Below are 72,089 nucleotides of genomic sequence, written 5' to 3'. Positions count from 1 at the left end.
TCTGTGCAGGCCAGATTTATGCTTTACATTTTTTTTGAAATTCCTGCCTGTCTCTTCCAGGCTGGATGAAGCTGCCCTAGTCTGAGTCCATCACTGGTCCATCAGACTCATTACTATATCCTGTGACTGGTAGCAGGTCTCCAGTGTCTGGGGGTAGATGTGACGGCAGTAGGTAGATTCTGCTGCCATGCCTTTGGCCGATGGGGTGTTCATTATTATTATTATTATTATTATTATTATTATTATTATTATTATTATTATTATTATTATTATTAAGAATATGTATACAGGTGAGGTTTCTGTATCTGCAGATCTGGCTTAGCGTGGGCCCCCAGTCCTGCATAGGGACAGACTTGGCCCCACCTGAGCCCTCTGGAAGCAACTGGACCTGTGCTCCAGTTGCCTCCAGAGGGCTTTCTGAAGTGTCCACCCGTGGCCTGTGCATGCTTCAGAATGACCAGAAGTGACATTTTTATGCCATATAAGGCATTCTGAGGACTGATGGACACAAGCGGCCTCTAGGCTTCACAAATCCCTCTGGAGGGGACTGAAGTGTAGCTCCGATCCCCTTTAGACGGCTTAAGGCAGTGATTGTCAACCTTTTCCATCTCACGGCACACTGACAAGGCACTAAAATGGTCATGGCACACCACCAGGTTTTTGACAATTGACAAGGCACACCATGCTGCCAGCGGGGGCTCACATCTCCCATTGCCCCTATTAATAAATGACTTTCCCCCAAATTCCTGTAGCACACCTGTGGACCACTCGTGGCATACCAGTGTGCCACGGCACAGTGGTTGAAAATGGCTGGCTTAAGGGTTCAAAGATCATGGACATGATTATCTTTGATTTTCAGTATCTGTAGGGGTTCCGAAATTCCCCAAGGATACTGAGGTCCCACTTGTACAACGTTTTTCAACAACAACAAAAGTTCACAAAGTTATTTACAGACAAAATCAAATTACTCCCAAAGGTCTCATAATCTAAAATATGGTCCATCTACAGTCCATCTAGAACAGGAGTGTCCAAACTTTTTGGCAGGAGGGCCACATCATCTCTCTGACACTGTGTTTGGGGGCCGGAAAAAAAAGAATTAATTTACATTTCAAATTTGAATAAATTCACATAAATAAATATATTAGAGATGGAACTTATAAGAAAGAATGAAGGTTTTACAAGAGCTTAAGACCTATAAAAGGCTTTGCATAAAGCAAGGCCAGTCTTTCCTTCACTACTGCTGCTGTATCACAGACGTGAAACAGCAAGCAGTGGAGGGAGCCCTCGTCCCACAGCTCACACGAGAGGTTGAACAGTCACCCTCATGCTGAGCGCAGTTGTGTCGGGCCAGCTCGGGCTCCGGCAAGTCTCTGGAGCGCCAGAGGCTCATTGGAGACTAGGGGCTCCCTGTGGGCTGGATTGGGAGTTCCTGAGGGTCGCAAATGGCCCCCCGGGCTGGGGTTTAGGCACCTCTGGTCTAGAAGAACACCAGCAGACAATCCCTAGAAAAGACGGTGTGCTAGGATGAAGAGGGATAGTTACTCTCCCCCTGCCTGAGAAGAGATAACCTTCTGAAAAAGGATAAACCCCCTGAGTTTGTCTTTAGAACCATGTTTTCTCCTATTAATCAAAGGTTGCTGTTGAAGCCGGGTAGGCCTACCCACTGTCATACTATTGCAAGTATAGTTAGTTTTCGTTGTCGGCGAGGGTTAGGTTCCTGAAAAATCTAGTGGATATTGAATTAGTGGATACCAAATCATTGAGCCTATGAGAAAAATTGGGTTAGGTTCCAGGACCTCTTCACCATGCACCCTGTGAACTTTATGAACTCATCAACATCTGATGCTTCCTCCTTCATGCTGACCCAAGAACAAGGCCTCAGAATTCAGCTGTGGGGAGAGGGTTGTTTCATCCTTCTTTCTCCTCCACCTGTGTCTTGGTTCCTTCCCTGGGCTTACCCCAGCCCCAGAGCACCCGTCAGATAGCCTTCCAGAAACCTTTTATTATTGGTCTGTCATCATCGTCAGGGTTGTGAAGGTTCAGCTGGAGTGACTGAGGTGGTGTTCCAGTTGGTGGAGCAAGTCTGGAAGTAAGCATAAATGGGTCCAGTGATTCTGGGCAATCCCAAAGCCCATTCAATGCAGAAAACTGACCCAATTCAGACAACTTTTTTAAAAAGAGGAGTATAATTGCCTGGATGCAATTACCGCAAACCCCTACCCTGTCAGCCATATACTGTATATTGTCTCTTCCTCTCCCCCCTGCACAGCGCCTGCACTACCTTCGGCTTACTAGGAGGCCACTGTCTCTTCTCCTTCAACTTCTCCTGCAATCTCTCTCACCCCTCTCCTGCCTGCTCTTTTAGCTATGCTGAGCCCCCCCCCCGAGGGCATTGACACAGTATTTGCAATAATGAGAACAGAATCACAGATAATAAGAGGTAAGTGGCAATTCGCATATAAAGAAAACGGACTGTACTTGTTAGGTACGTAATCATGGTAGATGATGGTTTATGGAGGGTTGAACATTTAGTAATCTCATCAGAATTTGGCCCAATTCATGGGACCTAGCAGCTAATATTCCCCTTGTCTTCTGATGGGTAATTTCTTCTCTTCTGTTTCTCCCTCTCCCTTCAGCAGTGATGGTGGAATTGAGAACATGTGAATGTTTATCTTTTGTTTTACAAATTGTAGCAGTTAATGAGAAGCAATTTGCAAAGCTAATTATTTTAATTGCTGAATCTCTGCTATTTCAATCTCAAAAGACTTTTCTTTGTCGTTGTCCCCCCACTTGCCGATTATGCACTTTCTATGCTACCAGACAACATATGCTGGTACATATAAAGTTAAAATGAGAGCTAATGTTTGACTTTAGCAGTGTGCAAGATACGCCATCAATTATACAAAGTTAACTAGTTAATTCTTACTTCTCTTTGGAAAGGAAGAAATGGAACATCCATTAGTATAATCACATATGCAATTTTTAAAATTTTTCAGTAGATGGAAGCAGTGGAGGTTTTGTGCTGGGCTTGGCTATCTGTCCCTCCAGCTACCTGCAGATGGGTGCAGGTAGCTAATGTGCATGCCAGATTTTTTAAAAAAAATGTTTTGGAAGGCAGTATTAGTGGTAGGGGTTTATGCGGGGTTTGCAGCAGCATTATGTGTGGCTAGCTTGCGCAACATTGGCGGTCTGGTTAGGTCTACATGTAGATGAGGAAGGAATAGTTATGTTACATTTATTATGTTCTTATGTCCAGGGATGCGCTAGAGTCACAGTGCCAAGTCGCAAGTCTCCGCCCCTTGACTCGACTTGTTCGCAAGTCATAATGGGCAGTCATCACGACTTGTCCTGAGCCTTTTTTAGAGTTAGTGTGACTCAAGTCTGAGTTTTTTTCAAAAAATGAATTGTGGCGCAAGTCAGTCATGGATTGTCTTCTTAATGACTCTTAGAGTCAAAAGGTCAGCAAGGCTGTTTTTCAATAACTGGAGCAAAGAAACTTTTTTAAATTGATTTGCTATAGTGCGTTTTTTTTTATCCACTGAGTGCTTGGAACAGAACCCACGCGAATAATTAGTCTCAACCTGTACTCTTTGGATGTTCCATCCCATCTGCCATCAGTGATGTATTGAGTCCTTCACTTCAACCACCATTTTCATTTCACTGATGTAAACAAAAGCTCTGCTTTGATTTGAGTGAGTGCAGCAGTGCGTTCCTTATGAACCCTAGTGACAACCCCCACCCCATTCACATCTTGACTCTCAATTCCAGCTTCAGAAGCAGTGACGAGCAGCACACCATGGACGGACAAATAGGGAAGAGTCCGAGCTTGGCAAGGTGGGAGGTGATGGGCAGCAAGAGGGCACAGAAGTGGCAGGTGGGAAGGAGGGTTGTCTGCAATAGGCAGGAGGCTTACGACCCAATCCTTTGAAACTCTACTCAGAAATCCCATTGCAGTCAATGAGGCTTCTTTCCTCCTATTGCAAGGTAATGCCTCCCTTTGCTTTGCCTGCATCCTTAGCCCCTCCCTGGGCTATCCAGGCATTTTTTTCAATCATAATTACCCCTCTCCCATCCATTGGGCTCCTCCATCTCCCCTCCGTCATCCAGAAAAAAGAGAGCCCGCTCCCCCCTCAATGTCCTGCCTACCCCGCCTTCTTCTGGTTCTTTCCTCCTCTCCTCCACCCCCAGCCCCCATCTCCTGGAGCAAACCTTCCCTCCATCCATCAAGTCTGCCGCTTGTGCTGATTTGAATGCAGGGTTCTGGATTGCCCACAAGGTCTTTTGAGGCAATGCAGAAGTGGTGGGAGAAAAGTAAGCAAGCACGTGTACGTACGAAGCCGAGTCGCTGAGTCGCAGGCTCAAAATGTCAACTGATTCGTGACTTGAGTCTATATGAGTCACGACTCTTTTCCGGTCAGAGCCCCAAGTTGGTCAGTTGGTGCCCATGCCAGTGACACGCGTTAACTCTCATGAGTCACAGAAAATGCGTGTTTTTGCAACCTGAGTCCATTCTTCAGGACTCAAGTGCCCATTCCTGTTCTTAAGTGGAAAATTGCCCAAGGTTATGTGAAACACAGCAGCATGCTCAATTTGGGGCACAGGAGTTTCAGACTGAAATGCATTTGTTACGCCTTGGTCAGCAGTAAGGAGTTAGGGTGAAATATGAATGTACCAAATAGTGCAATAAAGTTCACTTAAATAATCTTTTATTTAAATTGTTTAAATGTAAACCTGCTTTATATGGTTTCCAGCAGAGATTAAAAACTTATTTATTTTGCTTAGCATTTGAGGAGGGAGGCAGAATCTCCTAGAATCTCCTTTTATCTTTTTTTCCTGTGTTTTGTTATTGCTTTTATGTTACTGTTTTTATACTTTAATCAGTTTCTGTATTATTTTAAGCTGTTTTTAATGGCTTTTCATGGTTTTTATTCTTGTTTTTATCTGTTCTGTTTTTATTCTTATGTTGTGCACCGCCTTGAGCACAGGAAAGGTGGTATATCAATATTTTAAATTTATATTAAGCAAAAACTGGTCATTTAAAACAATGCTGCCTTTTTTGCAGGCAGTTGTACTGAAGATGTGACCAACAGGATGAATTCAGCCAATGAAGATTTCATTAGTAATCCAGGGATCAACTCAGATCTGTCACCAAAAAGCCAAATACCCAAATATCAAGGTGAGATATAAAATTTCCAGAAAGGGCTTGACAACAGTTGTACACTTGCCAAAAAATAATAAAAATGAACAGTAGCTTTTTTCTGACAAGGGAATATAAGATGTTTCAAATAAGGGTTAGTGGAACCTCCAAATTGAGAGGTTCCTGACCAACCCCTTGAGATTCCGCTGTTTGAGGTTCTGCTGAACCTTACAGAAGCTGTCCTACTTATGAACGTGTTAGGTTCCAGGGGCCTGTTCACAACTTGTTTTGTTCCTAAGTGCAGGGCTGATAGTCATTTGCTCTTCAATTTTTTTTTGGTCTTAAATGCACATACCAGTGACATTTTATCTTTGAATTCCACCTGTCAACCTGGACCAGAGGTCTTCACCTCTCTATTAGCACTTTGAACTTTATTTTAACCAGCTTCTATTGCAGCATGGCAAACCAGACACAGTGCTTCATGTCACCCTATGAGGTCCAGATCAAATTTGTATTATTTCCTAATTACACATAAGTAACAGAATAAGGTCAGAATAGTATTCTGAATATACTCCTCATACAGATTTTCTCTGGGAGGATGAATCTATATCCTGTATGAAAAACTTCCTGTGCACAGAAAAGCAAAGTGCCATGGAGTTAGGGGTCTAGCCTAGCCTACAGCCTGATATCTTCCTTTTCAATATGTAGGTTTTTCCTGATAGAATACCATACAGTATTCCAGTGCCCTCACCCCTGTTTGAAGTTGTACAGCCCATGAATATTAAAATGCGATGAGCTGTTATTCTAGCGAACTTAAGTCTTCAAAATGGATCATTTTTGAACTTTTAGCATACAATCCGAAAAAGGCAATAGACCAGTGCAAGTCCCTTGTACCGGCCCACTGGTGTCACAAAAGCGCCGTAAAGCACTTTTGCACCACTGGGAGAGGAGGAAGGCCAGCACAAGGCCAGTCTAAAATGTAAGCCCATGCTGGCTGAGCTAAGCTGGCGCAGGGGGTTGGGGTGGCGTGCGGAGGGTGGGAAGGAGGTGTTTCAGGGTGGGTGGTGGGCGGGCCAAGGACAGGTGGCAGGTGAGAGGGCGGGGCCAGGATCTGGCGCTTATGCTGGATCCTATCCCTTTTCCTGGGCAGCTCCAGGCTGCTCGGATCTGCACCAACTCTTTAGGTGACGCAGATCCGAGTACTCCCATTGGGGCTGCTGCATCTTTACCTGGGGTAAGGGGAAGCAATTCCTCTTGCCCTGGGCTGAGCTGCTTTCAGCCCCAACCCTGCCTTGGATGTGGGGCAGGCCCACCAGCCTGCCAGCTCCAGGGCAGGTTAGGATTGGATTGACCAAAAATCATCCAAACTTGACTAGCATATCAGAACCAGTTTACTCCTAAATGCCCAATTTAATTTTATCTTTTTCATTTATACTGTGCCTTACAGCACATGCTTTATGATTCTTATCTGATTCATTTTTTGCTCTAGTGTCACAGCAGTGTTATTCAAAAGTCCTGCCAAGACTGCTCTGAGTAACAGCGTGATCTGGCTATCCTGGCATTTTAGGTTGTTTAGGGGTATACTGCATGTAAGGAACAGCTACTCTGAAAACTCCAATTTTGTGCTTGGATATGGGATGTGTTACACCTAGGGGCAGTCGAAAATGGTTTTATGTTTTCATGAATTTCAGTGTTTTCCTTAAAAAAAAAAAAAAAAAAAAGTGCTCCTGTTGACCTTCTTTGAGTTTTTTCAAGCATTCCTGCAGCCAGAACACTTGAAAAAAACTCAAAGGAGGTCAACAGGAAGAACCAACATTTGAGTTTTTTTAAGCATTCTGGTTCTTGGGAGGCAGCTTGAAAAGCACTGTTAGCTTGTAGGCTTACAGCACTCTGTTTAAGCTTATCACCATGTGGTAAGCTTTTAAATCACAGTACTAAGTGGGGGGATCGCTTGGAGTGGTTTCCCATATTTGCAGGATGGTGAGGAACACATCCCCTGCCGATACCAGGGCACCCCTGCATTTCGTTTTTACCGTGGTATAACTTCCCCTCGTTATGCCAAAGTTCAGTAGCCTTGAAAGAGGGAAAAGGATGGAGCAGTGCAAGTTAACATCAGGGAAGTTAATGTGTTCTTTCATTTTTCAACTTTGGTGGGCATACAGTATAAGTAGGTTAGTTTTTAGTGACGGTGGAAGCCTTGGTTATGTACAGTGTGTGGGTGTATATGTGGCAAACAGAATTACAGTTCTAACCCGTCTTGTGTATGCTTTCTTGTTACAGACGTGAATGCCATGCAGAGCCAGTACACAAGATCACACAGTTCAAGTCATGGCAACATCTCCCTCCTGCATGCTTCAGATGTTCTGCTGCACAAGCTGTCTGGTGACGGGGGGCCAGAGTCAGAGAACAGAGGCACTGAAGAAAATATTGTTTATCTCTAATTTCTTCTTGTCTGCCAGTAGCACTTTGGGATAGCTTTTCCTAATTGTTCATGAATAGTTGCTCACTGTCCAAATTTACTTTGAGTATATACTATTAATATCAAATGCAGTTTCCCATATTCGCATTAAATTATTTTAAAAACCGGTCTGTAATATTTAAATGATGAGACACACATTACATCAGAAATGCTCTGCAAGGAACACCTGAAGGTGTGGGGTTGTAAAACCAGCAATAACTTGAATGTTATTGCTGCATTTCTGTCTCCAGTTCAGTGGAGCATTTGCTGTTCATCTAGTTCTATGTATATAGGAGTATTGGAAATGTCACAGTGCAGTTCAACAACATTATAACAGTGATGTCAAATGAGAAAACAGAGAAACAAGCAGGACTGGTTCAGCCATGACACCAGTGAAGATGCTGCTTTTGGGCAGCAGGTTGGCGATATGGCAAACTGGCAGAGATGCCCTGCACCTCACTCCTTCCCACAACCTCCCTCACCCAAATGCCTGCATAGCCATAAGCTCCTATCCTCTTCTTGCAGCAAGTTACAGAAGAATTAGAGTCATAAGTAGCAATTTACCACTTCCTCCAGCACTGTTGCTACCAGCAAGAGGTCACAGCAGTGGAGCTGGAGAAAATAACAGAAGGTTGCTGCAATCCTTTTCCAGTTGCTTCCTTTCTGTGTTGTTTATGGTGGCATCCAAAGTTTGCATCCTCTCTTTTTATTGCCCGTGTACCCCTCAGATCATCATGGCCACCGCCACTTTACCCACCTTGTCGTGAAGAGGAGGCAGTGGTGGAATGATCCCAGAGCACTTTGTCCTCCTTATCATTCTGCCTTCCTCTTCTGTTATCCTGTCCAGTTACGTTCTCAAAAGTTGGCAAATTGTGGACAAACGCACAAGCATAAAAAAGGAGGTGCAGAAATTTCAGGTGCCATTTTGGACACTGTTTCGCCTTGAAAATGTGTGAAAAATTTGAATCTGGATGATTTTGTACCTAATACTTGAACTCCTTACTAGGTTCACTTGATGTTCCTTTGTCATTAATTCAACTATAAAGTAAAATGATACATCATGGTGGACAGTTTTTCCCAGGCTACATAACAACAAAATGGATGTTATTGAATCAGCACTCTAAAATGCATCATCATTCTATAATACCTCAATGATACACAAAGACTAGAAAACCCCTGTGCTAATGATATAGTTTAATGGTCTGTCCAGTTCCCCAAATCATCCTTTACCACTGAGAGAGGGGTAAGCATACCTGGAATAACATTACAATAACATAATATTAGTTCAGGATTCTTCTGGAGAGCACTATGATGATTCATCATTGCCATTAAAGAAAAAGCAGGGTCTTCTGCCAAATTCTGATTATATTAACACTTTGTTTCCACAACCAATATTTTGCTTTTTAGCCTGGTGTGATCCTAAGATACATTTTTAGAGGAAAGCAAGGAGCTTCAGGAAGTAGATCTACAGCTGCATAGTAGCTTCCCCAGGCTAGGTTCTCTTGGTGCTCCACCTACTCCATGATGGGTGTTCATCACAAATTGAGCCCCATCTAGCATGTATATAACTTGCTTTTCAAAGGCAGTTCAGTTCTCTGGGTCAGTTTTGTGTGTGTGTGTGTAACTTGTGCAACTTGTGCTTGGCTATAGCAAGTGTTCATGCTAATCATAGCCTCAAAATTCATCACATAGACATTTCTATTTGGTGCAGAACAGAGGAGAAAAACACAGTTCATTTTTTTCTTTATCCTAACCAAAATCAATTGCTTTTCCACATGTATGGACATGAATCAATGCATTTCTTTTAAGACACAGAGTTTTGATGCATTATACAGTAATAAATCAAGGTGTTTTTTTTCTTTGAATTGTATACTTTTTGAATTTAATAAATATTCTATATCTGCAAAGATACATTTTCATATTTCCTAGTATTTGGTAAATGTGATTTAGCATTGCATCATTTTCATTTGTTGCATCATTTTGCAGTTATCACTCTGGAAGGGTCAGGATTCATTCATGCCACCACATCATACCTGCATATGAACATACTGTCACCTGTGCAAACCTATAACAACATGAAGCGTATGCACGCTTCAGCACAAGGTCAGTGTGTTAAGACTGACAGCCAGTAAGTGCATGATCCTTCCTTTGTCCTTACACTCAGCAGTTGCCGCTAATAGGTTGTGTTTAGCTATATCTGTTGGTTGAACCATTCATTATGTTCCATGCACAATTTGTCCCTTGTGGGAGGTTTTTGTTACAATGTCAGCCAGAGAGGAATCCTAGTCAGGACCACAATAAAAGTAGAGGTTTTAAATCTTTCCCTTTGCCATGATCCCTCCATGTTACGCTGTTTTCCCTTGGGCGTAAGTTTCCATTGGTGTCAATGTAAGAATCCCTCCTCAGGCAAACAGCAACTGTGCCCCTCTGATCTGGATCAGGACCATGGCAAGGAGAGAGGATTAAAACCCCCCTCTACAGCAGCCACTTTCAACCACTGTGCCATGACACACTGATGTGCCACAAATGGTCCCCAGGTGTGCCACAGGAATTTGGGAGAGCATCATTTATTAGCAGAGCCAATGGGGGATGTGAGCCCCCATTGACAGCATGGCGTGCCTTGTCAGTTGTTAAAAAACTGGTGGTGTGCTTTGACCATTTTAATGCCTTGTTAGTGTGCTGTGAGATGAAAAAGGTTGAAAATCACTGCTCTACAGTTTCAATCTGGATTGGGTCTCACCGTGGCTGGCTGAATGATAGGTTTGACATAATGCATAGTCTGGCCCTGCGCTACCACAGCGTGAGGAATGATGGAAATGTCAGTAGGCTGTTTGAAAAAGCTTGGGATGCATGCTGAGGTACAGCGATACCATGCAATAGCCACATCCTGAATGACATTGCTATTGTGTGTTCTGCCCCACTGTATATGTACTGGTTAAAGAGGTACAGCCTGCCCTGCAGCCCTTCCCTATGCATTGTTCTCTGACAATGGAGATCACTAACCGAGCCTTTGAACACAGCATTACAATCCTTTTGACCACAATGTTATCAGCATCACACACCTTTGGTTACTGTACCATCAAAAACCTGTATCACGAAGTAGGCACTGTTTTGCTCCCCTTACGTTCGCAGCAAAAATAGCTGGATCAGAATATAAGTTGTCTTTGTACTTGAGACATTAATAACGAGGAAAATGTTTAAAACATAGGCCAATGTGCTGAAGCGAGGTGATCTTTACACCAGCATGCATTCTGTAGCTCTATCCATCATTTAGACATGTTTAATGTTTAGCTGAATTAAACATGAGCTTTCAGAAATCATTGAGAATCCGCTAGCTCAGGATAACAGAATTGCACTCCTTCGTTCCTTCCCCCACACCCTGTCTGCTGTAGTTAGAAAATTTTCCGGAGACATGGTCAAAATATGCCATTAAAACCTGCCTTCCTAGGCAGAGTGCAGGACACAGAAACAGATATCCCTGGCAAGGTAGTAGGTATGTTTAGGACTTCACCACACATCATAAGGCCTACTCACACTATTATGCATGGCAAGCCAGGCAGTCAGTCCATAAACCAGGTTGTTAATTAGCAGGTCCATTATGCAGTTAGCTAGTCCATGAGTCAGTTCTTTAGTTAGCAAGCCGGTAAGTCAGCCAGAAAGTCAATCCGATAAGCTAGCAAGTCTGCTCTCTCTCCAGCTGCAACCCCCAAACTCTCACTGCTTCAGGTGTTGCTTTTATCCCTGCAAGCTAGAAGTTGCAACTCCCAGGAACAGGATCAGAGGGATCCAAGGCAGGAAAAGAGCACACTGATGTCCCTGAGGAATGACAAGGAAGACTTGGAAGGCATCCAGAGCCAAAACATGGAGTAAGTCTATGGAAGGATGTGCAAAGCAGGGAGACAAGGAGTGTGGTCATTGGTGTGCTGGGGCCCAGCTTCCAGAGGGGTAGAAACTGGCTGCGAGGCTTGATCAGCTTGGAGACCTAGAGAAATGACCCATGCTCTTGCTTAGAGATTGTGTTCCTATTTAAAACAGCTTCAGACTGTTGACTCTTGACTGTTCTTTCTCCCCCTGCTCCAAAGCTCTGTGGCCAACCCTTGCATGCAAAGCAGAGAGAATCAATTGCACTGATAGATGCAGTGGGGGAGAAAGAGCCTTTGGAGCAATGTGATGATGCTTCAGAACCGCGGGGAGCATGGCCAAAAGCCACCATTTGCAGTTGGCAAAGGGGAATGCCAAGCCCTTTGGGCACTATTCCTGGGCCTTAGTCCTTTACTTCTGGGTCCTGCCCTGCTACTTGATTTCTCCCCACTTTTCAAGGGTTGTGGTCTGGTGACGTCACCAGGCTCCCACCTCAGAAACCGACCTGGCAACCCTATGCTAGGACTAGGACAGGGGTGTGAAAGCAAAATTAAAAGACAGGCCAGCCTGTCCTTTGGAACTTTTGGCAGGTGAAAATTTTGATGGGAAAGAGTGACTTTTTAAAAGACAATGTCTGTTGGTGGAGACAGGGAGGGGGTCACACTTTGGCAGTTTTTTTTTTCATTTTTTTTCCTATCAGCCTGTCTTCCAGGCCCCTGGAAGACTATCAAGTAAGAAAATATATGTAAGGGGGGGGGGGGATAATTGGTCAATACAGAGTTAAACTCTCCTCAGCCCTTCCCAGTTGATTGTTGGTGAGAATTATGCAAATAAGCAGGCAGGGGAGTGTTCTGATTGGCTGTGTAGCTAGAAGTTTCCCTGAGACCAGCACATAAAAGGGAGAGCAAACTGTAGCTCAGGGCACACAGTTCTTTGTGGGCAAGGAAGGAGGCTGGCAAGGAATCTCTAGGAGAAGTACTTGCAGGGAGAGACCTTGCATGTCTTGAAGATCCACTTGAGACCCAAACATCCATCTGTGGTTTCAGTTACCTACCAGAGACTGTTCTGCCCAAAGATCCTGCTTTGGCAGACCTGGCTACCCGCCAAAAGGAAAAACTGTGCTTATTCTCCCCCCCTGCCCAGTTGAGGGTTTAGGAAGAGGAAACATAGTTAGTTATAAGTTCTGGGGATCTCTGTTTTATATGACAAAGCTTCACATTTTTATCTCTTTTCCAATCAAAACCCTCATTCTTGTTCATCTTCACTCTGGTGTCCATGTTTAGTCTGTGCCTTTCTATTATCCATTGTCATGCTGGCAGATTCCTTGCCCCAGGACTCTGTCACTGAGGCTGAGACCCCTGAGGGCAGACCCATTGAAACTGACAGGACAAGACAAGACTGAACAGGAGAAAAAAAAAGATTTTTTGATAGTTAAAATACTAGATACTCTCATGAAACAACAGTTATAGGAAGGAAACCCTATTTCAAGGTGGGTTAGCTTGAAATAACATTAAACCATCATGTCATACAGTCATTAAACCATCATGTCATAGAGTTTTGCAACTGCAACAAAACCCTCAACCTAATCCCTCAGCTTCTCTCTCCTTTGTCTGTCTTTTGAACCTTAAGGCTGTCCAGTAACTGACAATTGGGCCTGACAGTTCTAAAAGCTGCAATCTTCCTTCTGGTTCTCTGACCAGAAGACAACCCTTTCATAATTGCTGTCTCATCATCTTCTCCTGCCAGTCATTTAAAGGTAGCCCTTACTGGTAGGGCTGGGTTCAGCAGCCAGTGGTCAAATTGACCCTAAGAAATTTGGCTAACACGCCCTCACGTATCTTCCTACCTTAGAAAAGATTTATTGAAAGAATTCCAAAGTTAGTAGCTCTGTCACTGCCAGTGGGATGCATAATGCACTTCCTTTATATGAGCAAAAAGGTACATAGGGGACATTACCCCAGATTTCTTACTGGACCCCAGATACGTTTTGATGGAAAAAAAATCACTCCCAACCTGAGTTGAGATGAGCTTCCCACAGTCAACTTTGAAAGGGTTGAGGGATATGCCTGGTGGCAACCCAATGATGCCAAGAAAACAAGCCAGGTAGATTCAATGGAACAATTTATTGGAAAAATAAACTGAATTATTGGCATAACAAGAGCGTGTATTACCAAGAATCTATCTCATAAGTCAAGTCACAGCCTTAAGTCACAGAAGGATTTGCTCATTCTCCAACAAAGCTAATGGCTGTAATGAAAATGCTTCCTCTACAGAACCTGCCTCTTTATGGAATGTTACTGTGCTGCTGTACATGTAACACGTACAGCTTAACATTTTTAAGTAGTTTAAACAGTTAAACAGTTTAAACAGTTTCAGTAGTTTAGTTCTACTATCATTTCTCCACCCTAGACACACCATTTCTTTATGCTAGAAAAGTGGTGTAAAGGGCTGTTGACTGTTGTGGGGAAACTTATTTAAAATATTTAGTACTGCATTTGTTATGTTCACTGTTGCTGCAATTCCGGTTTAAACCAGTTCCATGTTGCGACATTGCTGTTCCGCTGCAGTGCTGTTCCACCTGGTGACAAGGGAAGATGGGAGGAGGGTGATTGGTCAGCATTGAATGGTATATATAGTTGGGTCACATTCTTTTAGCTTGAGTAGGCTATAAGTCTTGTCAAGGGACTACTGTTGACACCACAACCTATCTCCTTTTTTTTTTTAAAAAAAAATTATTTTCCAAAATAAAAACAAAACAACAACAAATATAAACAAACACATAACAAACACAAACTCAATATACAACACAAAAACACACCGTTGGAGGGTGCAGGCAGTCATATATCAATATATCTAATCAATCAATACGTATCTTCTAATCATGTTCCTCTTCTAATTTAGCCTCTTAATATCATCATTTCTCTATCATATCATTTCATAAATAATATATCATGTATACAAGATATTCAGCTAAATGCCCTATCTTATACATCTACAACTTCATTTTCAACCAAGCATAGAATGGTCTCCATTGCTTTATCTGTGTCAGTTTGTGCTGTTGATCCAAAATCTCTGTAAGTCTATGCATTTCCGCCACATTCATTACTTTCTCTATTAATTCATCTTTCGTTGGAATTTTAATATCTTTCCAGTATCTAGCATATAAAATGCTCGCAGCAGTTAATGTCATAATAACTAAATACACATCATTTTCTTTATCTATAATATCTAAGGTAATATTAAGAAAAAAAACTGGTTTCAGCAGTATCGTAAATCCAACAATCTCTTGTATTAGATTCCTTACCATTTTCCAATATACTTGCATTTTTTTACATGTCCACCACATATGATAAAACGTCCCTTCTACACATTTACATTTCTGACAATTTTTTGATATGTTCTGATTCATTTTGACCAGTTTTACAGGTGTCATGTATCATCTATAAAACATTTTATATACATTTTCTTTAAAATGTGTTGCTCTAGTAAATTTTATATTATATTTCCAAATCTGTTCCCATTGTTCTAATGTAATATTATGGCCTATATTTTATGCCCATTTTATCATACATTCTTTTATTGTTTCTTCTTGCATCTCAAAATCCAACAGGAACATATACTTTATTTTGATTATTTTTCTTTTGTTTCTAAGAGTATTCTATCAAATGGCTTTTGTTCTGAATAGAATGTCTTGCTTATCTTTCCCAAATTTTGAATCAAGTTGCAAGTGAGTCCACCAATCCATCTCCACACCCTGTCTTAACAGTTCTTCTTTTGTCTCTAATTGCCCATCTTTCTTCAATAAACTTTCATATCTAAGCATTTTTGTTGTCTCTAATAAATTCGACCGGGTATATGCTTTTAGTGGCGCCACTCATTGGGGAATTTTGGTATACATTTGTCTTTGTATTTTAGCCCAGATCCATAATAAAGATTTCCTTAATATATGATTATTGAATCGCTTATATTCATTTGCTTTTCCATACCAAACAAATGCATGCCATCCCCATTCAAGATCATGTCCCTCCAGTTTAAGTATACTTTGATCTTCTAATACTTGCTTTGGTAAACCTTTATTGGCATATAAAAAAAATCCATTGATAATAATAAATATAACAAGGCAAAGAGATACAACTTTATCAGTTATTAACTTCTGGCCTTTGCCATAGAAACTGCTGCCAAAAATTCCGCCACCAAAATGGTGATGGAAGGAGAATAATCACTAAGAAGGATTGGGAAAGGATCAACAAGGGAAACGGGAAGAGAAGAAAGAAAAGGGCCAAGTAGGTGGGACCTGAGATTATGATGGGCAGTATACCGAAGAAGAATATGATCCAAAGTATCTGGTTCAACTGAACAAAACAGACATGATCTATTTGAATGAGGGATTTTAGAAAATCTCCCTTGGTGTACTGCAGATGTAAATATGTTCAATCTCACTAACATGAAAGCCCTTCTTTTGCTGGGATTAGTGAGTTGGACAAAATAATTTGCAGGGCGGCCAAGGGCGGTATTCTTGCTCCCAGAGTTTGAGTTTAATGAGATGATGCTCTTTTTGAAGGTCCATATCAGCTAAAAGTTCAGGAGAAAGATCTAAGGAAGATAATTTGGCATGGATAAGTTTAGACCAATTGGATGAAAAAGGGTCTTTCAATAAATCTAGTTGGCAACCTTCAGTCTCGAAAGACTATGGTATTGTGCTCTGAGAATGGAATTTGGGTGAATATTAAGATGGAGTCTAAGCCAAAACTTAAAAGTGGAAGTCCAAGCTACAGTAGTGGGAAGATGAATGCCCAGTTCCAAAATCATAGTGGACAACCTAATTAAGTTTGGCACTCCAAGAATTCTTCTCAGAAATTTAGCTGCTGCCTTATCTATCTCCTGATTAGCTGCTTCAATCCAGACAGCTACTCCATATAATAATTTAGGATAAACTTGTATTTGGAGAGAATGAATGGCAGCAGGAATATGCTGGTTACCTTTATGAAAATAAAACCAAGCAATCACATTCTGAGATAACAGGGCTGAGGAGATGGCAGATCTACGGTGGTATAACCAAGAATGTCTATAATGAAAAATAATTCCTAAGTATCTGAAGGATTTGATTTGCTGGAATGTTAAGTTGTCAATCCTTCAGGAGGACAATGTCCAAGATTTAGAAAAAACTAGAATCTTTGTTTTTTTTGGAATTAATTGATAGAAGATTAGAAAGACAATATTCTTGGAAGGACCTCAGCAATCTATGAACGCCCAGTTTAGTGATAGATAGTAGTACAGCATCATCTGCTTATAGGAGGATCGGAATAGAGGTACCATTTAGGGAAGGGGCAGAAATTCCTAAGGTAGGAAGAGAAGAAGGGAGATCAGCAAGATAGAGATTGAACAAAAAAGGAGCCAGAATACATCCTTGTCAGACACCCTTGTTCACCAGAATACTATCAGACATGGCACCTGAACGATCCAATCGGATACGGCAGGTGTTAAAAGAATGCAATTGCTGAATCAGGAAGAGGAGGCGGGGGTCGATCCCCCATTTAGTCAATTTCTTCCACAGAATATTTCTATTAATAGAATCAAAGGCACCTTTAAGATCAATAGAAGCAGAGTATAATTTGGTGCCATGATGCACAGAATACTTGCTAGCTAAAAAGGAAAGAGTAAATATATGATCTACAGTGGAGGCTCCTGGGCAGAAACCAATTTGTTCCCTACCCGGGAGACCTATTGAATCCGCCCAGGAAATCAATTTATTTAAAAGATACCTGGAGTACAACTTCCCAATGAAAGAAAGGAGACTGATTGGCCTATAGTTGTTGGGAAAGGCCGGGTCTCCTTTCTTGAAAATTGGAACTATTACAGAGGCTAGCCAAGCAGCAGGAATTAAACCAGATTTATTGATTATTGTAAATAAATTGGACAAAGGAGTGGACCACCATAAGGGATTATTAATAAGAAACTCAGCTGGAATTTTGTCTGGGCCAGGAGCTTTCCCAGATTTCAAGGAGCTGATAAGCTGCATAATTTCAGAAGGCAAAACGGGTGACCACTCTGGCAAATCAGGAGGGCAAGAAGAATAGTTAATATCTGGGTCCGGAGCAGAAAAGACTTTTGAATAGTAAGTAATCCAAGTGGAAGAAGAAATCAGAGAGGGGGATATAGGACTTGACTGAGAGTAAGTACGAGAAACCAAGGACCAGAAAAGCTTATGATTGTTGGAACGAATTGCTGGCGTCTACCCTAGACGCCTTTAAAAAGGGATTGGACAAGTTTCTGGAGGAAAAATCCATTATGGGATACAAGCCATGATGTGTATGCAGAACCTCCTGATTTTAGAAATGGGTTATGTCAGAATGCCAGATGCAGGGGAGGGCACCAGGATGCAGGTCTCTTGTTATCTGGTGTGCTCCCTGGGGCATTTGGTGGGCCGCTGTGAGATACAGGAAGCTGGACTAGATGGGCCTGTGGCCTGATCCAGTGGGGCTGTTCTTATGTTCTTATGAATTGCATCATAAAGTGAGTTCGAATTTTTTGGGGCAAATGCATATTTCTTATATTCAAAGAAACTGCCACATGTTTTTTTAAGTAGGAAAAAGGTTTTAAGCATTTCTGGAGAAGGGTCACAAGATACAGAGTGAAAAAATTGCCTGATGTATTTCTTGGCGGCCCAGCACTCAGCATCAAACCAAGAATATATCTTGCTTCAAAATTACAGGGATTGTTTGGAAAAGAAAGTTTATTTTAGGCAAAACATTCATTTTCACTGCAGCAACTCTTCCCATCAACGAAAGTTGCAATTTTTTCCATTTTGTTAAATCTTTTTTTATTTCTTCAATCAGTTTCAAATAGGGTGTGTTATTTGAAACACACCCTTGAGGGACCTTGTGCATTTCCACTACACATGGTCACCCTCTTTAATGGTTCAGATTCTGGCGTGCTGGTCATACCAGGTTTTCTGGTCCTGCTGGGCATCCTGAAGTGACTCCTTAGCCAGAGCCCAAGCTTCCCTTAACATATTTTGGAGCTAATCCACAAAGTCTACTATATTAGTTTTGCCAGAGGGTCTGGGCAGCTCCTACTCATGGCATCCCAGCTCCAGTGGGCCCCTGACTTCCCTCCCATATATCAGTTCAAAGGGGGGAAACCTGAAGGATGGGTGAGGAACAGCCCAGTTGGCAAACAGGAGCTGTGGGAGGGCCAGATTCCAGTTGTTAGAGTGTCCATGAATGAACTTTTGGATCATAGCCCTCAATGTCCCATTGAATATCTCCACCGACCCATTAGTCTGATAGTGATAGGGCACAGTAACCAAGTGGCTAACCCCATTGTTCTTCCATAGTTTTTCATGACCCTGGAGAGGAATTTGGTACCAGAGTCTGCGAGGAACTCCACTAGCCAGCCTTCTCAAGAGAAAATGCCATTCAGGGCTTGAGCTATAGTTTTGGTCTGGATCAGGGGTGCCCAACCTCCTGCCCGGGGGCCACTTGCGGCCCTCGGGGGCTCCCATTCCGGTCTGCGGGAAGCCCCTGGTCTCCAATGAGCCTTTGGCCCTCCGGAAACTTGCTGGAGCCCGTGCTGGTCTGATGCAACTGCTCTCAGTGTGAGGACGACTGTTCGACCTCTCACCTAAGCTGTGGGACGAGGGCTCCCTCCACTACTTGCTGTTTCACATCTGTGATGCAGCAGTGGCAGTGAAGGAAAGGCTGGCCTTGCTTTGTGTAAAGCCTTTTATAGGCCTTGAGCTACTGCAAGGCCTTCATTCATTCATATAAGTTCCATCTCTAATATATTCATTTATGTAAATTTATTCAAATTTCAAATGTAAATTAATTCTTTTTTTTCCTGGCCCCCAACACAGCATCAGAGAGATGATGTGGCCCTTCTGCCAAAATGTTTGGACACCCCTGGTCTGGATACAACCAAGGGCTTCTGCTACCGGCCACCTGATGGCGAAGTCCACTAGAGTGAGGACATATTGATTCCTCCTGGGGGTCTTCTATGGGAAAGGACTAAGCAGGTCCATAACCACCTGTTGGAAAGCTACTTCTAAGGTGGGTAGGAGATGTAGGGGGGCCTTGCATTGTCCTGTGTCTTTCCCACTAGCTTGGCACACTGTATAGGACTGGACATACTGGGTAACATCCTTGTGTAGCCCCTCCCAGTGGAACTGCCTTCTTACTCTTTCTTTGGTTCGACTCCCCCCCCCCAGTATGGCCACTGGGGGCCTCTTGATCAGAGTGACTGGGTGACCTTCATGGACCATCCCCCATCCACCCATCACGGTGAAGCCAGATCAAATCCTCCAGGAAACTACTCAGTCAATGGTCCCTTCCATGAGTGTGCAACTGAACCTAAAGATGGCCCATGTGCCTATCCAGTATGATGGGTGGACAGTAGTACCTGCAGAGCAGGAAGGTTGACAAATCCACTGATCCCAGAATACGGCAGAGGTTTTAAACAAAAAGGTTTTATTAAGAGATGAGGCAAAAAATGTAGACAAACTTGGTTTCTCACAGGTTAACACCCCCTGAATGGTGCTGACACTGCAGGGAAGCCGCCACGTGCAGGCCCTGCTGGGCTAGACTGAGAGCCTGGATCCCAACTCAGACTAGCCTGAGCTGAGGGGACAAGAGCTCCTAACATCTGGAAGGTGAGGACAAACCAACATAAACAGAACCTAATGCTCCTGGCTGATACTTGGTCCCTTTCTATGTCCCTGTGGTTCTCCCCAGCAGCCATTCCACTCTGATCCCCAAAAAGTGGTCTCTGCCTGTCTTGCCCTTTCAGAAGCGTGCAGAAGAGAGTCTCTTCAAGCCTGGTGACCTTCTCTTTAGCATTACCCATTGGTTCTCTGATTCGCTGCCCCTTGTAACATGAAACACCCTAGAATTTGGAGGGAAAATTCTCCACAATAAAATACAGCTGTACAACTATTTCATCACACTGACTGAAGAAAGCAAGTTCGGAGGTGAGCCAGAACCACTCTGATAACACTAGTCCAAGTTGGTGAGGTTGGCTGGTGTGCCCTCTGGCTGGATCAAGTGGAAATAAGGCATGTGATACTGTGTAACCACAATGGGTTTATATCTGGAAATAAAGTCTAATTTTTTTTTCAAACAAACATTCCACAGACACCGTTCTTCAATTGTGGTGGAATTGGATACGGTTTAATACTGTAAAGTGTCCATGACGAAGCATTAATGTCCAGGTTTTGCTTGGCTTTGCTTTCCTCCTACTGATATTGCAGCACTCTCTTACAGATTCTGTATTCATTTTATCCCATGGGGGCTGGGGATAAGAATAGGCCCTCGGTTCACTGTACTTGTCGTAAGAGGCGACTAAACAGCCACCGGGTAGATGGGGCTCATTAGCCTGGGAAGGCAGAGAAGGAAAACTCTGATCCCAAACCTCCACTGCCTTGTGGCTACATCCAGTTATGGAAAAGGCTTCAGAAGTCAACCTCGAGGCAAAATCCGGAGCCGGAGTCCCCGAGGCAGTTCATGGCTGAACACAGTCACGTTCTGGCAACTCCTGCGACGCCACTGGAACCAACCATATTGGCCTCTGCCTTTCCATTGGACCATTTCAGCGACGTGGAGAGGGGGGATTTGCTGCATGGGAAACAGTCTATCCTCCATAGCTACTTTACCCAGGCTTCGCGCACTGGAGAGGACACTCTGTTCCAGAACCACCATTCAGAGCGCGATACCATAGTCTTCCGAGAGTGAAGGATGCCAAGAAGAAAGCTTATCCCATTGATGGCCTCTCTCCTTATGACTACAGCCACCATTTCCCAGTGTACCCTGACATGAATGGGTACCAAGATCATAAGGAAAAAACATGACTGAAACACAAGACACAAGCAGCTTGGAGCTAGCATGAGAACCAAGCTGCACGTGCAAATGCAACTAGATAACTTTAAGCAAAAGTCAGCAGTTCCCACACTAGCAGTAGGCCAAGAAAACCAGTTGTTACTGGATGTGTGTGTGTGTGTGTGTGTGCTCTTGTGCGTAGATGTGGCCTGTGATGGGCTAGGAGGGCTACAGTTTGAAACATCTCCCTGGGCAGAGATGGAACTGGCTGTGCTCCAGACTGGCTCTGCTCACATAGACTGGACCCTGGCTTTCTTTAATGGCTGCAAGTGCTTGCTATGCAGAGCGAGTCTTTGCCTGGACAATCATCCCTGGCTCAGGCTTGTTTCTTGCCTCCAACATGTGGCTCTACCTGGGTAGCAGCCTATGGCTCAGCCTCAAGATGATGTAACTGGAAAATGGTGTTCTTGCAGCCATTTACCAGAGGGAGAGAGAGAGAGGAAATTGACTAAATGGCAAATCCACACCAGTGGGGAATCTGTATATTTTTGAAAGAAAGGAAAATGTGTCCTTTCATGAGCTCAAATTGCCTTGAGGGACCAGCTTCCTGTAAACCTTTATTAAGCTTCCTGAAATTCCAGGGAGAATCAACTGCAGCCTGGATTTTGAAAAAACAAAACAAAACACCATTTCCAATCATCACTGCAATCACTGGACAATGCAACGTCCTTCTACTACAGGAAGCCGTAGTACGAGGTCGGCCATGGGGTATTATTACAGTAATTACCAGGCTGATACTTGAGTCCCTGAAAGACAAATTGATGACCTTTCCCATCTGGAATGCTCATCCTGGTTCCAGCTGGAGCCCTAAGTGGATTGCATTAATGGGCTTCAATTAATTTGTCCATTGTAATTACCCACCTGTAAAAGCAGGATGGAATATCAATGGCCTGTCCTGACTTTAACTGCTTTTACACATTGCAAACTTAACCCCTGTTTACTTGCATAAGCCCTCAAATGCAGTAAGACTTAGCAATAGTGTGATTATGTGCTAAAAGTGGGACAACTATTTTGCACAGCAACTTCTGGTTTACTGAGAGGCAGCAGGTCTTCCACATTGCCAGCAGTGGCAAATGCAAGGTGTGCCCTGAACCAGTTTTGAACCGTGTTCTTTATGCAAGGAAAATAATGCAAAATTCTCATCCCTGATAAGTGCCTCTTCTCGCTATAACAGTTAAGTCATCGGGGCATATTAGTGATAGCCGTCATTTGATTTCTGTGATGTTGTACTCGTGTTCTAAACCAGGAGTAGCAGTTTCTGGACTGGCAACAAAATTAGTCATCCTCAACAGACAAGCATAAAAGCAATACACAAAGCAAGCCATAGAAATGGGTCAGAGACAATAGGTGCCGTTCCACGGACCACCCAATCATCATGGGGCCAGCTTCATTGGCACCTTCTTGCAAATCTGATAAGCAGTTAAACTGAGATTGCAGCTGGGACATTATAGCAGATGTCACTGGTTATATGGGTACTGGCCTCACATTGGTTGCTTTTGTTGTTGCAATGTTTACATCATTTTCTGACCCTTGCCTAGTGCATACATTTAGAAGATGGAAAGGACACTGGACATATCCACATATGTTAGGTCACCGAACATATACTAGGGAAACAGTACTCATAGACACTGAAAGAGTGTCTTTCAGCTCTTCTCTCGTAATTTTTGGCACATGTCAATACTCTTACTGTGGGCTAGAAAGAAAGTGGAAAACATCAGGTTGTAAACAGACTATAGAAGTAGGTATTACACTCCTAATCCAGAACATAGAAATGCAAAACTTTGTCATGTGTGCAAACATCTTCTTGCTTAGTGCACTTTAAGCATCCTGTAAAATTCACAAGCAAACGTGAATTGTATCTACCTTTCCAGTGCTTACTTGCAGGTGAAATTGGGACCTCTGATTTACAGCAGTGATGATGAGTTCAGAATCTAAGGTGGCACTCCCTGTAGATTAACTTATGCAGAACATACGAAATTCAGAGCATGGAGTGCAGTACATTGGACTAATATTTTGCATTTCATGCTCAAATTACATGCTTACAATGTACAGGAATTAATGATAATTAATTACTACTTGTAATTAGTGTAAATTTGCCAGTATTTCCTTACTGTATGCTCTTGTACCCATCAACATAATGAACTCATGAGTGAACTTCCATTATGCTTCTATCATGCAAACAGCAGCAACCTCCAGTTCCTGATTATTTAAACCCATCTGTCAATTGCAAGTATTTTTCTCAGTGTTCAGCTTCTTGGGCTAAAATGGTTCTCATGTTCCATCTATTGATCAAAACTTCAGGTATAACCTAATTATTCACGGATTTTTTACCTGCAGTTTTATCTCAATGCAATGAGAAAGGCCCTTTATATTAAAGGAAAAAAGTTGTTTGCCTTGTTAATGTGACAGAGGGCAGCCAGCTGACAATCCATCAATCATTCTCTCTCCAGGCACTTAGAACAGCTTCACTCCAAGGCAAGCGACCCCTCCCTTTCCCCTGAGCAGTGAAAGAAAGATAATCACTTTGGGTGATTATTGCTCTGGGTGAGGTCACTGGCTCAGAGTGAAGCCTTTCTAAGCGCCCAGAGAGAGAAAGACTGATTGATGGGTTGTCTGCCTAATGACTCTGTCTTACATCACAAAGGCTGCAAGGCTGTTTTTAAATTGCCTAGTAAAGGGACATTGTTTTTTTAAATGGATTTGCTTTAATGCGATTTTTGCCATCCACATTTCTGGGAATGGAACCCTGAATAATAATAATTCATAATAATATAACCCTGAATAATAATAACCCTGAATAATAATAATAATAATAATAATAATAATAATAATAATAATAATAATAATAATAATAATAATAATAATAATAATAATAATAATAACCGTGAATAATGAGACAACCTGTATGTTTCTAGCTGACAACATGTAATTTAAAAATGAGGAGCTGTATCCCATTAACATCCATTCATGGACCATGTTGGTGTTACACAAAGGAGCAAATTTTGCTGATATCCCCTGCCCACCTCTGCAGCCCCTGCAAGTATGAAAATCTGTTTCAGACGGTTGGAGGGTCCCTTGCAGAAACCGACCTTCTTCCACAAATGTTCTTGGGATACAATCCAGCATTATTAGTTTTATTTTAAAATGTTATTTTTTTCCCCTCTCTTCACATAATGTATTTGTTAAAAATTTGGCAGGACAGTTGCTTTTGTGTCAGATGCCTTTTTCAATTCTCACTGAAATTCAACTAACGTTTCACAGTTATTATAAGCCTCTGAAAATGACAGCATGCAAACATTCTTTGAAGAGGCTTTTCCCCTGAATATTTAATTTGCATGCAGCCTGCGCATGGAACGCTCTCCAACAGATGTAACACAAGCAGAGCCCCAAATGTCCTGTTATTCAGGAACATTTGGAAATGGCAAAATTGGAAATGGCTGAAAATTCCCAAATATGATTTCTTGCCATCTCTAAATCTCCCTTAAATGTCAGTTTATGTCCAACTTCTTGTTTCTGTAAACCTTTTGTCTGGTTTCAGAATAATTACAGGGATGAGTAGGAAAACAAAACCGATGGTCCCAAAGACCCCATCATTTTGAAAAACGGAGATCTGAATCCAAATGTTGCGATTTGGGAACATTTTGGACTAATTCACATAATTTAAAACTTAATGTGAACATGTCATTGTAGCAGAGCCTTCCAACCTCAAATAGACTAGGATACCGGATGTTTTTTTAAAAAAGGACACAACACCCAGTGAAACCATCTGAGGAGAGGACATAATTGACAACAGACAGGAGGCCTATAATAATCAGATGCTACAAGTTGGCCCAAACCCTGGATTGTCGCTTCGGGATATATGATCTATAGATATGGGTAGACAGAAGAATCATTTGCCTCTGCTGTAAAGACAAGTAATTGCAAAGAAGATGGTCACATCAGAAAAACAGACACACAGAGCATCTCATTCATATCCATGTTTGGTGTTGGTAGGGATGGTTTTTTCTCAAGTCAAACTGACCAACAACTTTGTTGTGGTTTTTGTTATGTTCTTTAGCGCATGGTGTATTGGAATTGCCGAAGATCTGGTGAGCAGATAGGATGTGGTGTCAGCAGTGGCCCTTTGCTCCGGGGAATACAGGGTTAAGGCCTGGGCTTTCAGCAGAGGGTGTAGCCACTGGAGGCAATGAGGTGTTCCGGGATATAAGGAGCACCTGATGCAGGGAGAGTTTGTGGATTGTAGTTGTAGTTGGAGTGGAGGAGGGAGAGGAGACTTTCTGGCTAACTAACCTGTTAACTCACGGACTGACTCATGGCTCTGCTTATTGGACTGACTCTGGCTAACTGACTTACTGGCTGTTGACTCATGGACTGACCCATGACTCTGCTAACGAACCACTGGACTGGCATATAACTTACTGGACTTTTCTATGGATTAAGCAGCACACTAACTAAAGGACTAATCAAACAGACTGCTGAGTGGTGGAGAGCTAAGGTTGTGCTGTTGTACCGGAAAGGACTGCTGCTTGGAGAGCTGGGAGGAGGGACCCTACAGACTTACAGGCAAGCCAGCTACTGGTCTCTTTCCTGCTGGGGCTGGGGAACAAGTAGTTTTTGCAGTCTGCTAAATCTAGCCATTGTTAAGCGGGGGCAACAAATTAGTTTAAAGTGGGTATAAGATCTTTAGGCAAAGCTCAGAACAAGGGATTTGGCAGAACACATGGCTGTAGCTTGCCAGATCTGAGGCATTTGGTGGCAACATTGCTCAAAACTAGCTTCTGCTCTCTACTTCTGGCGTAGTCAGTACATTGTCTAGATAAGGTTGCAGCTTAGGATGAGTGTGAGGCTCCTACCTTATTGCTGGGAAATCTACTTGCTGATTGCTTCGTTCTTGACTGGTTTTACGATATAATCTCTGAAGCTTTGCAAGCTCCTTGCAGTCTTTTGGTTCTTTCTGATTGCATCCAGAACAACATTTTCAAGAGAGAATAATTTACTATAATGACACAGGGCATTGCAGTAGCTTGGCTCTTCCAGTGGTGCTACATTAGTGTGGTTGCCGCTGTGCCCCTCAAGCAAACACTGGATGCCCCCAAAAGGTAATGCATTTGCTGCCTCTCGCTGGGATTCTGATGGAGCTGATTGGAGGGGAGTGGTAATCCAGTGGTGTCATTGAGGTGGAGTGACACTCTGGGACTTCTACTGCAGGAGCCTTGATGTCAGTTCAGGGATGGTTCATGGGAGGATACTGCTCTTTAATTTTTATAATTTGTTTTAAAATTATTGCCTTTGATTCCAAGAGTTTGGAATGAAATGAGCTAGATTTTTTTATATTGCATATAATAAATATCCAGGTAGAAATAAGTGGTAGGAGTAGAAAAGATTCCAATGAAGAAATGTAATGTTTGTTGTTATAGTCTTAATGGGGTGTGGCTATGGTGGATTGTCATGACTAGTTCCTGCACTTAAAATTTTATTACACTACATTACTGTTGCCATCTCATCTCAAGGAAGGAAAGCTCCACCTCAAAAAATCAGTGTAGTATAGGTGATATAAGTCACTCCTCCCCACTTGTCCCTGCCTCCTGCACCCCTGCTTGAGCTTGCAAAACCCATTTGTTCCTATCGGGGGAAAAACTGCTGCCCTTGTCCCCCTCTCCCGGAGATGTGTCCTTTGGCCAATGGATGCTGCAAAGCCACATCCTTTGGCCAGTGGATGCAGTGGAGGACCATGGAGCCACCTAGGTGTCTGGGTTCTGTGCAAAACCTAGGTAAAATTGATACTTTTTGCAGTAACTGCAGCAGGTGCTGTATCACAAGACCCAGCCAATTTTTTGGAGCACAAACAAAAAAAGTTAACACATTTGCTCCACCCGCTCAGCCCATCTCTGAACATAGCGTAACCCTGCTGGTGCTGGAACTCGTGCGTGCAAAAGGCAGCTTCCTGGATGAAAGCAAGAGGTTTTTCATGTGAAAGAGGGGAGGTACAACCCATGTCCATTGGCGCCTGACTCAAGTTGTTGGAATGGAATACGAGTCATGAGTCAGGGAGCCCTTGACTCAAGTGTTTTTCCAAGTCTTCCATGCGCGCAGCTCACAAGTCAGCAAAAAAACAGGCATTTTCACAACTCAAGTCCAAGTCACCTGACTTGAGTTCCCAACCCTGGTGTTCTCTCTTTTCTATTCTCTAGTAATAGAATAGAATAGAATTTGGTTCCCCAAAGTGCTATTCTTAGGCCTTACTTCCTTTCAGTGGCATCACTAGGGTTTGCGTCACCCGGCGTGGGATGCCAGCACATCACCCCCCCCATGCAGTGGGCGGGGCAAAACCCCAGGTGGTGGGCGTGGTGATGTACCATCATTCCGCCCCTACTGGTTTTTTGGCTGAACCTTTTGATAGAACAAAGAGAACACATTCTGCATAAAATTACGCATTGATTAATATATAACATGATGGTAATATTCCTCCATGCTGTGATTTTAGTGATTTTGGCCACTAGTGGTGTCACACACACCCCTTACTAACACCTTATTGCAGCAGTTCTCAAACTTTTAGCACTGGGACCTACTTTTTAGAATGATAATCTGTTCAAGACTCACCAGAAGTGATGTCTTGGTGGAAGTGAAATCATCAGGCAAATTAAAATAAATAAATATAAATAATTAAAGTAAAACAAATAATTAAATAAGCTAGCCCTGGTCCACCAAGTGAATTTCCTCTGTAGCCTTCCTGCAATAATACCCCCTTCCAAAACCAGTAAGGTTTTCAGCCCTACCCAGTGCCCAGTTCAATTTAAGAACTTCTGTTTAAACCAGATCACTGTCAGGATCCACTTGGCTTTGCAAGTCTCGAAAAGGTTCACCTTATCAACTGAATCCTCTGTTTTGATCCTTTTTAATGGGAGGGGGGGAGGCTGCCTTCTGCAGCATTTGTTTAGCTCCAGGTGTATAGGATCAGGACCATTCTGGTAGCCTTGCACTCTCCTTCTCCTGATCTTCTACACCAGCCAAGGCTTACTCATGAGTAAAAGCAACTGTGAGGCTTAGTTTTTCTTTCCATAGGGCTCAATACATTCATCTGCTTGGAGGGAGAGACTTCTTTCTCAGGTGTTTTTGGGGGTGCATTCACTGGATCAGGACCATTGTGGTGTCATTGGATTCCTCTCAGCCTGCCCTTTCTGACAGGCTAAGGCACGTTTGCTTACTCATGAGTAAATGCGCGATACAGCTCACTTTCACTTAAGGATCCGTGCCTTTTTTGTTCTTCAGGTTTTTGGCCATAACTTTTGATAGAAAGGAGATATTTTACTCAGGTTTTTTGCCTTGCATTACGCTCGAAATTCCGCCTCCAACGGTATATAATATGATGGGGTTACTCCTAACCACCGCTATTTTAGCGCATCACCCCCCATTGCGCATCACCCCCTGTGTGCGTCACCTGGTGCGGCCCGCACCTCCCTAGCGACGCCACTACTTCCTTTGATTCTCTCCTTCCTCTTGAAGAGAAGTCATGACAAACTAGTTGAAAATCTACAAAATCTTTCTTTCCTAAAAAAAGTATTTTCTTTAAATAAAACTATTTTTGATTTTTTAAATACAAGCCTCATGCAAAGCTTCCTATTTTGACTTTCTTATGCAATGTGCCTTTTACTGTTTTATCTCTGCAAACAAAGAGAACCATCAATTACTCCTCCTCTGTGGGAGTCTGGCTGCATCCTGGGAGACAATAAAACCCAAAGGCATTGTCCATTGTCCAAAAGAGAAGTCCTTGAACAAATATAGTTGGAAAAGCATATTTTCTTGCAACTATGTGTCTGCTAGTTACAATTAACTTGAGAAATATTCAGAGGAGCCACACTTAATTACCCAGTTTTTGAGTGAGTTGGGACATTTGTGTCTGCCATGCAAAATGAAACTTCCCCATGAAATTTCAAGAGGGGGCAAAAAGACCTAATTTGGTTGTACAGACAACACGTGAGTTGTTTAATCTTCAAAGTTAGCTTTACCTTGAAAGTTCTATAATCCATTCAGTAAATAGTATTTTGCATACTTCAAAAGGGAAAAAATAATTAGATTATCCCTGAGCTGAGATTAACACTGAATGTGTACATACCTTTTGAATTGCAATTTTAACTTGGTACAATAGGAGAGTAACATTCTTTTCAAGTTCAGGACACACTGTACTTATTTAATTAAAATTATGATGAAATATGGAGCAAGACACAACAACAGCATCTCTTTTAATGCAAGCAAATGTCAGGTTCCCATGATCTGTGCACTTTTCATTCTGGTTTCCTATCAAGCTCACCTTTGATCAGTTATGTCACACTTGCACTGATTTCTTATAATGTGTGCCTATTCCTGGATATAACATACTCCTTTTGGGTTGCAATCCTCCATGCAGATACCGAAGAGTAATTCCCATTGAACTCAGTGGGGCTTACTTCTGAGTAGATAAGCATTGGCTTTCATTGCAAGATTTCAATGCTAGGCACATTTATCTCTTGTATGCAATAGTACCAATACTAAGAAAAGTGGGAAGGGCAATACGCCTACAGGATTAGATGTACTGACTCACTATATGGTCAGTAAATATATAGGGTCAGAACCTACACAGAAAAATATCACAACCATATTTTCTGCACATAGATGTGTGTGCGTACTCCCACAAATCTGACCGCACTTTGCTTTTTGTCAGTGTGAGGTGGGTTAACAGAAGTGTTGCTGCAACAGCACTATCAATCCAGAACTCTACCACCACAAAATCTCATTTCCATCTATTGGGATAAATTATGCCAGGCGGGTAGATTTGCATAAGCATTAATTTGGATTGTTTGCATACTGGGAGTCCCTTGTCTCTGGGAAAGTTTCTGTATCAGACAAGGAAGAAGGTTTTGATTTAGGACTCTGTGTTGAGAATAGTAATTGTTCTCAATAAAGAAATCCTTCTGTTGTATGCCTAAAAACCTTTCCTAGTTCCCCCCCCCCCCGTAATATCAGGTAAGAGGAACATTTTAAAGAAAAATAGAAGTTAATCTTGGTACTGCAAGCATTTAGGATTTAAAAGCTTTTGGAACAACTTCATCTGGCCAGGCTGTCAGAATGTGTAGATCTTTAATCCTCACAATTTCCGGACTCTTCATGTTCCCAAATTTTAGAAGTCTACTTCATCTGAGATCTGATCCCATTCAATCCAAAATGATGAGGGTGATCAAAGGTGAGGTACCATCTGTAACTGAAAACTCAGCTGGACGAAAGGTCTTATGAAAATTAATGTTATTTTTATGGTTTCCCCTCATTAATTGCTATAATCCAGGGCACATTTTTGAAAATGATGATCCATTTTGTTGCAGCCTAAGAATATTCTTTAGGCATCAACAAAAGGTGACAGATTTTAAAGGCAAGGTGCCTTTAAAGAGAGTGCTTTCATGTGCTCTTCAAGCATGGACGGCCTGCTGCGTGACAATAAGGCAGTATATAAAATAAGGTCACTGATACCAAGGCATCATTCAGTTAGCAGCAACCCTGACATTATGAAGCTAATATCGAAAGAGTGCAATAATGATTGCAATTTAAATGAATGTGTAGTATACAGCTTTCCACTGAATATTCTGAATTGGTATAGTCTGTTAAGTACTGTTGCTATGGTGACTGTGTAGGGGTTGAATTAATTAAGGCTTGAACAGATGTTGTGAAGTGTGTAGTGCCATTTGTGCTTTCTACTTGTAATTAGAATCTGTGTGTGAAAGTGTGTGTGTGAGAGTGCATGAGGTGGAATCCTTACATTCATTAATGCACTTTCAGGTCCCCAAATTGCCAATTAACAAACAAAGGCTAATACAGTCACCAACACACAGATGCCTTCTCTCAGACCCGCAGATGTGAGCTCCGAGTCTGGCTCCCACACCAAGTCTCAATGGAAAGAAAACTTACATTATTCCTCATAATTGTTCTTGGTAGGATTCAGTCTAAAGCACTAATATACCCATATCATGGGTGTCAAATGAGAAAATAGATTTTAAGCATTACAAACGCAACACCCTTTAACTCGGTGAATTAAGTTTCTAAGGGCGCAAGCCTAACTATATGTTAGGCTGACACATGTCCCTTGCGCCAGCCCAGGAGGGTTGCAAATGTGTCATAAAGCATGTTTGTGCCCCCTCAAGAGTTGGCTGGGCTGGCACAAGGATGCGCGCCGGCCCAAGGAGGCTGTATCCAGCCTCTGCACCGACTTGAGGAGGGACGGTTGCGTCAGCCAAGCTTGGCCGACGCAGGGGTCTGGGTGGGTGGGGAGGAGGTGGGAGGGAGGTGTTCCAGGGTGGGTGGAGGGTGTTCTAGGGGGTACGAGAAGCGTTCCAGGTGAGGAGCAGGAGGCAGAGCTGGAACCCGGCAGTTATGCCACATCCCAACCCTATTCCCCGAGCAGCGGGGAGCGGCTCCAAGTCATTCTGTTCTCCTTGGACTTGTGCCACCTCCTGAGGCGGCACAGGTCTGAGGAGACCCATTAGGGCCGTGGTGGCTTACCCAGGTGTAAAGGGAAGAGTTTCCCGTTGCCTTCGGCTGAGCCACTTCTGGCCACCCCAATCTTGTGCTGGATACAGCGCAGGCTTCCTGGCCTTTCTGTTCCAGCGCAAGAGGATTACGCTATCAATCCCCTCCAATAATGGGTACATACTTCATCCCTGTTGAAGTGGCAATGGATGGTCTTCAGTTTGGGGGTGGGAGGGGCAGGTGGTGCTTGCAGAAGCCCTGTCTGAAGTTCTTGTCTGTGGACATCTGTTGCTATTTGCAGTGTATTTTGTTTCATGTGATCCTGAATTTAAATGCTGGTGAATCCCAAAAGTGAAAAGAAACACAAAAGCCTTATTTATGATACGTCTCCCTTTTGTCTCCCCAAAGTGACCGAGAATATATCTGCAGAAGCTGACACTGTGACTGCAAATAGATTTTCTATAGCTCTAGGGCTGAAGGATAAGATGCACACAGGAGAGCCTTTTAGTTAGCGTGTGTGATTTTGTTTCTATTTTTCACTGTCTTAATTCATCAAAATAGAGTTAATCCTAAAATGTTTATTATCTTGCAGGTCCAGAAAAAAAGGAAACAATTCCCTCCTTTCAGTGATTATTCTACATTAGCACAATAGATGTGCACCTGAATTACAGAATATTATGCTCAGGTATGACAGGAAATTTCCTCTGAAGGTCAGCCTGGCTAATGATCAAGGGCGTTTTTGTGTCCTCTTGTTGATTTTTCTTTTCGATGTGTATTCTGTGGCTTCACTCATTAGCTGGGGGTCACCTGGAGTTCTTGATTAGGCAAGAAAGCATCACACCATGTAAAGCAAAGCAGTGCTATCTCCCCTTCCTTTGTGCATGGTGTGGCATGGATTGTGTGGACTGATTTGTGTGCCCTGCATGTAGAAGAGATGGAGATGAGGGGGGAGACGGGGGGGGGGCCACAGCTCAGTGGTAGAGCTACTTTGTATGCAGAATGTTCCAAATTCAAGCCCCAGCATCACCAAGGCATGACAGAAAAATTCCTGTCTAAAACCCTGGTTAGCCACTACCAGTCACTGCTACTGTCAACAATACTGACCTAGATGGATTCGTGGTCTGACTTGGTCTACAACGACTTCCTCCTATGTTGATACCTGGTTGTATCTGAGTAGAATTGAATTAATCTGTTTTCTTAGATGCCTGGTTTCCTTGAGCATGTTTCTGACCATAACCTTGCTGGGTCACTTTTCACCCTATTTTGCTGACTAGAAAACAGAATCTGTGACTTGAGAACAGATATTGAATATCCAACCAAACTTCTATACAGACCATATTGACTCTCTTTCCAGAGCCTGTCTTTAAGAAAGTTTGAATGATTTTTCCTACGACTGCTGGCTGGAGAGATCTACAGGAGTAAAGGGCAAGTAAGTCTCGTATGCTCTCAAGCATTTATCAGAGGAAAACTGATATCCTTGATTTATTAGGAGAGTTCCTCAACATAGTGCACAAGAGAAGAAAGAAGTATCAACGAAATTCTTCTCTGAGGCTTAGTTGCTAACGTGCTGTACAATAGAGGCCAGGATAAATTTCACAATGCCAACATGCACAGTTTGAACCCAGTCAGAGGAAGTCAGGGGGCATGAAGGGTGGAGTTTGGTGGCACTGGCATGCACCAGATCTTATCCAATCTTTCTCAAGCCACCCTGCCTCTTTTCTCTCCCAGACATATGCCAGCTGGTGTATGTACAGAGGCCCACAGATAATTGTGCAGCCTACCTCCTGCTGGATGTCCGATCACCCTCTTACTATTGGATGCAGTGCATGTTCCATCAGTACAGCTGCATTGGCGCCAATGATGGGCGATAGGATTGGGCAGTTTGTTACATACACCACAGTACATCAGATAGTGCTCTTACCCACCTCCCATTCATCTCAGTGGGGCTCCTGCAAGAAGAACCTCCCGGTGAACTGTCCTCAAAGTGTCCATTTTCTTGCTACCTTGAGGAAAACAATCACGTGAATCTAGCTTCTGTTTGCAGAGATTTCAGAACTTAGCATATAGTAGGCTGCAGCGCATACTCTCCTGGCACTCCAAAGCACAACCCAGCAACTGGAGTTGAGCATGCAGGGTTAGGAGCTGTGGGGCCCAATTGGAAACACTTTTGCAGGACTCCCTCCAGGTTCACAAATAACTAATAATCACAAACATTATAAATTATTTTTTGCAACATATAAACTTATAAATAACTTATTTCCTTCTGTTAAGAAAAAGTTACCTTTCTTGCTTTTTCTTCTGCAAAGGCATTTAGGATTTTGTCCAAGTTTGAACTCCTGCTAATTCCAGATTCAATGGACATAATCGCCAAATGTTCTTGCTGCATCAGACTGTGGACATCCACTGGGGAGGAGAGTTTCATAGTGCACTTTCTTGAACCATCCAACTGGACACAGCCACTGACCTGCACAGAATTTGGCTTTCAGGGAAAGCAGGTGGGTGGGGAGGAGAGAGGCTACCTTTGACCACCCTGTCCATATGTTCAAAGAACTGTTTGTAATGCCGGGACAGTCCTTGGACATCTTCTCAGAAGCAAGGCCCACTCTGTTCAGCAATAGTGCTTGTTCTTGGCAAGGGAAAGGGCAGCAACATCCTGAGCACATCTACTCAGAAGTAAGTTCCATAAAGTTCATTGAGCCTTACTCCCAAGTAAGTGTGTCTAGGATGGCAGCCTCAGACATGGAGGCTGCCATCCTTTGCTACACACTCAGCTTCTGGGAGGGGCAGCCCAATCCTGAGCTGCCCGGAGCTGCAGGCTCCGGCAGCTCCACGGAGGGCTCCTGCCGGATCCAGTGCCTCCCGCGCTATCACAGGAGGCTCCTCGGGAGAAGGGGACGTTCATCCTCTTCCCCTGAGTAAGGGAAGCAGCCCCGCACTGGGGCTACTCACTTTAGCAGCGACTGTTTGGTTGCCGCTAAAGTGAAGGCACTCATGTAGGGCGAGCAGCCCTGCCTGAGCACCCTGGATCCTGCAGAGCTCCGTGGATCTGCCCCCGACCATGCCCCTGACCACGCCCCCATTCCACAGCCCAGCAGTCACAGAGACTGCCGAGCCATGGAACACGGACACTCGCCGCACGCTGGCTCAGCACCGGCACCCGGTGGTAAGCCCCGTGAATGTGCCTTACGGCACGTTTGTGACTGTGGTTCGTGCCACGAAGGCACGAACCCCAGTCTCTGGAGGGAAAGGGTCCCTCTGGAAGGCTTTGTGGGGAAGCAGACATGCACACCCCTTCCTGTGCAATGCTGCATGAGGAAGGCAAGCAGAGAGCCCTGGAGTCCTGCCTGTGTTGTCCAGAGCCCTCGAGTCCTTCTCCTCCAGCCTCCAACCCTGAGCCTGCCAGGGGGCTGCAGCACCCAGCACCTTCCAGCCAGCCTTACCTCCAAGGAGAGCCGCAGCCATTGCCTGCCTGCCTGGCTGCTGTGCCAGTAGGGGTGTTGTGTGTGGCTTGTCCAGGGCGACTTGGCCAAAGATACGTGTGTGTAGGTGCTCCCAACCGGAAATGTTGCAGATCCGTGCCTTGTTCTAGCCAGGGTGGAGCATCCAGAGCTGCCGAGGGCTGGAGGTCCAGGACAGGGGCTTCTGTCTCACCACCGTCACCATGCTGGTCCTTCCCTCCCTCCAAGTGGCTGCCAGGGGACTTTGGCCCAGGACCTGCAAAACAACAATGCCAAGGGAGGACACTTAAGGGAAAGCGGGAGGGCAGCACAGGGCCCCCACCATTCGCGGGACCCAATTACTTGAAATTGCGCCAGTTGCCTAAAAGCTGGCCCTGTGTACATCCATCTCTTCAGTCAGGTGATAGTAACCATGCCAGTCCAGTCACTTGCTTCTCCTCCTCCTCCACCTTGAACTGGGGTGGTATTTCAGATTTCATTGGAAGGCAAGGCAAGATTCAACGTTAAACTGCATTTCAACATCGTTTGCTGTGGTTATTTTTCATGCCCTTGTGTTGATGTCCTTTGCATAGCAGTCTCTCTTTTTCAGTAATGGGATACGTGCCTTTGGCATGCACATCTACTACATGGACCCATTTAATTGTTTTTAATGCTGGCCATTAAAACAGTGAGCCAGAAACAAAGATGCTCCTGAGAAATAATTGTGTCTGGTCTGATTGGGGCTCACATTGATTGCATCTGCAGGCCTGGCTTCAAGCTAGGGCTTTGTTGTTACCAGAACCACTTGCTTTTTGTGTGTGGTTCCTTATGCACTTGGGAATATGCGTGCAGCTAGTGGCATATCTAAGGTATGGCAGCCAGCCAGGGCACGTGGCCTGGGTGCCATTTGAAGGGGGGGGGTGCCACTGAGCAGCTCCAGGAAGTGACCTCTCTGAATCACTGCACCCTGTTTTCATGAGAATAGGTTGGAGTGACTTGGGAAAGCTTGGAAGGGTCAGATGTATCGCCACAGTTGCCACTGTGAATGCATGTGTGCTCATCTGCTTCCCAACTGGGGTGATTTTTGACAGATTCCTCCTCTTCGCATTCACCAAACAAGGAGGAAGGTGCTTCCTCCAGGAGAACTTGGAAGTGATGTCATATAATGCCACAATGTTGTGTGTCATCACGGTGTTGCTGCCCTGAGTGCCACAGACCCTGGGTACACCACCCTGTGCAGCTGCCAGAGTCTCTAGTTGGCTGGAGAAATTGAATACAAATTGAATTCTAGATGGCTTGTGTCATATTTCCACCATTCTTCCCAGAATTTCCATGTTATCTCACTTCCTAGATGATCATTCTGAAGTGGACAAGGGAAAGTTCTCTTGGTACCAGCTTAGAAGAGTGTATCACTTTTTGCCAGGAGCACAGGCTCCACTTCTGTGTTTGCCACAGGATAAAGAGCGAACTGACCTATGCATTGCAGCATTGACTGAAACAAGATTATAAGGTCAGGAGAAAGATCTGCACAGTTGAGCTTTGTGGTAAGTCTGTTATTCATTAAGCAGACAATTGGATTTCCTCTTTTGCTGCGGCCTCTCTCTGTCAGTAGTGTGTGGGTGGCATCGATTCAGCAGGAAGTAGGTGAGAAATATAACATTAGAACAGCATTGGGTTAACATTCTGTTGGAAGTCAAGTCACATATTGATCCTGATCCAAATCTCTGCAGGTCTTATGTGTGAACGGGTGATTGGCAGGCTCCACAAAAGGGCCCTGGAAATATTGAATAGCTTCAGTTGTCATTGCTTTGAATGTTGAAGGTGTGCAAGCAGCCCCTCTCCCTCCCCTTTGGAGCCATGCCGGGCCGCTAGAGCAAAACAGAGGCATCTCCTCCGTTTTGCACCTCCTTTCGTGTTTTGCATCCCCTCTAGTTATGCTACTGAGCTAGAGGAAGGTAGCAGCAGACTTGGGGTGGAAGGACCCTTGAATCTGCCATGCCCTCTCCCACCACCATGTGCTGCTGATGCAAGTCATAGGGACACATCAGCTCACTTCATGGCCAGGCCAGCCCTGGATAGCTCCCTCTGCCTTTCATCCTGCCACTATAACCTCACCATGGGCATTTGCTAAAGACTTTATACTGCAGCCTTCCTTATGGGCATGTGAAGCCCCACCCCCTTTCCAATGGAGAACCTACCCACTCATGTTCTTATTGCCCATGTGACTAGGAATTCTGCCTTGGAAACCTCAGAAGAGGTGTCATCATGACATGATCTGGCTATGGTTTACTCAGTGGCTGTAAATTATTGTCTGTGCAGCTGGCAGACTGTCTGGTGGCTGAATACTCCTTGGTCACCCAGATGACCCCGGTGCTGAGTTTCATGGCAGTGGGGGGAGGGGAGGGGGGGCTTGGCAGGCACAAGTCTGGAGGTGGCAATGTTCCTCCCAGACACACAGTTAGGTCTGTGAAAATCCACTGACTGATCAGTTTAAAACATGCCTGATTTTGTGTTTGTGGCCTTAAACATTTCAAGGATTTGTACATTGAAAATCCAAAGTAACATTGGCCAGAGAGGATTCATTAACTCATAGATGACTTGGAACTGACCAAAATAAGTGGAAAAACTTGCCTAGTTTTAAGAGATGACCAGCCCCCCAAAATGGGAGCAAAACAGGAACATGGCGCCTAATAAAATTCCAAGCTCCTAATGTATAAACACTTTCAGTGTTTTGAGCCTTGCCTTGTTTCTGTAGAATGATCCAATCCCAGGCTCCTTGGGTGAAATGGAAGGGCAAGCATTTGCTGCCCGTTTCATAATCAGGGTGTTGAAAAATATTTATGAAATGAACTTATCTGCTGCTTGGAAATCGGTCTGCATGCCCAGCATGGCCGGGTGGTGAAAGGTGATCTGTTTTCGCTCAGTTGGTGATAAATCAGCATTGAAGAATGAAATGAAAGCAAAGACTTGCTTGCTGCTCAAGCCCAGTGCCTGTGACTCTGCACTCTCCCTACGTGGCCTGCTAAGTCTGCTTGCATTTTTCCACCCCTTCCTTAATATGCAAGGATTATCTCGGCTCCTCTCACGGGACAGCTTCCTTGGGGTTATGGAATAATGAGAAGAGATTAAGGTCTGCTTTTGGAGCAAAGCGAGATTTATTTCTAGTTTTCTTCTGGCTAATGAGAAGTTTGCTTCTTCTCATTTGATTTGAATAACTGTTTGCCTCCACTCAACCAAACCCAAAGCAAGGCATGCACAATCTGCCCAGAAAAGGAAAAATGCAAGCAAAAGTGTTTAAAAAAACAGCAAAAAAAAAAAAAAGGAGTCAAACACTGGTATAAAATTGGATTCCTAAATTTAATACTGGTGACATTGTTATCGTTATCATCATTATCATTAACAACAGTATTTATATACCGCTTTGAAACAAAAGTTCAAAAGTGGTTTGCAGAGAAAAATCAAATAACTAATGGTTCCCTGTCCCAAAAGGGCTCACAATCTAAAAGATCACAATCTAAAAGACATAGGTTGGGTTTAAACATGAAATCATGGTAAGAACCTAGTCATGGTTGGGGCTTTCAGATGTATAACAGGCAGTTCAGAGTTGCTTTTCTGCTTTGGTTTCCCACCCTTTCAGAAGTCAGGTTTTAGAGTTCATCAATTCACACCTTTCTCTGCAATGCAGTAGCCCTAAGCTGTGTTTTGTCAATGGTCTGATAATTCAGATAACACATGAAACTGCAGTTTGCAGAAACTGTGGTTTGCAAACCCACTTCAAATTAGACCAATTTGAAAAATACTTTCTAGCCCAATCCTAACCAACTTTCCAGCGCTGATGCAGCTATGCCAATGGGGTGCACACTGCGTTCTGTGGTGGTGGCGGGGCTGGAGGTTGAACTGCTGCCTTGTCTGCAAAAGTTAAGCAGTATCAGCTCGCTTTGTATAGGCTACCAGAAGTCGCTGGCTAGAGACAAATGTAGACTGGCAAGAAATGGATAACAACCTGAGAACCAGCCTAAGGCATGTTTTGTAGCTGCCTACGGAAGCTTGGAAAGCCCAAAAGCTGTGCAGCCAGGATGATGATTGCACCCCTAAGGGAAACATCTGGAGAAATGGAGGAGTCTATGACATTTCTCTCATAGAATAACACTCGTAAAAACCCCATTTGAAAAAATGAGTTTTTTTAGTCAGCCTGCCTATGTAAACCATCTTCAGTCTATGAGACTTGACTCTATGAGCCTACAAGAAAGGCGGTATATAAATACTGTATAGTATACAGTGTGTGTGTGTGTGTGTGTGTGTGTGTGTGTGTGTAGAGAGAGAGAGAGAGAGAGAGAGAGAGAGAGAGAGGCAATAAATAAATAAATAAATACTTCTTGATTTTGCACAATCATGTTTGTTTTGATGGGGTTTGTATATGAGCAATGTCCAATGAAAAACACCTGTGTTACCCTTTGCATTGCATTTCAAAAAAATAAGAGAGCCATTATGATGTACAGTATTGGGGTCTGAATACTGAACTAAAGTGGGTAAGAGGATGTATCTGCATTCAAATTTTCATACAGCAATGAAGCTATCTAAATACAAGCAGTTAAATAATGTGAAAGGGGACAGCATACACAGGAGAAAAATCTATTAGGTTTCGTTAAAAACATGTATGTTTTTCAGGGAGGAAAAAGTTAATCCATTACTGTAAATGCTATTGAATATGGAACTACTGTATTTCTAAAACCACCAGAATTAAGAAGATATCTATCAATCTGTTTCAGCTAGCTTGCTTCTTAATTCTTTCTCTCCCCCCTCCCTCGTGTGTGTGTGTGTGTGTGTGTGTGTGTGTGTGTGTACGTACGTACGTACAGTCGGCTAGTACTATTTTGAAAGTAATGAGCTCTCTGAAGGCATGGCAGCAACAGATAACAGTTCCAGTCAAATTAAAATAGTGAATGCCTCCGCTCTCTGTATGAGAATCACAGTGTTGGGGTTGCAGATCTTGAAAAGCTTTGCATTTCCTTATCTTCTTGTCTCATTACTGGTGACAGTTTGTTTCAGGATAGTTAAAATAAAGAGCAAAGGCTGAGAAGGCATTTCTTGCAGCTGTCACTTCTAAGGAAGACTTCCCAGTTCATTTCATTTGGCATTTTAAATGTCATTGGTTCTTCAGATATTCCTGGTGCAGGATGTAGGAGGCCTGTCCAGCTGACAGGCTAAAAGAAAAAAAAAGTATTAAAAAAGAAATGTAAATTATTTGGCTTCTGCTGAGAGGTGAGAGGAGTGCAGGCAAATATCTAGCTTCAAGGGGATTATAAAATGTAGGGCACTGGGTTAGCTCTATTTTTTTTTTCTGCTGCGTAGATCCTTTTGATCATTCACCTTGAAGACGAGCATTTGGAGCCATTTGTGAAATATGCATCCATAGGCAAAGAAGTATGCAAATTGCTTTTCTCAAATGTTTTCATTCCTAGTACAATGTTATTCAGGGCTCTTTGAAAGCCTATGGGAGCTCTAGACATCAAGGTATAGTTGTTCAGTTCAAGAAATGAACACAAAAGCTATTGAGACCTGTGAAGTTCTGTAGCACATTACAAAGGGTAACAAAGAGGTTAGAGCGCTGGACAAGGGATGGGGTAATGCGCATTCAGATTGCCACTCAGCCATGATCTTCTGCCTGTTAGTGTAGACCAGGGGTCTCTAAACTTTTCGGCTGAAGGGCTGCATCAAATATTCAGTACAGTGTCAAGGGCCGGGAAAAAAATTAAATAATAAAATTTAAATAAATAAGAGATGGCACATGAATGAATGAAGAAATAAATGAACAGGCTGAAATGCCCAGGATTTCTCCAAGCACCACCACAGCCCAAGAAATAAAACGCACACTTACATGAACCCCCATTCCCCCACCCCACAAGCACAACGCTGGTTGTGTTTGGTCAACTGGGCCAGAAGCTCTCAGGGGATCAGAGGCTGGCCGCAAGCCAGATAGAGGCTGGCTGCAGGCCACATCTGGCCCCCAGGTGTAGACCAATGGTTTCCAAACATTTTAGCACCAGGTCCTGTTTTTTAAAATGACACTCTTTCGGGACCCACCCAGTTTTATGGAAAGGAAGAAAGATTCGATTTACTTGCTGCTCAAGCCTCTGTTTTTATCCTTTTTCCTATTGAGGGGGAACAGAACTGCCTTCTGGAGCATTTGTTGAGTCCACATTCATTGTATCAAGACCATTCTGGTGGCCTAACATTTCCCTTTGCTTGGTCTTTGATAACAGCCAAGGTATGTTTGCCTGTTCTTGAGTAAACATGCATGTGTGGCTCAGTTGCACTTTCCATAGGGCTCAATACATTTTCCTTGTCAGCTTGGAGGGAAAGACTTCCTTTTTGAGTGTTTCTTGGGGACAGCATTCATCATCCTCCACCATGATGCTTGCTTCATAGATAGCCATGCAATTCCTTCTCAGCTCCTTTCTTCACCTCTTCTCCTTCTCCAAAGAACTCATATGGCCACTTTGTCTTCCCCTGCATAAGAAGAGCCCTGCTGGATCAAGCCAAAGACCCATCTAGTTCAGCTTCCTGTATCTCACAGCGGTCCACCAGATGCCTCGGGGAGCACACAAAACAAGAGACCTGCATCCTGGTGCCACTCCCTTGCATCTGGTATTCAGAATAGCCTACTTCTAAAACCAGGATGATACATATACCTGTCATGACTTGTAACCTGTGTGTTTTCTTCCATAAATCTGACCAATCCTGGCATCTAGGCCAGATGCCCTCACCTATACTTCTTTGCAACCTGGAGATATTTAGTGACAGCATCTTATGGTTGCTTAGCAACTGTAGCTCACAACCCAAACTAAGCTCTGTGTGGGTTCGCTCAATCTGTATACTTAACAGGGCAGCAAATTTACTTGTGTAAACTGGCCCTTGAGCAGAAACAATATGAGCAAAACAGCCGTCAGTGGTGGACATGCCTCACAACTGAGGGAGGATGAAGTCCTTTTTTCCATGTGCAGGGCACACTATAAAGCTGTGTAAAGTTACATTTCTTTCTACAGGAAGATTAATTCTGAAGAAAAGAAAGCGAGATAGTTAACGATGGAGTTTTGGTCAGGAAAAAACAACCTATTGTTCTTTTTCAAATAACCACAAAGGTATTGTAGGGCCAGAGTCTGCTTTGTTGCATTGGCACAGGTGACAAAGCCAGAACAGAAATAAATGTAGACTTCTAGCAAAGGATTTATCCATCTTTTATTTCTTGTTAGTTTCCAGTTACCTTCCAGAATCCCATCTGGTAGAAATGGAACAATAAATTTGTATACGGTCTTGTCATTTTCCTCATTCAGCCATTTCCAGGATCTGTCTCAGCAGAACAGAGCCAGGGGAATTTATTTCAGACTGTTCACTGGAGGAAAGAAAAAAAAAATTAATGACAATTGTTTCTGTTTGGCCGAGACTTGGCTTTGTTGCCTTTGAACTGTGTCTGAAAACCAATACCTTTCTTCTTTATGTGCCCCTCAGGACTGTCATTTGGTCTGCTTTCAGGTGCTTTAATGAGAAACAAGCCTCTGTCGACAAGAGTTGAAGGGCCATGATTCAGTGGCTTGTCGATGGGCTGCTGGGTGCTCACTGGGGAAACCAAAGGCAAATGGTAGTGTGGTGTCTTCGGTGCAATGTGACTATTCCCTGTTGCTGCCAAACAAAAACCCTACAAACTCTGACGTTCTCTCTAAAGCCATTCTCTGTAACATTTTGTCAGAAGTTCTCATTTGGCCTTTGTACTCATCCGCGCAGGGCTTTACGGTGTATACAGTGAATATAGCTTTGCTTTGTAGACTCTACATTCAGAACATAAGAAGAGCCCTGCTGGATCAGGCCCAGGGCCCATCTTGTCCAGCTTCCTGTATCGCACAACGGCCCACTAGATGCCTCAGGAAGTGCTCAAGACCATGAGATACTTGCATCTCGCTGCTGCTCCCTTGCATCTGGCATTCTATGTATTTACCCTTGCACTCCCCACAAGACCATGGCTTGGGTTTAACTCGGGCCACTTTATTAAACATAAGTGATTCTTGTGTTTAATAAACACTGGGGTTTTACCCCAGCCTTCCCCAGACTGACGAGGAAGGGAAGTGTGTCCAGCAGGTTTCATGCATTAAAAATTGGTCACATGTTTAATAAAGTGGCCCAACTATGTGTAGTTTGGCCTTTGCAATGATATAGAGCAGCGGTTTCCAACTCGTGTGCCGTGGTACGCTGGTGTGCTGCGAATGGTCCACAGGTGTGCCATGGGAATTTGGGGGAGGGTCACTTATTAGTAGGACCATTGGGGGACATGAGCCCTTGACAGTAGTGAGGTGTGCCTTGTCAATGGTCCAAAAGCTGGCAGTGTACCTTGACAATTTTAGTGCCTTCTCAGTGTGCCGTGAGTTGAAAAAGGTTGAAAATCGCTGATATAGAGGATACTTTATATTCTACAGTGCAATCTTATATACTGGTAGTAGAACATTTATTGGCATAGAAGAATTAACAAACCACACACACACACACACACACACACACACACACACACACACACACACACACACACACACACACACACACACACACAAAGCAAAATGAATGGCAAAAAGCAAAATATATGTGTTTATTTGGAATTGGAAGTAAATCCCACTCTATAAGTGAGGCATACTCACAGGTATATGTGCATGGGATTGCAGCCTTAAAGAAACTGAGCATTTTCTGTGGATTCTACCACCTTTACTGCTAGATTCTGTCCCATCACCTATGGGCCTTTAACCTTCCTAGGTTCCGTTCCAGGTCCCACAAAGCTTTTATTTCAAAAGTTGGTAATATTATCTAATCTAAATATTCAATATTTTACCAGTTTTCATATCAGAGATTTTCTACCTATGTGCTCTATGAAGCAGCATCAATTTTCCATTTGTCAGAGCAGTGTCTGTTTGTTTTCTCAAAACATTGAGGTCTGGATCTCAACGGAGTTTTAGATGTTGATGCAAAATTCACCTGCAGCACTGGAAGTGAAGAAGTTCTTATATATCAAGGATTCTCCTTGGACTTGAATGGCAGGGATTTATTACTCTCTGAGGATTAGCTCCAGCAAACAGTTTCAAAAGGTGTTCACAGGGCTAATTCCTTTGCCGAGCTATAAATAAAGACCAGCTGTTCTGCAGGGCTTTAGATTATTTCTGTATCTTGCAGTCACTTTGTGCTCACACACCTGTCCTCTACCTTTTTAGTTCCTTTCCAGCTGTACACCCTATTATTTAGTAAACAGATGCACTTATAATGTCTTCCTGTGAGGAAAAAACAAAAAATTTGCAGGCAAAATATTATTGCAAAACTACAAGCAGAGAAAACTTTTGAAAAGAGATGAGAATGATGCCATATAACATTTACAATGTGCATTTGTAAGGCTCAATTTCACTCCAATAAAGGAGGGAGTAACAGCATGGTAATAAGTAATGACACACCGCAGAGGTGACCTGAACAGGAACATTTAAATGGTACAAATATGGAAATTCAATCAAGAGGGAGATATGAAAAATGATCACCCTCCAGAAAGATCACTGACCCATTGAGCACATAAAGGACAACTAGATTCATCTCCAAAAATGTCATTTTCTGTTTTACAGACCAGACTATGTAGAAGTAGCAGAAATGTTCTTTTTTTTTTCTTTTTACATTTGTAGTATTTGTTTGCTTAACTATATTTTTGGTCCGTAAAGATTTGAGTTTTTGTTTAAAAAATAAAATTGAACTACTTGACGAGGAATACCAAATATACAAGCACACCAAATAAGGCAATTCAAACATATGAAAGCCAATTACCATTCATACAAGATAACAACTCAAATGTTAATCTGACATCTTCATAAAATCCTTGGCATCTTTGACAGATCAGAACTTCAGCTCAGTTGTTTTTTCTATGTTGGTTGTCTCTATTCCCACAGTGGAAGAATCTATCAATCATCTTAATATTTTCTGCATATTTCTTTTTTCCATTTCCACATTCTGAGTCTAACAACCATAAGAACATAAGAACAGCCCCACTGGATCAGGCCATAGGCCCATCTAGTCCAGCTTCCTGTATCTCCCAGTGGCCCACCAAATGCCCCAGGGAGCACACCAGATAACAAGAGACCTGCATCCTGGTGCCTCCCTTGCATCTGGTATCTAACATAGCCCATTTCTAAAATCAGGAGGTTGCACATGCACATCATGGCTTGTACCCCGTAATGGATTTTTCCTCCAAAAACTTGTCCAATCCCCTTTTAAAGGCATCCAGGCCAGTCGCCATCACCACATCCTGTGGCAAGGAGTTCCACAGACCATGAGTTTTCATGATAATGAGGCAAGGCAAACATTCATATTAAAAAAAAATTGCATCCTCAAAGTTTTGCATCTTTTATTGTGGCTTTTTGGTATGGCCACACAGGCTATTTTAAGTGGTTCTTATATAAAGATTGCTATCAACGATGGTATCTATATAAATACATATGATAGGTGATTCATTTAAGCCATTATGGGCACAATCCTAACGTGCAGTTAGGCCAGCGCAAGAATTTGTGCCAGCCTGGGAGTATGGAAAATGTGCTTTAAAACACTTTCATGCCATTCCGGAGGCCCCGGGGAAGGTCAGTCTGTCAGCTGAGCTCAGCTGACACAGGGGTTTGGGGAGGGGAGGCGGGAGGGAGGCATTCCAAGGCAGGGGAAGGGTGGGAGAGGGCATTCCCGGGGCGGGCAGGGAGCAGGAGGCGGGGCCAGGATCTGGCAGTTATGCCACATCCTAACCCCATTCCCTGGCAGCCTGGGCCAGCCCCGGGCTGCTTGGATTTGTGCCACTTCCTGAGGTGGCGCAGATCCATGTCCCCATGGGGGCTGCAGTGGCTCTCCCTGGGGAAGGGGAAGTGATTCCTCTTGCCCCGGACTGAACCACTAAGCGTCCGAATCTTGTGCTGGATACAGTGCAGGCCCACTGGCTTGCCTGTTCCATTGCAAGTTGGAATTGTGCTGCACGACCCATAAACCACCAAGGATAGCTTCCAGAGCTTTGGTGCAGCACCCCATTAGCTGACATGCCATCTGGGAAGGGAAGGAGAGTATGACTGGCAGAAAGGGTTCTTGTATGAGCAGAAGGGGTCCTTATTCCTGAACAAGCAGAGCTTTCCACCCATTTGTTAAAAGGACTTTTGTTGTTGGGGTATCCATTGTGCTGCTACCTGAAGTCGGAATTAGAAAGTACCTGAGGCTGAGGAGGCACTTGCTGTGGTTCTACAAGGGATGGTGGGGGCGCTACCTGGAAGGCGCAAGGCATTCTGGGGGGCTACTAGCCACAATCAGTGGGAGGCTGAGCTTATTGCTGCCACACCTCTAGTCTCTCCCTGTATAGGCATTGTGCCTGATACTACAGGGAGAGACAAGGTTCGGCAGCGACAAGCTCAGCCTCCTCTCTGATTGTGCAATACATCAGAAACTGGGTGGTGCGTGGGTTTGGAGGTTATTTTTTCACAGCAACAAAGACTCTACTTCAGAATGTGGAATTGTCCTTTTTCTTAGGACCAAATGAGATATGGCTTGAAGTGCCATGTCTCTTTCCTGTGGCATTTTAAGAAAAGGAAAAGCACACCTAGAGAAAGTCAGCATTTAAAAACAGCAACAATGAAAAGCAGTTTTTGATTGGGGAGTAGTCGAGCAGTAGGTGGAGGAACTGTTTCATGTTTTCCTCTCTAGTCATTTGTCAAATAAAAATGACCCCCCAAGCTGCTTTTCTACTTGTGGGCAAGGAAACATGGTGCCCTTGTGCCTTGTTCTCTATGGCTGGAAAGACAGTGTGGGGATAATTTAGTAGACAAATAGCAGCAGTAGGAAATTTTAACAACCCTTCCTTGTGCCATTTTTCTACTTGCCATCCAAGGCTGCTTTTTTTTTTTTTAATGTATTTTTGTATATTGAAAAAAGTGCCAGGGAAAAGAGACATAGAACCCACAGTCATGTCCCTTCCTAGAACTGCAGTTCCTAGAATTTAGTATGAGGAAGCCACGGCAGCTATACTGATTATATATGCTGAGTATGACCTAGGGGGCATACCATTAGTCATTTAAGCCCCAATCCTATTCCCTGCCATATTACAACATGCAGGAACACCAACAGAGGCTTTGCTGCATACTATAGTGGGGGCAATCAGACAGCCTGCAGGAGATCAGTAAAAAAATGTTTTTAAAATATGTTTTACTTACTCCCTGGTAAGCTTCCCAATCATCTATGGGTCTCCTCATAGCAAGCTACATTGCTGGCGCAAGTCTGAGGACAGCCAGGGGGCAGGGTGGGCAGAAAAATTGAAGATCAGATCTAGCACATGTGATTGCCACCAGATCCGGCCCGTTACTCCCCCTCTGTGCCCATGAACCTGCTCTGATGCAGAGTGCTAGCCATGGGCTTCTGATGCTGCTTTGGCTTTGAACTGGCTGCTGGGAGTGCTCACAACACTCCCGGGACTCTGTCCCACCAGCACTGGGCAACCCATAGTATTGGGTTGTTGGATGAACAAGAGCACTAAATTTAGGAAGGTAAACAGGAATGTTTGCCTCATCACAGGGTTACATGGAAAACCAAACACGTTTGATATTGAAGTGTTTTGATAAATGGTATATGAAATAATAGCTCTTCCATACATATGCTGATGTGGACCAAAAGTAACTTGTCTGCTCTAAAAACTGGAGATTATTGCAAAACAGGCATTTAACTCACTGTACATGTAATCTGTGAGACTGTGATGAAAACAACAATCATTTTCTCCATGGTAACCCAAAAAAATGCTGTTCAGCAGAGGACCTCAGAGGTAATAAGTGATGACACCCATGAAAAATGTAGAAGCTGCTGAGTTTGGACAAGAAGGTAACTTGTATAATAAACTATTTGATTAAATCACATTTTCTCTTTACTAGGAAATTGACTTATACCAAGTATGTGCATAAAATCATTCCTAATTCATTTTAATTAATGTTTCCAATACTTGTGACAAGCAGAAGATCATTGAAACAGGGGAACATTATTCTCTTTTCATGTTTTATGCTTCAAATGTCCTATACATAACGTATTTCTTTATAGAAAAACATACAACATACTTTTCATATTTCATATGGTTTCCTCTGCATGAAGTTATATAAAATACTTTTTGGAGTGGGCAACAGAAAAAATACATAGTTCAGCAATACAAAGTATACCTTGTTTTCACCCAAAGGTATATGAGTATTCAGTCATGGGAAATGCGTATCTTTTTGCTAGTCAGAACTCTGACAAAGGATCTATTTCACAGATTATGCAAAAACAAACTCAGTTTTGCACATAGTACAAACTCAACATGGCAATGCGGCCAAGCATGGCTCCCAAATAGGTATTTCTGCACAATATGTGCATTTGCAAACATGCATTGATTACAGCAACATTTTATATTTGTAGGTATACATTTACAACGTCTTACAACCCAATCCTACTTAATTCCCTATGCAGAGAAGAAAACATTTGTTCCATTGCCCTGGGGTAAGCCCGCACCAGCCGACTGAGTCTATAGCTGGTGCAAGTCTGCATGGATCCAGGTTGAGGGATCGAGACAAGGAAAGGGAATAATAGGATATCGTCATGCACTACTACCACCCCTTCCTATCCTCAATTCCTGCTCCTCACCCCTACCGAAGCCCCATTCCTCCCCCTCCCTGCCTACCTCCCACCATGTACATTGCATTACCAGTCCCAGTGGGCATATTTGGTCTACTGGTTTGTGGAGTCGGCTGCTCGCTGCTTGCAGCAGTGGTCATGCCTCGCAGACAGGTGTGTCGCTTTTTGCGACAGCCACAAAGGGCCTTACACCACTGGAACTCCACAGAAACCTGTCATGGCAGGATTGAGACTGTAGATCCTCAAAGATTTGGGCATTCTAGTGGCATAAGGCCAAATAGGATTGGGTCATTAGGTACTTCTAAAAATGCAATGTAATAATGGCTGCAATATTCATAAAAATAAAGTTGTTGGACCGATTGAAAGAAAAACCAAACCTCACAAATGGCACAGAGGTGGCATCAAGATTAAAGTTAGGTTGACCACTGTCTAACGCCTCGGCCCATCAGATGTTGCACCTGGCCAGACCAATCTCTGAACTTATCAGTGGTAGAGCTGGTTCCCAATGATCCACCGGTGATTTTCAACCTTTTTCATCCCATGGCACACTGAGAAGGTACTAAAATTGTCAAGGCACACCATCAGTTTTTTGACAATTGACAAGGCACACCATGCTATTGGTGGGAGGCTCACATCCCCCAATGGCCCTACTAATAAATGACCCTCACCCAAACTTCAGTGGCACACCTGCAGACCATTCACGGTACACCAGTGTCACAGCCCAGTGGTTGAAAATGGTTAACCTAGAGGTAGGTAGGGGAGCTGTGCGGATGGGGGGGCAGCGGCAGTGGCTGAATGTTGCTCCAGAGCCCCCAGTAAACTAGTGCTTGTACTGAAATGGCTCGTGGAGACTATAGAGACTTAGGTGTCATGACAGGACTGAGATCGTAGATCCTCAAAGATTTGGGCATTCCATGTGATCTACCTGGGCTTCTTGCGGATACAGCAATATTTATGATTCATTCTGCATGTCCTGGCTTTAGTATCTTCCTTTTTCTTGGGGTCTTCAGTTTTTTTTTCAGGGTAATAATTAAAAAGGCAGCACAGAGAAATAGTTCCAGGTTTGCACCATAATTAGAGCAGCAGGGCTAATATTGAGATATCCATTGTCATATTTCCATCCCCACCCCACCAAGAAAAAAACAATGTTAAAGATAGAGCTGAAAGTCTTACAAGGTCATGGTGTGAATTTGGCCATTATGTGAGACAATATAGGAAAGCCAATTACCAGGAGAGAGTCTTTAAAAATGAGTCAATAATGTTCTGGAATTTCCCTAATACATGTTAAGATAATTCCAGACAAAGGTGGTTATTGACAACAGCTAATTGCATTGGAGTAATCAGGCTGCCCCTATGAAGCTGGCAATATGTTCCTTGGCCCTGCTGCAACTCAAAATATTAATGCACTTCTCTCACAACTAGCTGCTGTACATTAACACAAATTCTTTTTCCAGAAGTGGCCACCTAAATTGCATACATAAATCTTGCTGGTGAGCCTATAAAGGCGCAATAAGAGCCCAATTATCAATGCTTGCTTGTCTGTGTGCACAAATGCACATGTGGGATTTCTCCAGGCGATTGGAGGAGACGTTTCTGCAAATGAGAACCAGAATCAATAAGAAGCAGATCAGAATCTCAACCTAGTGACCCAGGCATTTGAATGAGTGCTTGTGTCCATTCCAGCTAAGCAATAGAAGAATGAGGGCATGCCATTCAGTCCTGAGAGCAGACCGTCATTTCAATGGCACTGTCCCAGGATCTATGATCAGCTTAAGTGTTATACTACACTGAGGATAACGTTAACCCTATTCAAATGTTATGTTGAGCATGTGTAGCAGCGTGCAGCGCTCTGTAAACCATCACTGCTCCTACTTTATCACATGTTCGGATTAACATTAGTATGGAGCCTACACACCTACAAGAGTATGAGTGTAGAGCTCTTTCTACATGACTGAGAACCTTGCTTTTCCAGGTTTCCCAAAAGCATAGAAAAAGCCCTTTATACATGTAAGCTCCATGCCAACATTATGCTGAATGTGCAGATATCAGGAGCAGTTTATGTGATTCTGCCTCTTCCATAATTTCAATGTAGAGTCTGAATGGGACATGACCCAATTCTATGCTGATGTCACTCTGATGCCAGTCTGGTGTCCATCATACCCTAAACCCATTCAGGCGATGCCATGCCAATTCAGCTCTCCTAGTAATGCTGGCTTAGCCCTTCCCAGCAACACTAACAGCGCCCATGCAAACTGTGACATGGCACAGCACCTTTAGAGCAGCATCCTGACATCAGCATGTTTTTGGTGTGATGTCCATGCACCATCAGTGTTATGTCCACACATCAAGGAGCCAGTCACTTTATCTACCCACAGGGATCAAAGAAAAGAGAGAGACATGTCTAGATCTGGCTACTCTACAAAGCAACTTTCTACCAGCCAGCCACAACAGAAGGCAAGTCATGTGCACCTCACATTTGCCCCCTCTGTTGGCTGCACCTTCAGGATTGTCTGCACAGGACTGAGTCCTGTGTGCAGGGTGTTCGTCTGCCAAGTTTGGAACCCTGGCCAATCAGTAGTTCAGCTCATATAGAGGGACCTCTGCATGATTGGCTCTGCCCTGTGCAGAGAGAGAATGTCACGTGGCCAGAAGATGCATCAAGGTGGCATTTCCTCATGTGTTGGCTACACCTGGTTTAAGTGGAGGAGCAGGAAGAGCAACAGAACAGGACTCAGTTGCATGGATCAGTACAATTTGTCTGCTGATTTGTTTATACAAGAGGTACAATAGAAATCATTTTCAAATTCTGTAACCAGTGTGCTCATTGACATGCTGAGCAGAATTTCACATGATTCCATTTTCTCTTCCAGCAATGAACTACGCTTTCTCCTTTTTCAGATTTTTAGAGCAGTAACTATGGAAACAGGAATGTCACACTAAAGGACAGACCGTGATAAGTTACATACACGATGGAATCATTTTGGAACAATGGTTCAGTTCTTTGGGGGGAGATCCCTAGTTCATTCTCTCAAATCTTTTTCTACCTTAAAATAGCTATGGAGAGGTGGCCAGTTTTGAATGGAGCATCAGCAGAGCAGGTCAGAGAGTTTTTAACTGCCCCCCCCCCCCGTTTTCAAAATATAACCTGCCCATCCAAAGTTGTATTATCTTTGGACAGAGTGGATAGGGAGATGCTCTTTACACTCTCACATAATACATAATACATAATATTATGCTCTTTACACTCTCACATAATACCAGAACCAGGGGACATCCACTAAAATTGAGTGTTGGGTGGGTTAGGACAGACAAAAGAAAATATTTCTTTACTCAGTGTGTGGTCGGTCTGTGGAACTCCTTGCCACAGGATGTGGTGCTGGCGTCTAGCCTAGACGCCTTTAAAAGGGGATTGGACAAGTTTCTGGAGGAAAAATCCATTACGGGGTACAAGCCATGATGTGTATGCGTAACCTCCTGATTTTAGAAATGGGTTATGTCAGAATGCCAGATGCAGGGGAGGGCACCAGGATGAGGTCTCTTGTTATCTGGTGTGCTCCCTGGGGTATTAGGTGGGCTGCTGTGAGATACAGGAAGCTGGACTAGATGGGCCTATGGCCTGATAGTGGGGCTGTTCTTATGTTCTTAGATCTTCTTGAGTGGCTACCAGTATTCTGCTAGTATTTTTTTTTCCCCACCAGTAGAGCTAACAGTGACTGGGGTAACAGATGGGTAGCCCAAACATATCTAGGATTGGGCTACTGGGCAGAGTGGTTTGTAACAGTGGAATGGAGTTCTGCTGTTGCAGAATGGTTGCTGAGAGTGTGCAGAGTGCTCTGCTGGTGGCCATGTCAGGATACTCCAGTCACTAGAGCTCACTGTGGCCGCTGGAGCAGTTAAAGCAGTGGCGAGGTGGGGGGTAGGAGAAACTGGGCTGGGAGGAGGGAGAAATGGGGGATGGGGAAGCTGGGTGGTGAAGGCATAGGCCAGATCCTATCCCCACCATCAGCAGCCTCCCTTTTCTCCTTGGACATCCACCAGCTACAGAGCTCCTTTGTGGTGCAGCTGTGGGGAGGGGGGAGAGGATATGATTCGGCTCTGAGATCGGGAAAATAGCATAAGGGAAAGGGTTTAGCATTCCTACCTCAGTATGTTAGCTTGATCAAAACTGTTTCTCTTCAAACTACATCTTACAGAAAATGCATACTTATATACAGTACTTTGTTTTCTTTTACCGTAAATAGCAGCCAGATTGGGACCTCATAAATTGAAGGGGGGTGTGCGCGCGCGCGCGCGCGTGTGTGTGTGTGTGTGTGGCCCTACCCCTGCAATCCTGATCGACATTCCCCATGGTTTCTGTATTTCAAGGGGGCTCTCATTGATGACCTGGAAGTAAGGTGCCAGGGCAGGAAAAAATCCATGACCAACCAGCTTTTAAAAGTTTTTTTTTTCTTTTTTAATGATAAACAGGAGAAAATGCAGAACCGGGGCAGTATTTTGTGATCCGACTAGGATTTTGTTGGATACGAATTCCACAGTCTGAGATTTGAATGGCAATTTTAGGCTTGGCGGTCAACCCCTGCAGAGGAAAAATCAAACTGCTTAGTGTGAAACTTCCATGCGAACGATGTTGATTAATCGCTGACTTGGTTACTCATTGTATTTCGCTAGTGCTGCTGAGCAGCATTAATCTTCAAGAACAGCAACAGCAAATTGATAAAGAAGCATATTAATCTCACCGTGACATTTAAGACCCGTCGTGTTCATTCCCTGCTCATTCGGCAGGGAAGCTCCCTCCTTCCAGATTGCTTGGAAGGAAGGGCTTTAAAGTGCTGTGTTTCACAGGGATTTTGATGTACATTTGAAAGAGACATTTCAGTTCTCAATCCTCATTTCTCAGGCGCAGTCTCATCAAAAATTCACAGCTCTGCGGTACTGGAGAAATGAGGGCAATCAGTCACTGTAATTAAATGTTTCATATTTTATAAGAAAATGCAGAGTGTGAGTTTTTGTCCTTGCATCCATCGGTATCATTGCAGTACACTTGTCAAACATTATCAAATCAACCCAGGCAAGAGTTACTCTTCCTAGGATTTCCTCTGTTTTTTTTTTATTTTTTAAACCAGCTACTTCGGTTGAGATGTTTGCAAGGGTGACTTGTTCTGAATGGTCACAGTGATGAAATGCAGAAGTCATCTTTTACTGAGAACATCTGCCGGCTCTTCTCAGTGTGATGACAATGAGAATCAGTAAGGATTTCCAGTGGGACACAGACTTTCCAGCTTGTCAAGGCATCTCCGGTAGACTTTTAAATGTCTCTGAAAGGGAATTCTTCTTCTTCCATTCCAGGGATCAGTCAACTGTGTGATCAACAATTAAACTGGTCCATGCAAGGCCTGAGGAGCTGCCAATAAGTTATGAATTTCATATTAAATTATGCTGATGAAAAGTTCAGCATCACAGGAAGAATTGGTCTCTGCCTCCTTTGTCTTTTGCCTTCATATTCCAGCCCAGGGTTTTATCTTAGTCCTTTCTGCACTTCGAGATTTATATATTTTGCAGCTGGGTTTGCTGCTGTATGGTTACAGGGGGAGGGATTTGAGGAGTTTGCCGTTAATGAGTATAGGGCAAGCAATGGGTGGGGAGAGAGGGGGGCATGTCTTCCTTTAGTAGCATGGTGGAGAGATTATGACATCTAGAGGTAGCAAGTTTGTTAAGGGAAACACCTTAAGGCAGTGGTTTTCAAACTGGGGCATTGCAACGCCCCAGCTTGAAGGCCCTGGCCTCTTTCCCATTAACGGGTGAGGGCAACAAGGAGGCAGGGAGGAGGCAGCGACGCGATCCTGGGGATGCACTCACCAGTCCCTGAATCAGCCGTCCCGGGGTGTGGGGAGCCCTTTGTGAATGTCTTCAGGGCTCTCCAGCTCGTCAGAGGTGAAAGTGGAGCAATTGCACTCCACTTACGGTTTTGCGGAAGTAGAGCGCGATTACTCCACTTTCACTTTCTGCAGGCGCTCGTGCAGGGTTCCCTGTACCCCAGGACGGCTGCTGCAGGGACTGGCGAGTACATCCCAGGCCCTGCAGCCCCCCTGAGTGACATGATCCTGGGGGTTGCATTGCTGCCTTGCCTCTACCCCCGCTGCCTCCCCCGCCCCTTGAGAACTCACAGCGGTGCAAACTCGCCATGAGAGTTTGAAAACCGCTGCCTTAAGGGATGTCTGTTTCTGTAATCCCCCCCCCCTTTTCAACAGGTGCTATTTCAGGTGCTTCAGCTGTTGACTCATAGACGATCTATTAAGGAATGGGTCTTTCAGCACTGGTTCCAAGAGAAATCATCCGTCTGTTCAGTCATCTGGTTCAAATGTTTCTTTGCTGCCGAACTTTCCATGAGCTTAAAGTCTGTTGATGTTAAATTGTCACTGGTTTGTCCAAAGTTACTAGATTAACAGCCCATTCTTATTGGGCAGGTTGCAACATTGTAATGCTAGTTACAAAATTACAAAGACCTTAGGGTATCACAAAAAAAGTGGGTCACTGGTGGGCATTTTGGGTCCACTTATCCAAATGTCTGCAGCAGTGGTGACCCACTCCAGGTCCTGGCTTCACATGAGAGTGCAGATAAGCTGGTGGGGTGGGCGTAACAGGCTGGGGGGGGGCTGGGCATAATGGGTTGGAGAACAAGGAGCGGGTGAGGCATGTCAGGGTGGGATGGGATGTGTCCTGGCGCACGTGACTTGTGCCAGTACGCTAGCCCCTTTCTCACCTCCTGACACACCCCAGACTTGCACCAGCTAAAGACAGCCTCCCCATTGTCACAAGGCATTGTGTGACAACTGTGTGACAAATCATGCAAGTCTGCATAGAAAGTATAAAGGCAGAAAGTTTGAAAACAATAAAATGCGGAGGAGTTTGCCAAAAAGCTTCTGCTTTATAAATGAACAGCCACCCAGGATATCTGGTCACGCAGTCTACAGAGAAAGAGGAAGCAGAAAAGTTAACCTTCAGTGCAGTTGTTGCCTCTACCTTAGCTTCCTTCCAGAACCTTTGTATTGCAACTTTTTTCTGGGAATGGATGACGCTGACCTACTAACACCCCTCCTTATCTTTTCCTTCAGTGTACTTTGATTTCCAGACCCATTTTTCTTATTCCCCTGGGCAAGAAATAAAAATGGAAAATGTTATAAGAGCCACGTGAAACGTATCTCCAGAGGGAGATAGGGGAAACTATTTAAGTAGCCATATAAAAATATATATAATGTAATAAGCTGTAGCACAGCAGGAAATTCAAGAAGAAGAAAAAACAATTGGGGGAGCTACAGTCATAAAATCAGACCATTCAGTAAGGCTGAAACAAAGGGCTCACATAAAAGACTGATTCCAGCACACAAAGAAAAATGCAAGGAAATGAACAGAGAAGGGACATATTTTAAAAGGTCTCTCAACACAGTAATGTCTGCACTATAAAATTAGACTTTGTTGCCTAGAAACCATATCCTCAGCACTGGTGCATTACACTTTGCGCATTATACTAGACACAAATTCTCTTAAAATAAGTTTATTTTTGATTTTATTTTATAATAAAAAATATATACAAGGATTTCGGGGTGACTGTGCTTTCCTGTTTTCTGGTCTGCCCTTGATAAATCACTCTTCCTGTTTCATCACTATGTTATCCTGTGCCATGAAACTTGTGCCGTGAGTGGGAGGGAGGGCAAGCCAAAAACTCCTTGCTTCACCCCTATGTGTCTCTGCCTTCCTATTTACCAAGCAGCCCCCAAGCAGAAGTGACGTATTTGGCTGCCTCCATTAAAGCAGCCCTAATGCTTAGGACAATGTTTCTCAACCAGAGTGGTGGCACTCGTACTACCGGTGGTACTTGAGGTGGCGTCCGGTGGTACTCACAGGATCCCAGAACCCCGCCGCCTAGCAGCGAGACAACAGTGAAATGCAACAAGCCAAAGTAGGATGCTCAGCTCACTGAGCAGAGCTCCAGCATCCAGAATCTAAACCCCCTACCTGGGCTTAGTCCATCTTCAAAAGTCTACATGTACTAGCATCAGCAATATCACTGGCGTAGGTCCTAGTAGTCCCACCAGGCTGGCAGGGGCTTACCCAGGCGAGGAATAATGTTCCCCAAATATTCCCTTGTCCTAAGGAGGCCTCTGGAGGCCAAAACTCCACTGCGGGATGCGGCAGAAGACACATGGTGTCATGAATCAGGCGCCTGAACGTGCCGTGCAAGTGGTCCCTCTCCTTTGGAGCCATTCATTTCTCTGGAGCCATTCTAACCACCCACTGCCAGGAATGGCTCCAAAGGGGCTGCTTGCACAGCTGGCACATTCAGGCACCTGCAAAACTTAGGGCTTTGCACCCCCTGTATCTGCACCACTGGGTGGCATTGACAGACCATAGTGCTGGTGGCGAAATAGGCTGTGCTTTCCTGCTCCTTCCTCTGAACTGATAGCTCAACATTAGGGCTGCAACATTGGGCTATTTAATTCATTAGATTGGTTCATCCAAAAAAATTGACTAATAAGGTGGTTCTTGTTAATTGTTCAGCAGGTTTTGAAAAGAAGTTATTTTTAATGCAAGTACATATAAGTACATATAAGCATGCAGATATTAATCACTACCTTCAAAGAGGCATTCCTCTGTATGAGTGCTAGAAGGAATGCCTCTTTTAAGATGATGTTTGCATTACATGTATGCATCCTCTAAGCAAGAAATGTGAGTTTCCTTTAGAAAGATTTTCTTTTTCTAATATGCAAATGTGTATAGACTGAATTGACTAAAACTCACTTGATGAATCAGCCAAGGTTTTGGAATCAGGTGAAAGTTCTATTCAATACGAATCCTTAACTCTCAGGTTCCCACTATACCAGGTGATCTTGAGGGCCTCCGCTGAGAAAGAACATATGTGGGAGTCATACAATGGCACCCCCTCCAGGTCACATTGAAGGGTCTCATTCTTCATTGAAAGAAAAATCAGCTGTTGAGCAGGCACAGTCTCAAGGCTGTCTATGCCATTATTCCATACTTGCTGTTTTGAGATAAAATCCTATTCCCCCCACAGGAGAATTATGAGGCTCCATTCTGACTACAGGCAGGATATAAATAGCTGGGCTAGCGTTTGCATTCTAAAGCTAGGAACCTTTATAGATAGAGCAGAAAAACAACAACTTGAAAGCAGATTTCATGGTAAGAATCTATTAGGCCAGACGTGAAATGAAAGGGAATCAGTTTATCTAATCTCCCCAGGAAAAGCATTTCAGCACACAGGAGCATGGACAAAAAAGCCAGAGCCCAGACTGAAGGCCCGTTTCCATAGAAGGGTGTGTGGAGAAAGACAGTACCTGATGATGACTGGAGATAAGAGCAGGATAAAACATGGAGACCGGCTAAGTATTTAACCTCCTCGTTTTATAGTCAAGCCTTATCGCTGGAGAAAGAAAATTGAAGTGATTATATAGTACATTCAACTAAATGGAAAGACAAAAGATAGCAAGTGGAGGATTAACTTCCTCTTGAAAGTATTCAAAGCCATTAAATTGCTGCCAGGACACTGCTGGAGGAGACAACTTGTTTTGCTGGAGGTATGGTATGGAATCCTGAAGGGCAGCAGTAGTGTGGGGGCGGCACGGTAAGTACTGCAGGTGCAGCAACGCACCATGTAAGTGGCCCCTCCCAGTCACTATCAGGCATTCTGCACAGCTACAGCAATGCTGCTTAGAATGGGCCACTTACATGGCACATTGTGTCGCCTGTAATACTTACCTGTAATGCCTCTTGCAGCTACACTACTGAAGAGCACCACTACCAGGAGAAGAAGCAGGGAGTGCCTCGGTGCATCGTTACGGCTGCAGTGGGGAAATCTTGTGGAGATCCTGATCACCCTGGAGAAAGGGAGCTCTGCTAGCTCTGTATGTCTCTAAGGCTGCAATCGTGTGTACACTTTCCTGTAAGTAGTGTAAGAGCTACTGAACACAATGGGACTGACATCGGAGTAGACATGCATAGGATTGTGTCCTAAGACAGAGAATTTGTGATTGGAGTGGGAAATGGGGAGAGTTAAGTGTTTGTAACAGGCCCCAGTGAAATGAGAGGAAGCCAATTATGAGAAATGACACACCACTTGATCCACCTTCCCGGCTCCACTTGGACCCACACCAGCAAACTTACTGGCACGGGTCTACTTAGGCCCAATGCGGCAGCAGAGACTTCCCCCTGGGCAAGGGAAGAAATGTTCCCTTACTAGGAAGAGATCCCTGGGCCTCCCCTCCCCCACAGTGTACAGTGCACACTCTGGTGGCATGGCTGCATTGGCGGGGGAAGGCGGTTAGACAGGATTAGGCTATTAATGTGTGCATGTCTGTATATGGTGCTGTAGGCCTGTATCCATGATCCTTTTGCACAGGGGGCGGGGGATGCTTCATGGACTGGCAGTTAGAGAACCTCTGTTTCTAAAATCTGATCATTCTGTCATGTGGTGCCTAAGTTTGATAGTGGAGCAGCAGATATATTCTGATAATACATCATTTGCCATGCAACCAAGGTACTGGGACTGCACCAAAAACATGAGACAAGTGTCTAGCGGTGGACTGATGGTATGAATCCCAGGAGGGATTCATGACTGCAAAGACAGCATGTTGTTGATGAGACAACAATCTGCTCATGCCCAAATATTTAATATAAGCTGGCCCTCAGTTCAACATATATATATTTGAAATCTCATCACTCCAAACCAAATCATCGATGGAGCACTATGGTATGGCTTCTCAAGCCTGGAACTTGTCATTAGAGTGTTGGACGGCTTGAAATCTTGTTTACTCCTCTTCTGAGATTTTCATCATGCACCTTCCCCAGGCTTTCAAGCCTAGTCGTACAGTTACTAGAAATTTTGCTTTGAAAATGAACACTGAGATTCAACTGAGAACACTGAATTTTGCACCCGAGCATCCAAATGTTTGTTTTTACTGTTGTTGTGCAGCTACAGAATCAAGGCATGGGGAGAAGAGGTGACTGTTCTCCAAAGTTGAAGACTTCTTTACATTTTCTGTCCAACTTATTCTTATTTATATAGTTAGGCTCACAGGCCAATCTTAACTGGCTGTTACACTGTGAGAACATGCATTCCGGCAGCATAATGTGCTTTCTGACTGTCACAAATGTGACAGTGTTGGACAGCGTGGTCTGGTTGCTGGCAGAAGTGGTGAACAGCCGGTTCCGCATAGTGACAGACCATTGATGTCCGCTGCCTCAGGTAAGACCATGCAGGGACCAGGAGGGAGGTAAGGAGGAGGCAGAATGAGGAAAAGGTGGGTGACCGCAAAGGGGGTAGGTTTGGTGGCAGTGGTGCCCACCAAACGCTAACCCTCTTCATGGGCGTGATACGCTTTCATGGGTGAACATGGACTTGTGCCAGTGATATTGCTGGCACAGGTCTGAGTTGACCCACTGGGCTGGCAGGGGCTTACCCTGGGGGCAGAGAACAAATGTTTTCTTACATCAAGGTGCTGCTCAAGGCCAAAACTTCCCTGCCAGAATCAGTGGACACTGCATTTGATGCCACTGCATTGTTATGTGTTATATTGTTATATTGTTATGTGAGGAGTTAGTAGGATGGGCTGGATAAATTAATTAATTAATTGGCCTCTGTCAGGATGGCCTACAATTGTTTTTCCCATGTTAATAGCTCTGTCCCCATGGGCCTCACAATTTAAAGTAGGAATCTCTAAACTTTCCATCCTAAGGGCCTTATCAAATATCTGGCACAGTGTCGAGGGCCGGAAAAAAAAATTAAATATAAAATTTAAATAAATACATTAGAGATTAAACTTAAATGAATGAAGGATTGTCAAATGCTCAAATGTCCAGGACTTCTCCAAGCACGAACACAGCCCAAGAAATAAAGCACACATTTAAATGGACCCCCATTCCCCCACCCCACAAGCACAACTCTGGTTGTGTTTGGTCAACTGGGCCAGAGGCTCTCAGGGGATCAGAGGCTGGCTGCGGGCCAGATAGAGGCTCACCGCTGGCCGCATTTGGCCCCCGGGCCAGAATTTAAGAACATAAGAACAGCTCCACTGGATCAGGCCATAGGCCCGTCTAGTCCAGCGTCCTGTATCTCCCAGTGGCCCACCAAATGCCCCAGGGAGCACACCAGATAACAAGAGACCTGCATCCTGATGCCCTCCCTTGCATGTGACATTGTTACCAAAAAGGCTGTTTTGTTTAGGGGAATTATTTATATTAGCCTTCTGGAAACTTTTGGGACCATAGGCTGGATACAAGACAGCGTAGAGCAAAGAAATCCCTTGTCTAGCTTAAAGAGGAGACTGGGAGGAAGGTAACTTTCAATCAAAGGATTATATTTTTATTGCAAAAATACACAAAGGTAAAACATAATACACATGGAGAATCGATAAGTATAGATTTCTAGTACTGGTCTGGTGTACCTAACTAGTGGTGGATGCGTGTGCTGTGTATTTTGGGTGCATCCGAAAAAGAATCAGAAATGGACAGGAAGCAGGGAGGTATTATAGGGGTTCCTTAATCTGCTAAACCCAGTTGCTGACTAAAGATGGGGGAGCAGGGAAGAATAGGTAGGGAAGAAGGGGGGGAAGTTTAGATGCAACGATATATTTACCTGTCGGGGGGGAGAGAGTTGGAGGAAGAGTCTGGCCACTCCGGCCGGTGGGCAGTCAGAGAGAGAGACCGCATGTGCTCTGAGTTCTCTCTTATAAGATTTGTCTTGGACCTGGAAGTTGATCTAAACTGACCGGAAGTATCCCAGAGCTGTGGGCATGCTCAGTAACACACAATGGTACACGTGGAGTATGTAAAGAAAAGGTGGAAGAGTCCAGAACTCAGTTATCAGCAAAGCTTGGCTCTGGGGGAGGGGGAGTAGCTTACTTCCTGTTGCTACAGAATTTGAGGCTGGAGGTGGCTTAATGGCTGTAATTTAGTTAACAATAGGTGGTAGACTTTGCTTTCAAAGTCCTCCTCCTTTAAGGTGTTTGCATATTCAGTGATTGACTTAAACAATAAAGACATTTCCAGTGTCTCTGGAGAAAATGAGTCTTCCCAGACTGACAATCAACATGAGAGATGAGTGAGCTTAAGATTTGACTCCTTTTGTGGCCTGAAAGAGAAGTTTTAGGCCTGCATTTTAGTCCAAAATACATAACTAGATATAAAAACACAACTTGGAAGGGAAAAGGGGGATTTTCACGTAACAACATAGCCCATTTCTAAAATCAGGAGGTTGCACATACACATCATGGCTTATAACCCGTAATGGATTTTTCCTCCAGAAACTTGTCCATTCAGATTTGGAGACCCCTGATCTAAAGCACTGAATGGTTCAGGGGATGGAAGATGCCAAACAAAATAAAAATAACACTGTCAATTTAAAATCCTAAAGAACAGTGCTATTTCTAGGCAATCACTTTCTAGATGTCTGTTTATTGAATAGGTGTTGCCAAGTGGAATGGGCTGGATGGGAAATGGACTGTGTGCCATGTATGGTGGTGATGGTGTTTTCCACATCTCTGCCCAGGAAGTTGGAAATGCTTAACCAATAGATACAGGAATGCTTCTTCACTCCAGCAGCGGTTTCAACTGTGGTGCAGAGTGGGATCTCATGTTTTTATTCTGATATGATAGATTCACTGGTAGATTCAGCTATGTACTCTGTCAGATCCTTGGGCAGAATCCTGCTAAGCCCCCCCCCCCCCCAGTGGCTCTAGTCCTGATAGTAGTGCCTGTCCCCCCAACTGTCTAATTTGAGCAAGTCCAAGTTCTGCTATGTGGAGTCTTGGAAATTCACCAGTTTTAACTTGCATTCCCTTATCAAAGATTGAGGCTACAAAAGTTACTTCACTATTCCACTTATTTTACACACACACACACACACACACACACACAGACACAGACACAGACACAGACACACACACACACACACACACACACACACCTGCAATCTTACCCTTCTTATGGTGTCACAGCTTTCCTGGATGATTAGTAGGATTCCTTTCCATGAGCGAGGAAATTATTTCAGAAAACTATGGCGTTATTAATCCCAGGGTGCAATATAATATAGGAAATGTGCTCTTTATTTCAATTAGCTAAAAGCAAACTCTCATGGAATTCTGAAAAGGGGCAAGAGAATGACATCATTCTGAAAACAATTAAATGTCCAGTGCAAAAGGAGAAAGAGAGAGAATTATATATACACTCAGTCCTTGAAACTCACAACAGTGAAGGTTGCAATCTGTCAAATGTAATGCTTAGGTGTGAATATGTGTTGTGCTTGAAAACGAAAAATAGCTTTGAGTCCATTATCACCATGTTGTAAAAATTGAGTTTGATCGGGGAATGTCCTCATGAATCAGCAGGGCTCTGCTCTCACTCACTTGGACCTCCTATTACTGAAGCAGATAGTGGTGAAAACCCATTAGGTAGAATGTCATTGTAAAAAGAGATACAATAAGGCAGCATGGAGGGAAGAGGGAAGAGGCCATTATTATCTCATTATAGAAATATGAGATATTTCGACACCCCTTCAGCAAGTAGATAAGCTTTGTGCTTGGCGTCTACAGGATCCACATGTTATTACACTATAAAATCTAATCGAATGGAAGTGGAGATGTCATAACCTTCACTCATTCAGAAATTGAAATCTTCTCTGAAGGGCACGTAGCTGTTTAAAATGCCATTGGGGTGTGGGGGAGAGTCAATAAAAAAGGACAATGCTGATGTCAGTATTGGTTGCTCAAGAAGAAGAAGACCGAGAGCAGTGTCACTGATGTGAGTGGCAAGGCAGATAAAAGGGATGCATTTCTTTGGGATGAATGAAAAATTGAACCCACTGGATCCAAAAGTCATGCATCAGAAAAAAACCCTCTGAGGCCTGAATGAGCCAGATAGCATTCAATTTTGTAACAATGGGGATGGGTGGGAGAAGTGCCAGGGCCAGTTTGCTGACCTTGACCCTAAGTCCAAGTCCTACACTGGGACCCCCACACCCACCCTTTGGGGCCACATTGGCTGCTACCAGTTCCACTGAGACTGATGGTTCATGGGCTGACCCAGCCAGGTGTGAGCCCTTGACTCCTGCCTAACCTGGTCAATCCCTGCTACCACTATGGGGTGGAGGCTTATCTTATAACAAGGCAGCACAAAGGGCCTCTTTCTTTTTAAAACTGTTTTTAAAGTGTAAAAGGAGTGTCAGAGTATCTCCTGTTGTTGACAACTTTCAGTCTCGAAAGACTCTGGTATCGTGCTCTGAAAGGTGGTTCTGGAACAGCATCTTGTGTGGCTGAAAATGCCAATTCGGGAGTTACAATCCCTTCCACACTGGGAGCAAGTGCAGTCTGTCCCTGGTCTGTCTCCCTGACTATGGGCCTTCCTTCTTTGCCTCTTAGCTTCAGACTGTTGGCCAAGTGTCTCTTCAGACTGGGAAAGGCCATGTTGCACAGCCTGCCTCCAAGCGGGCCGCTCAGAGTCCAGGGTTTCCCACCTGTTGAGGTCCACTCCTAAGGCCTTCAGATCCCTCTTGCAGATGTCCTTGTATTGCAGCTGTGATCTACCTGTAGGGCGCTTTCCTTGCACGAGTTCTCCATAGAGGAGATCCTTTGGGATCTGGCCATCATCCATTCTCACAACATGACTGAGCCAACGCAGGTGTCTCTGTTTCAGCAGTGCATACATGCTAGGGATTCCAGCACGTTCCAGGACTGTGTTGTTTGGAACTTTGTCCTGCCAGGTGATGCCGAGAATGCGTTGGAGGCAGCGCATGTGGAAAGCGTTCAGTTTCCTCTCCTGTTGTGAGCAAAGAGTCCATGACTCGCTGCAGTACAGAAGTGTACTCAGGATGCAAGCTCTGTAGACCTGTATCTTGGTATGTTCCGTCAGCTTCTTGTTGGACCAGACTCTCTTTGTGAGTCTGGAAAACGTGGTAGCTGCTTTACTGATGCGTTTGTTTAGCTCGCAGTAGCCATGCTTTTTCTCTACCAAAGCCCCAATGTCACATCAGTGTGGCATTGCGGGAGAAAACATGGCAGCTGCAAGGAGGCAACTGCTTTGAGGAATTCTGGCTTCTTCTTTTACACACTAAAAACAACTTTAAAAGCAGTTTTTTAGTACTCTGCCATGCTACAGTGCAAGTCTCCTCCTCCTTCACTGCAAATGTGGGATTTGTCCTTTCTTCTTCTTGTCCATCTTTACTTCTTCACCACAAAATAAAACATGGAGGGATTTGTCTGAAATAAATGAGATTTTGCAAATAATTAAATGGAAAATGAATGGAATGCTGAACTGCAAAAGAACCTCTTGCACAGGCCTGATGGGGAAAACAAAATTCCAGTCAAAGTCAAAACCAGACAGTCAAAGTCTTAGCAGGTGCAAGCTTCCGTGGAAACTCAAGGATGCATCCAGTCACTTTGCCTATGATGACAGCTTTTTGTGCCTGGAGAGCTTTTTTGGAGGTTAATTTGAAACTGACTTCAAATATTACAATGCATACTTATGCATTTGCTTGCAGAACTAAAGAAATAGATTTGCAATTATTTCACCTGTACAGAAGGGATTCAGTGTACATGTAGTAGTAAAGGCATGTTTTGCATATTCAGTCAGGCCTTCTATTTCCAAAGCAGATTATGGTGAAAAAAACCCATTACGTAGAAAGTCATTATGAAAACAGATGCATTAAGGGGCACATGGAAAGAAGAGGGAAGAGACCATTATTCTGGATACATGCTGATAGTGATGTCAAGTGCTGCTTTACACTAATAGTGTCTTATCTGAGCCCAGATGCAGTTCATTTTTCAAAGCTTAATCTGAAGCTAATAGTCCAATGGTGTAATATTCTAGAGATAGAAGATGTCTCATTTCATGACAGTGCACGTGTGGACAGGGCATCAGTAAATGTGGGAGATGGCAAAGACAGCATGACAAAAGGGACGGAACTCATTTTAAAGTACCTTTGATAGGCACTGTGTCTTATTGCTCGAGCACATGTTCTTTATATCAAAGGTCCCAAATGCAATACCTGGCCTCTCCAGGTAGGACTGGGAAGATCCCTTGAGAGGCACTTCCAGTCTGTGTAGACAAGATGGACCAATGGTCTGACTCTGCAAAAGGCAACTTCAGATGAACTTTATGTTTTGAAACGTTGCTGAGTTCTTGATTCGTTTTCTTTCTTTTCTCCTGTATTGGCAAATAATAAAACAATAATACAATTGCTAAACAAAACATTAAATGTATAAAGAAAAGAAATAAAAAGAAAGGAAAAGAAATTTTTAAAAGAAAGCAATCTCTCCTCCCTCCCCCTCTCCCTCTCCCCCCCTCCTCCATCCACATAGAGGGGACCCAAAAGATACAATCCAGAACCATCAAAGGTAGCCTGCCATTGACTTCCTGTGAGTGTAGGAGGCACTTTGATGTTATATCACATGTGCTTAATGTTATATCACATGTTAATTTAAACTGCAAAGAAATGCATCTATTCTGTAGGTGCTGGCTTCCTATTTGTACCATGTCAGGTTATGTCAGAACCAGACCCAGGAGAACACTTCTGAGCATTCTCCATTTTTGTCAGATGGGCTGCTCTGCAAGCTAACCAATTTGGCTTGCATACCTGGCACTTGCCTGCAGTTTTTTACAGAGGAGGAACTGGACTGTTGGATGCAGTGCACTCATCTGAGAGCACAGTCTTGATGTGAGCAGAATGCTGATAGCTCTGTAACAGAACAATGGCAATGTTCTATAATGCCATAATAATGCGGAATAACAGATGCGTAGCAGTAAATCAATTTTGTATTCATCCATGAGTGCACAGATCCCTCAATGGAGGGCTCTATGCAAATCAAAAAGAAAGCCATGTCATTCAAGTCAGGGTTCAAACTGTTTCATTCAATAAAATCTCCAAGCTATATGGAATTAAAGTTTTTACAAAAAAGAGTTTGTTAAGGAGTGATTAAATGGGATCTAAATGGACCCTAGTTCAAGAAGGCACTTCTGGTCATGCAAGTGAAGAGGTGGAGATTTTGATTTCCATTGACTGGCCTTTCCATCTGTTGCCCCTGTGCCATATCCTACACATTGTTGCCAAATGTCCCCCTGACCTCCAACATCAGCTTTTGGTTACAGTAGGGAGGTAACAACATTAAAAGCTTGTTCTGCAGGCAGAGATCCACTTGCAGCTCATTGGATCCAAGCCATTGATCAGGACCAACATGGGTTATCAATACCATAATCCAATCCTGTCCTCAGGGTGGGATCAGCAACTTCATAGATCTGCACCAACTTAATGGAACTGACCAAAGTTACTTGAAGAGGTCAAGAATAACAAAAAATCTCCAGAAAACTCTGCTCTCCATAGTGGAGTTTTCAATGAAATGGAGTCCCCATACACAGGTAAACCTCCTTCAAAAGTATTGCATTGTTCCAGTATAGGGTCTGCTGCTGTGAGAGGAGAGTTCAAAGGTGTCAGAAAAAAACAGTGCTTGCCAACATATGGTGAAAGTCAAATCCTGCACATGGGGTTAGGTGCACATGATCAACTTGCCACAGACTTGGATAGACCACATGCAGGCTTTTCAGAAAACCACATGCCCAGTGATTGTCTGAAGAGGCTGATAGCCTTTAACGCTTAGACATCACAAAAGTATTTTCAGGTACACATAGCAGTCATCTTTGCTAAAGGCTAAACTACACGTTGAAGAGCTTGAAGCTACACGTTGAAGCTCTTCAACCTCTCCAGACTGAGAGCAAAATCCAAAGTCCAGCTGAAATGTCTGCGTGACTTCCTCTTTGCCGACGATGCAGCTGTCACTACCCACTCTGCCAAAGATCTCCAGCAGCTCATGGATCGTTTTAGCAAGGCCTGCCAAGATTTTGGACTGACAATCAGCCTGAAGAAAACACAGGTCATGGTTCAGGATGTGGACTCACCTCCCTGCATTACAATCTCTGAGCATGAACTGGAGGTTGTCCATGACTTTGTGTACCTTGGCTCAACGATCTCCGACACTCTTTCTCTTGATACCGAGCTAAACAAGCGCATCGGTAAAGCAGCTACCACGTTTTCTAGACTCACAAAGAGAGTCTGGTCCAACAAGAAGCTGACGGAACATACCAAGATCCAGGTCTACAGAGCTTGTGTCCTGAGTACACTTCTGTACTGCAGCGAGTCATGGACTCTTCGCTCACAACAGGAGAGGAAACTGAGCGCTTTCCACATGCGCTGCCTCCGACGCATCCTCGGCATCACCTGGCAGGACAAAGTTCCAAACAACACAGTCCTGGAACATGCTGGAATCCCTAGCATGTATTCACTGCTGAAACAGAGACGCCTGCATTGGCTTGGTCATGTCGTGAGAATGGATGATGGCCGGATCCCAAAGGATCTCCTCTATGGAGAACTCGTGCAAGTAAAGCGCCCTACAGGTAGACCACAGCTGCGATACAAGGACATCTGCAAGAGGGATCTGAAGGCCTTAGGGATGGACCTCAACAAGTGGGAAACCCTGGCCTCTGAGCGGCCCGCTTGGAGGCAGGCTGTGCAGCATGGCCTTTCCCAGTCTGAAGAGACACTTTGCCAACAGTCTGAGGCTAAGAGGCAAAGAAGGAAGGCCCATAGCCAGGGAGACAGACCAGGGACAGACTGCACTTGCTCCCGGTGTGGAAGGAACTGTCACTCCCGGATTGGCCTTTTCAGCCACACTAGACGCTGTGCCAGAACCACCTTTCAGAGCACGATACCATAGTCTTTCGAGACTGAAAGTTGCCAATACAAAACTACACGTGGATGGAATGGTACAACATTGCTCGATTGGGGTTGTTACAAATAACAGGAAGGGGAGACCATGAAACAGAGCAAAAATGTGGCAGGAGTTGGAGGGCTTTAGTGCTTTCTCCCTGCCATGGTTTTGAATGTGATTGTGTCCATCCCTGCATACTGTTTTTTAGATTTAGAAAAAAAAATTGCATTGCAAGCCAATATACTTTTCAAACATAGAAAAGTAGATCGCAGGCCCTGCTTCTAATATTTGTAAAAACCCTAACCCCCGTCTGGCCATGTTGCGCAACTTCTTTGCCCACAAGTAAAGGACTACAGCAGTGATTTTCAACCTTTTTATCTCTTGGCACACTGACAAGGCACACTCATTGACAGCAGGGTTCATATTCCCCAGTGGCCCTACTAACAAATGACCCTCCCCCAACCCTTGCAGCACACCTGCAGACCATCCGAGGCACACCAGTGTGCCATGGCACAATGGCTTAAAATGGCTGGACTACAGTGAGAAAATGGCTAAACAAATATCTTTTGCTACTGCTGTAACATAGATATGTTTGCAACTGCAGCTCTAGTTCTGTTTATGGGGAACTATTACTATTGTGGGCGCGGAGCATGCAACACTGCTGATGGAGCTTGCGCTGAATGCTATGCTGGCCAGGGACTAGGCAGCACAGGACAGCTAAATAAATTAAAAAATTACTTCTCTCTTCATAGGCTACCAGATCCCCAATGGGCCTCCTCAGACCTACACCAACTCTTTGGCTGCTATAAGTCTGAAGAGTCTTCTTGGGACAGGTCCAGGCTGGGAAGGTGGGGTAAGATCCAGCATGTGTGGCTTGTACCAAGATCCACCCTGATTCCCACCCTGATCTGTGCCCCCACTGCCAGTTTACCTGCTCCTGCAGAAGTTCTCTGGCCTGCTGCTGCCAGCTCAGGGCTTACCAGCTCCTGCACCATTGCTGGTCAGCCACAGAATGACAGAGTGGTAGTGGAGGCACCAGCTTTATGCTAGCAGATCTCACAATCTACTACCATAGAGTCCAGATAGGACTGGACTACTAGGCAAGTAATTTGACAAAACTTTAATAGACAAAGATTTTATAGAATTTTAAAAAATGCTTTTTTGAGGCCTTTGTAGGTCTGGGAATTCTGTCTCAAATATTGGGAAAACACTTTACCTAATGTTAGCAAGACAGTAAAAACAAGGCAAAACCATGGAGCTTGCTACTTGGCAGATTTCCAATATTGGCAGTAGTTGCCATGTCATAACCTGCTATTTTCTCTAATGAGTATAAAATAGAAGCCAGTTCTAATGTTCTATTTTTGCATCCCAGGATGGCTTTTGGAGATTTTCACATTAGTGCATATCTCTGAAGAGGTTTCGCTGGAGTGTGTCCTCCAAGCCATCTGTTCAAGGATGTCTGCGATGAACTGCAGCTTAGATTCCTGTTTAATCCAACTCATGGATACTTTGGGTAGAATACATTTTGTCAGAATGAGATCCAAGACTGTTATGTATACTGAATTGTCAGGGTCCCCCTGACTTATCTGGGGGAGACCCAGGAGGAACGGGCTGCTTGCAAGGCAAGAGGGGGGTTCGAGGCGGGCAGGGGGCAGACCCTGAGGCCAGCTGCGGGAGGAACACTGACCAGGAGAGCCAGGAAAGGGAGGAGGGGGGAAGAGCATGAGGCCCCAGCCTTTTAGCCATGCCAAGGAGGAAGGGGTGGGGTCTGAAGGGGCCCGTCACCAATATAAAGCCCAGCCGGACCGGGGATGAAGGCAGCCTACACTAGGCAGACAGCTGGAGCAGAAGCGGGCCTGCTTGTGAACCAGGACTATGCAACCCCCTTCCTTCACACTCCTTTCCGAGGCCCTGGTGGCCGGGTCATTGCTACTGGAGCCGGAATCCCCAGTGCCCCACCATTGCCTTTCACAACTCCGAGGGTCCCCTGCAACTCAGGGCTCCACACCAATCAATATTAGTTCAGACAGACAGGCCACTGAAGTGTTCTAGATGACACTTTATGGAACCTCATCATCTAGATCAGGGGTGTCAAACTCGTTTCATACAGAGGGTCGAAGTTAGCATTCAGGGCTCCAGCTGAGGGCCGGAAGTGATGTCATTAAGCAGAAAGTGACATCATTAAGCAGCTAATGGCCAGAAATTGGACCCTGTTCTCATATAGAAACTCATTAACTGCAAATGAGAGAAGAAAAAGTACGCAAATTTGATCATACTTCAAGATTTGATCATATATGATTCTTGATCATATTTCAAGATTTGGGAAAGCCCAATTTTCATCTGGGCTGCCATTTCAGCTGTAACACCTCAGCAGCTGAGAGCCTGAGGGCCAGATAAAAAGCTTCCAGGGGGGCTGCGTCTGGCCCCCGGGCCTTATGTTTGACATCCCTGATCTAGATCTTCCAATGCAGAGAGAAAGTATCTGTGAATAAAGGAGTCTAGGAGCCAACTATCTTTTAGCACTCCTGATGCCTGGCTTTTTGTTCTAAGCAGAACAGTTTGACTGGGCTCTTAAAGGCAGCAGCTTTGCTCTCTTCTGATGTCTAGCCTTTCTCAATTCATGTTTGAGATCATCCTGTTTTGTTTCTTTAAACAGTCTCAGAAGTTCACTGGCTATTGAGCAAGAGACTTAACATAGATGTTTCCCTTGGGAAAATTGCACTGCCAGTCTGACAACAGAAAACAAGGAACTTGAATTAGACATTTGTTCTACTTTATTGATTTCCTGTACACAGGAAATGTAGACTACAAGAAAGAAGTTGTAGGAAGTTCCCTGGATCTGTCTTTCCAATCCAGGAATTCAGGTACTTTGTGCCACTTCATGGGATCATTTTAGTGCTAGCTTTTGGATTTGACTTGGGTAGCTACTGCACGGTCTAAATATTTAGGGCCCAATTCAAACCTACACTTGGGCCAACGCAAGTCCCTTGCGCTGGCCTGGAGTGTTGCAAAAGTGCTTGTTTCCAGCACAAGTTAGGATTGCGCTCTTAGAGTTATCATGTGTACAGTTGTCTAGTCTTGGGTTAATTTTCATGTTACATTCTGATATTATTATGTTTCCAGTTACACAAAACACATGAAAATCATCCTACACAGATGTTCAGATGTATTAACTGCAGTCTTTGCCACCACAAAATACATGTGGTTGGTCCCTAAACCATTAGGTTCACAAACCATAAGAAAACAATAATGTATTTAACAGCTCCTAGGTTTTCAGCCCAATCCTACCCCCCCCCCCACCATAGCTCACACTGCACTGATGGAGGTTGCTTTATGGCAGTCACAAAGCAGTCTCCACCGATGTTCACAGCTGGTCTGCTGATGCAG

This window comes from Tiliqua scincoides, chromosome 2, assembly GCF_035046505.1.
Source record: "Tiliqua scincoides isolate rTilSci1 chromosome 2, rTilSci1.hap2, whole genome shotgun sequence".
NCBI classification, from domain to species: Eukaryota; Metazoa; Chordata; class Lepidosauria; order Squamata; family Scincidae; genus Tiliqua; species Tiliqua scincoides.
Note: the sequence above shows the minus strand (reverse complement) of the source record.